Source organism: Arvicanthis niloticus, chromosome 30 (assembly GCF_011762505.2).
Source record: "Arvicanthis niloticus isolate mArvNil1 chromosome 30, mArvNil1.pat.X, whole genome shotgun sequence".
NCBI lineage: Eukaryota > Metazoa > Chordata > Mammalia > Rodentia > Muridae > Arvicanthis > Arvicanthis niloticus.
The window spans coordinates 13,237,217-13,309,305 of record NC_133438.1 but is presented as its reverse complement, the minus strand read 5'-3'; the positions used below and the strand labels follow the sequence as shown (position 1 = coordinate 13,309,305).

The 72,089-nt window shown below is 41.8% G+C and overlaps 1 long non-coding RNA gene and 3 pseudogenes across 1 annotated transcript; 3 read left to right on the top strand and 1 right to left on the bottom strand.

The window, feature by feature from the left end:
- The first annotated feature begins 28,678 nt into the window (after positions 1-28,678).
- Positions 28,679-29,409, top strand: LOC143440697 (membrane magnesium transporter 2-like; annotated as a pseudogene).
- Positions 29,410-33,649: 4,240 nt separating this feature from the next.
- On the bottom strand, positions 33,650-34,481 carry LOC143440967 (PEST proteolytic signal-containing nuclear protein pseudogene; annotated as a pseudogene).
- A 3,694-nt stretch (positions 34,482-38,175) lies between these two features.
- Positions 38,176-40,053, top strand: LOC143440696 (uncharacterized). The gene is made up of 2 exons (XR_013108180.1): positions 38,176-38,290; positions 39,903-40,053. It is a non-coding gene; the product is annotated as an uncharacterized LOC143440696 (long non-coding RNA).
- A 9,834-nt stretch (positions 40,054-49,887) lies between these two features.
- LOC143441063 (small nucleolar RNA SNORA48) lies at positions 49,888-50,021 on the top strand (annotated as a pseudogene).
- The last annotated feature ends 22,068 nt before the right edge of the window (positions 50,022-72,089 follow it).

The window sequence follows — 72,089 nt, the reverse complement described above, 5'->3', positions numbered from 1 at the left end:
ATGCACTTGGGCAGAAGCATATATACAGTTTGAACAGGGCAGGTGGTTTTGGTGATAAACTGGTCTGTTGGCATTGATGGGCTGTGAGGGACACTCTAATGGGGGGCTATCTGTTGTCAGATGTCTCCGTATGTCTGATAACCCAAGGTTTTTCTTGGAACCATGTGTCTTCACCATTTTGGAAAAGGAGGGATCTTGTGGTTTTTCTTGTGACTGTGTGGCCTCATCCTTTTGGGAAGGGAGATGGTCAGGGGGTAATTTTCCATGGACTTTACATTCCCTGCTTTTTCTTGTATATAGTTCCAACCTTGGAGTTAGAAGCTATTTAATTGAAATCTTGTGGTGCTGTCAGTGCCTAGATGTTGATACTATTGATGTAGGACCATCAGTTGGACAGCACTTATGCATTCCTTAATAAAGGCTATCAATCAATTGAAATGCAAGGGCTGCCTTCCGGTCTGGGCCCGAGCACTGAGCAGATCCCCAGTGGCAGCTCTGCCCCAACTGTCACAGAACCCAGAGGAAGTGGGCCTTCCAGGAGCCCTAACCTGAGAAGTATCTTAGGTAAGGAGAAAGCAACAGCAGCCCCAAACAGGGAGTAACTGGGACCCACTAGGACCCAGGAAGTCACTCCTGGTCCAGAGCACTGAATCCTTCCTGTCTGAGCCTGAGCACTGAGCAGATCTTGGGCCCCAGCTCTAACCCCAGTAGTAACACCCACCCCACACAGTTCTGATACAACCAAAATAATAGGAAAGACAGGCTCTAGTCAAAGACAAGGCAGGTAGCACTAAGAAGATCCAGATGGCAAAAGGTAAGCACAAGAACATAAGTGTCAGCAAACCAGGGTACTTGGCATCATCAGAACCTAGTTCTCCCACACAAGAAAGTCCTGAATTCCCCATATCACTAGGAAAGAAAGATTCAGATTTCAAATCACTTCTAATGATGATGATAGAGGACTTTAAGAATGACATAAATAATACTCTCAAAGAATTTGAAAAGAACACAGGTAAACAGGTAGAAGCCCTTAAAGAGGAAACACAAAAATCCCTTAAAGACTTACAAGAGAACACAACCAAACAGGTGAATTAATTAAACAAAACCATTTAGGATCTAAAAATGAAAGTAGAAACAATAAAGAAATCACAAAGGCAGACCACCCTGGAGATAGAAAACCTTGGAAAGAAATCAGGAGTCGTAGATACAAGCATCACCAATGGAATACAAGAGATAGAAGAGAAAATCTCATGTGCAGAAGATACCATAGTAAATATTGACACAACTGTCAAAGAAAATGCAAAATGCAAAAAGTTATTAACACAAAACATCCAGGAAATCCAGGACACAATGAGAAGACCAAACCTAAGGATAATAGGTATAGATGAGAGTGAAGATTCCCAAATTAAAGGGCCAATAAATATCTTCAACAAAATTATAGAAGAAAACTTCTCTAATCTAAAGAATGAGATGCCCATAAACATACAAGAAGCCTATAGAACGCCAAATAGACTAGACCAGTAAAGAAATACCTCCCGTCACATAATAATCAAAACACCAAGTGCACAAAACAAAGAAAGAATATTAAATGCAGTAAGGGAAAAGGGCCAAGTAACATATAAAGGCAGACCTTTCAGAATTACACCGGACTTCTCACCAGATACTATAAAAGCTAGAAGATGCTGGACAGATGTCATACAGACCCTAAAAGATCACAAATGCCAGTCCAGGCTACTACACCCAGCAAAACTCTCAATTACCATAGATGGAGAAACCAAGATATTCCATTACAAAACCAAATTTACACATATCTCTCTACAAACCCATCATTTCAAAGGATAATAGCAGGAAAGCTCCAATACAAGGAGGGAAATTAGACCCTAAAAAGAGCAAGAAAGTAATCTTCCTCCAACAAATCCAAAAGAAGATAGCCACACAAAGATAATTCCACCTCTAATAACAAAAATAACAGGAAGCAAAAATCACTGTTCCTTAATATCTCAACATCAGTGGACTCAATTCCCCAATTAAAAGACATAGGCTAATGGACTGGATACATAAACGAGACCTAGCATTTTACTGCATACAGGAAACCCACCTCAGTGACAAAGACAGACTCTACCTCAGAGTAAAAGGCTGGAAAACAATTTTCAAGCAAATGGTCCTAAGAAACAAGCTGGAGTAGCTATTCTAAGATCTCCAGCTCTAGAACACAAAGGGAGGGAGTCATGGCTCCACCTGTATAGGTAGTTGAGGGTGGCCTTGCCTGGCATCAGTGGAAGTGGACAGCCTTGGTGCCTGAAAGTTTGGATTCCCTAGTGTTGGGGAATTTCAAGAGCAGGAAGGCAGGAATGGGAAGATGGTGGGAGCATACCCTCATAGAAACTCCCAGAATTATATGGATTAGACATGACAAAGGCAGGCTGTCAGAAGACTAGATTCCAGAATTAAAAAAGAAAATTATCTTGATTCTAAAATTTATTTTGAGAATTGTATATTGCAGAATACACAGCCTCAGTGTACCTACTCATAAAGCAAGCTGAGCAGACCTGCTCGAACCTCTGATGTCCTGGAATTCCAGCTGGATGCAGTGAAGACATAGCATCAGAGGCTTATCAATTTACTCTTCCCCCCACCCCTCTTCTAATATCTCAATGCCCATAATCAGCTTGAAGAATTTTGGCGCCCCTATTTCCTGGGCTTGGGGACTGAAGTGGTTAATGTTGGGCTGTCTTTCTAGGGAAAAGTAGTGGTTTTGTTGGAAAAGGGAGGATTAGCTAGGATTTATTGCATAGCCATAACCTACTGGTAGAAATCTGTATAATTGTTATTAAGATGAAGTTATAATTTCTTAAATGGCACAAAATTTACTTTGATTTCAAATTTAAGGTTTTCATTGGTATAAGCTTCTTATTAATATAAAAGTGAGATTAATATTGTTACTCTCATAGGCATTGTGCTTATATAACACATTTAGGAATACAAGGCTTAGACCCAGTCCTTTTTTAACTTTTCTAACTGATCTGAATTGGCTAGCCTGTGAGTTAAGGGCCAATAGCAAATTCATGGCTCTGGGTTTATTGTTAGGGTGTTTTATGTATTTTATTTAGAAATAGCTGAGAGAAGTTAACAGACAACAGTCCAGATTGCCTTACATGGATAGTTGATTTTCAAAACAGAGGAAGTCCGCAAAGTTGACGTTACAAACATTTCTGTATTAATGTTCATTTTGATTAGAGACCTGTCTGCTCCTGACAGCTTTATGTCTTGGATTCTAAGAAGAAATTGAGCATCTTTGGAGTTACTCCAATTGTGGTGAGACAGCCACTAGGCAAGAATTGCTTCTTTCCATCTACAGACAAATTACTGTCCAGAAAAGGACACACTTGCAGAATAGTCGACTGATTTTATCTGCCAAGACAGAGTAATCAGCCCTTAATAATTCTGCATCACTAGGTCTGTCAGATGATCCTGGGCCAGAAGGCTGAAAATCAAATGCTCCAACGTTTTGTAGTGTAGAGACTGTCCAGATGTTCAGCTGTCTCTATAAATTGGCTAAGTTTTAGAAGCTATGCTTCATGCTTCCCATAATCTCAGTTAACTCAGTCATTCTGGATTTCTGACAGGGTTGAAGACATAGTCTCATAGCCAATCCCTGCTATTTACTTTTAGAGAAAAGATTTGAGAGGATGGTTTTCAGCTGACCTTCATTCTAAAGACAAGAAAAAAAAAAAAAAAAAAAGCCAGGTTCAGAACTAAGTCTTTTATTTAGGAGAGATGACAGAGGTTCTGGTTAGTCAACAAAATGATGGACTGGGTATTAGATTTATCTTGCACCTTACTGACACAAATTGGTATAGTTATGCTCTAACTGTATTTTATGAGAAAAGTTTTATTTTAACAGGAAGGGTGATATGTAAGAGGAGCTAAGGTGGGAGGAGTAAGGAGAGGAAGAGGAGGAGTAAGTAGAAGAGGAGGAGTAAGGAGAAGAGGAGAAGGAGAGGAGGAGCTAGGTGATGAGAGGGGGGGGGACATGGAGGCAGATGTTCTCGTGTTTCCGCCAGTCAAAGATAGTTGATATATCTAGGTTGGGTATTGGGTTATACTTCTGATTGTATGGGCATCTTGTTATTGAGCATTACCAAACTTATAAAGCCTTTTATTAACATTTTAAAAAAATGTATAAAAGCAAAAATGAGAAGGGGAGATGGGATAGGAATTTTTTAGGGAGGGGAAATGAAGAAAGGGGATGGCACCTGAAATGTAAATAAAATATCCAATAAAAAATTAAAATAAAACAAAATAAAATGCAAGGGCCAAAGGTCAGCAATAAAAGTAAAATTATCAGGGGCCCTAGCAGCGTGGAAACCAGAGTGGTGTAATGGGGGAGCTGTGGCGCCATATTTCCAACTCTGGGGGTGTTCTCTTTCTCTCTTTCCCTTAGCTAGTCCCTCTCTGACCTTAGCCATAGAATCCCTGACCACTCCTGAGTCATATGCATAGAAACAGCATTCTTCTTTAAGGGCTTCACAGAGTCCCCCCTGTTGGAGAAACAAGAGATCTAATCCACACCTGTTTTGTAACCCTACCTCAGAAAGAAAGGTCAGCGACTCTTAGAAGTAGGTGACGGATTCTTCAAGCTTTCTATGTCTAAATCCATGGCAGCCCTGAGCTCCTGATAATTTTTTCCTTGTAACACTAGGGAGGTGGCTCCCGTTGCCGCTCCTGCAGCACTTAAACCTAATAGGAGGGAGACTGTTAGGGCGGCAATGGGCTTCTGCTTGGCACAATAGCTACCATCCCACCTGTCTAACATTTCTTCATCAGAATGATAAAGTAGCTTGGGCACCAGTTATACCAGGATGCAAAAATCTTTAGATAAATTTAGGACCATGAGGTGGACACAGGGGGTCAGTCCAGTGGAGCAGGCCCACCACCTGTTCTCAGGTGGGACTATGTAAGAAGCAGTTAAGGGAGAGGAATAGGTCTCCTTACAGAGAAACTGATGTGTAGAAGGGACTCGACCAAGGCAGAGTCCTGTACCTTTTACTTCTTGTAGGGTTAGTCCTGCTCCTGATTTGGGGGGCCAACAACAGGACGAGGATTTATTGGATAAGTTAGAATTGGGGGAGGTAAAAGCAATCCTCTCATAGTAGGGGGAGTTACATCATAGCAGAGCTAGCAGGATCGAGTTTTTTCAGGTCTAGACTCATTGAGCACTAAAAAGGTTTTGTTAATGAGTCCTGTCAGTGGAGCTAGTTTGGAGGGTTTGAGAGGAGGTGCCCCCTGGCTGTTGGGGGTTCTATCCATAGCTGACCTTCTCTGGGTAGGTGCTGGGGATTTGGGTTGGGATAGCTGATGGGGGATCCCCATGGCATTGTTTTTCTTTTTGTTGGGCTCGATGGGGGTAGGTGGAGTCTCTACCTTAAGCTTGACTATAAAAAGGAGTCCCTTATCATATCTGTGGTGAGCTGACAGAAGGCGGCTATCATCCTTGCAGCCATCTTGAGCCATATACCCTGACAAGAGATTTGATTACATTAGCCTACAACAGCTTAGCACACTCTGATAACATCTTGTTTTAGATACCCAGGATCTTCCCTTGGGTATGTGAAACTTAAAGCTGTGATTTAGCGCCAAGACTTAAGGGCGTGACTTAGAGATCAGATTTAGAGAAAAGGCCTAAGGGCATGACATAAAGGCGTGACTTAAAGGCGTGGCTTAAAGTGAGACATATAAAAGGAGAGAGGCAGACAGAAGAGTTCAGTACAACTTGGAGTACAACTTGGAGTAGGAATTAGGCATTGAGGAAGAAGACACTTGGACTAGAGAACTCGGAAGAAGAATTATTAGTTATTAGGCAATTGGCACTTGGAGGAAGAACATGGAATTAGGTATTAAGTATTAGGCACTTAGCACTTGGAAGAAGTAACTTGGAACTTGGAGGCACTAGGGATTAGGAACTAGGGACTAGGAACTCAAGACTTGGGACTTGGACTAGGAAGAGAGACTGAAGAATAAACGGGATTGAATCACACTCTGTCTGGTCTCCATTGCTCGAGTCTGTCCTCACTCTGTCTCTTGCTGAACCCCGACCCGAAGACCAGAGCTGCTTGGGGCAGTGTGGGCTTTAACAGTTTAACCCCCAAGGCTTTTGGCAGTGCGGGTTCCAACATTGGCAGAACGGTCCGAGACACATGTCCAGACATGATTATCTTGAGTCCCCATATTTTTCCTTTTAACCAGCCTTCTCTGACTTTTTTTCCTTTCTGAGTAAACTAAACCTATATAAGGTTACAGGCTCCTGAGCTCTCTCGTGGGGATGCTTGTACCTGTTTATAACAAGCACAATTGGGGAAAATTTCTAGTGACAGTAATTAAGTCCCAGGAAGAGGATGGTTTCCAATGGGCCTGACCAGTGGTCTCACATCCCCAAGCTTTGCAATAGAATTGGTCTGCTCCCCCACATCTAAACTTTTCTGACATACTGGGGGGTCCTTGGGGCAGACATAAAAATCATTAGTCATTAGGGCACAGCAGGAAAACTTGTTACCACACCCCACCATGGCATCCTGAGACTATTGTGAGTTACCATGTAAGGGGAGGTTATACGCATGGTGAGTGGGGATATCCCAAGAGTCCAGTCCAGGAGCCAGCTGGCAAAGTTCAAACACCAGATCTGGCCACCAAGTATAAGGGGGATGACTTTGAGACACTCTGGCTACTTCATTGCCAATCAGGGTTGACAATACAAACAGTTAGTTTAGCGGATTGATATGGGCTGGACCTGGCAGCCAATCTTGACTGGTGTAGGATTAGGACTTCTACAAGGTTTAGGAGGATCTTTATTCCTGCTGGCTTGTTTAGTGAGCTTGAGCTTTAAGGGGTGGTCTGACTGCTTTATACTCCAAGACGGGTGATCTGCAGGGGGTGGACAGGTCACTGGTTTCATGTGGGAAGCATGTATCCAGGCAGCTATGCTGTCTACCTTGATGGCTGTGGGAGTAGTCAGTAGCACCAGGTAGGGGCCCTTCCAGCAACGTTCCAGGGACTGAGTCTTATGTCAGCTGACATAGATGGCATCAGCAACCTGGAACCAGTGTGGTACTTCAGTTGTTCCTGGGGCATACATGGCAAATAGCTGGGACCATATTTCTCTCTGGATTGTCTCGGGGGCTACCAGTCTCTTTATAAGCTCATGATCACCTCGATCCGAAATCTCAAGATCAGGACCCAAGGCCACAAGAGGTCCTCCATAGAGGATTTCAAAAGGGGTCAAATTCATCTGGTAGCGGGTGTTTCTAGCTCTGAACAAGGCCAGGGGAAAAAGCACCACCCAGTTCTAACGCGCCCCCCTGGCGCTTTGCGTCCGCGGAGAAATCACGAGACGCAGAGAACAGGTAGTTACTGTAAACGAGGCTTTTAATCTTTATCACCCACGTGGAGAAACGTGGAGAGACGCGGAAGGGCGGAAGGGAGAGAGAGAGAGGCTGAGCTGAGGAAGGGGTCCCGCTTAAGTGCAGTCTAGAGTGACGTATTCACTTTTGATTGGCTGTTCGCTCACCACCCAATATGCCTCGGGATTGGCAGTGGCTAAGGCACGCCTATCTGCCTAGCAACTGCGCAGCTAAATGTTTACATCTGGCGAAACATGCGGCCAGGGCCAATCTTGGAAATGCAAACGTGTAGCCACTGAAACAGCAGCTCTCTACACCCAGTCACCACCAGTCTCTAAGATTAATTTAGTTAAGGTCTCGTTTAAGGTTCTATTTATTCTTTCTACCTGTCCTGAGTTTTGGGGACAATATGCACAATGAAATTTCCAATTGGTCCCAAAACCTTTGCAAGACCCTGACTTATCTGGGACACAAAGGCAGGCCCATTATCTGAACCTATTACCTTGAGTACTTCAAATCTGGGGAAGATTTCTTCCAGGATCTTCTTGGCTATGACCTAAAACTGTCTCTTGTTTGGTGGGCAAGGCCTCTACACATCCTGAGAAGGTAGCTACAAATACTAGCAAATACTTATACCCATATTTTCCAGGTTTGATTTCTGTAAAGTCTACTTCCTGAAACATGCCTGGTCTATTTTCCCTAGGTCTCTTTTCTGCGCTAACCTTGGTGTGAAAGGCATTCACCTGTTGACAGACTCTGCAGTTCTTTACTACCTCCTCTGTTAGGTCTCCTAAGTCCATGATAAACATTTTAGATCTCTTAATGGCTGCAGCCAATTTTTTGTTGCCCAGATGAGTCCATTTATGCATTTGTTGTAGGAGGTCTCAGGCCTGGTCCGGAGGTAGTATAACTTTTCCCTCTTGGGTTTTCCATTGGCCCTCACTCTTAAGATAGTAATTGGTGGGGTAACTGGATATCTGGGCCTCTTCCTCCCTGGTGTTGTCCAAGTGAGGCCAACCCTTAGTCTAGTGCCACTCTTTGGCTTCTTATACTAACACAGGAACAGGGTCTCCAAGGGCCACCTCTTTGGCAGTCTTATCTTGGGCAGGTTATTTTCTTTGGCTACAAGGTTTTCTCCTTTTTGGTTGTCTGGGCAGTGAATAATGCTTACTTTGGCCAGTCTGAGGAGGGTACTTAAGAGGGCCTGAATTTCAGCTTTATTCTTGATAAAGAATATCCACTTGATATCAGAAGTCCTCTTTGTTGGTAAATTGCTTCATGTACATGGGCGGTGGCAAAAGCGTATCTACTATCTGTGTAAATGTTGACTGTTTTCCCTGCCCCCCAGGTCTAGGGTTTTGGTTAGGGCTATCAGTTCTGCTTTTTGAGCTGATGTTCCTGACGGGAGTGGTTGTGCCCAGACTACTCACTGCCTGTCTACCACAGTTGCTCCTGCCCTGTGCTGTCCATCCTGTGATGCTGCTGCCATCAGTGAACCAGGTGACTTCAGCATCGGGGAGTGGCTGGTCAGTTAAATATTTTCTCCAGCCTTGCTCCTCTGCCAGTATCTATGTGCAGTCGTGGGCAGGTGGCTCACTATTGGGGTCAGGCGGCAGGGTGACCGGGTTGAGGGTCACTGGGTCCGTGAAGGTGATCCTATCAGAGTTCAGCAACAAAGTCTGGTAGAGGGTCATCTGTGCATTAGTAAGCCCCCTGTCAGGGGGCTAACATACCACACTCTTGAGGACATGGGGTGCTGTTATAGTCAAATTTTGTCCCAAGGTCAGCTTGTCAGCATCCTTGACCAAGACTGCCACTGCAGCCACTATTCTTAGGCAGGTGGGCCATCCAGCGGCCACCAGGTCTAACTTTTTGTACAAATAGGCAACGGAGCGCTTCCATGGGTCCAGTGACTGGGTCAGCACCCATTGGCCGCAGCTTCATGTTCGGCCACGTAAAGGCGAAAAGGTTTACTGGTATCAGGCATCCCTAATGCAGGGACCTCTAGTAGTGCCTGCTTAATGGGCTCAAAGGCTTGCTGTACTCTCCTCCCCCAATAGAAAGGTTGTCTAGTTCTAGTCAAGGGATAAAGGAGGGCAGCTAACTCTGCAAACCCCTGGGATCCAGAGTTTACAGAAGCCAGCCATGCCCAAGAACTCCTGTACTTGTTTGGGGGTCCTTGGGACAGGGATGTGGAGAACAGTCTCTTTCCTCGCTTCTGATAGCCAGCACTTTCCATCTTCTAGCAGGTACCCCAAGTATTTTACCTTTTATTGACAAATCTGGGTCTTTTTTGCAGAGGCTTTGTAGCCTAGAGTACTCAGCTCTAACAACAATCATTTGGTGTCCTCAAGACACACCTCCTGGGTCTCAGCAGCTATCAGCAACTCATCAACATACTGCAGAAGAGTTGGGGGGGAGGGGGCGATTCATGGTACAGTGTGAGGTCACAATGGAGGGCCTCATCAAAGAGGGTAGGCAAATTTTTGAACCTCTAGGATAGCCAAGTCCAAGCGAGTTGTCCATTGCTTCCCCTCGTGGGGTCTTTCCATTCAAAGGCAAAGTAATGTTGATTTTGAGGAGTCAGGGTCAGGCAGAAGAAGGCATCTTTGAGGTCTAGAACAGTATACTACATCCTTGTGGGTGGCAAGGAGCTTAATAGAGAATATAGGAACCCCGTCTCCCCTATTCACTTTTACCTCCCAAGGCCAGGATCTTCTGGGCAGGGGGTAGGGAGAAGTCACCTTTTGTCTGGCCTTCTCCCCTGATTTCTTTTGACTAGGACATTCTCGGGCCCAATGGCCCCTCTCTTTACAGTATGCCCATTGGTCTTTCTCTAGAGGGGGGCCATTGTTTCCTAGTGGGTGGTTGAGGCCCAAATCCCTCCCCCCAGTCTCCATTACCACTGTAGCCTGTAGCTAGGATCTTTTGTAGTTTTCTATTCTGGCACTTTTCTTTCTGTAGTTCCATAGCCTCTGCTTCTTTCTGTTTTCTTTCTTCCTTTTCTTCTTCTGTTTCCCTATTATGGAATACTTTCTCTGATGCTTGCACTAATTCCCTCAGGAACTTATCTTGCAATCCCTCTATTTTCTGTAGTTTTCTTCTGTTATCCCTAGCAGCCTGATCTATGAAGGCTGTGGTTACTGTGGCCTTGTGCTCCTCCACAGAAGGGTCATATGGGGTGTACTGTCTAAACACCTCCATGAGTCATTCTAGAACAACTGAGGGTGACTCATCAAGGGCCTGCCTGACTTCTCTTACTTTGGTCAAATTAGTGGGTCACTTGGTGGTGTCCTTGAGACCTGCTAACAGAGCCTGGTGGTAGACCTTAAGGTGTTCTTTACCTCCTGCTGAGTTGTAATCCCAATCAGGTCTCTAGAGAGGGAACCCTTCATCGAAGTCTTCAGGGTTCAAGGTAGAAGTCCCATTGACCCCTGGGACATTCTTTCGGGCCTCGAGGAGAATATGATCTTTTTCCTCAGTGGTAAAGAGGACCTGAAAGAGTTGTTGGTAATCATCCCATGTGGGCTGGTGAGTAAAGAGAATAGATTCAAAAAGGTTAATGAGGCTTTTTACTTGTCTGAAAAGGGTGGATGTTGAGCCTTCCAATTATAGAGGTCAACAGTAGAAAAGAGCCAATATTGAACGACCTGGTTCCTGTCGGTGCCTGGTGGTCCCAGGGAATGGAGCGGGAGAATAAAGGTGGTATCTGGGGATGCAGCTCTCCGGCTTCTTGTTCCTCCAGCCATTCCTTCTCAGGGAGAGGTAGATAGAGTGGAACTGGGGCCCGCAGCACCGTGGCCCTTGCCTGAGCTATGGGCCAAGCGCTGAGAGATAAGGCAGAGGGCATGGGGGGAAGAGGTTCTAAGAAAATGCGATCAACCATCCCTTTGTCCTGATGAACTTCCATCTTTTTGGCTGAAGCAGCCGATGGCTCTGGCTGAGTTTTCAGGGCAAGGACCCTACTAGGAAGGAAAGGATGCACCCAAGGGGGTGGATCAGTAACTAAGTTTTCCCAAACGACTATGTACAGTACCTGATCGACAATTTTAAAAACTCTCTTCTTGATGACCACCACAAGGGGGAGATCGAAAGTCCCCCCTGAAGGCCAACTGGCATTAATAGAGGGCCACTCAGAAGAACACAGGGTCCAAAACTTCTTTTTTTGGACATCCACGGGTAAATTGTGAGCCTTCCCTTTACTTTGGCCCAATGCTCTATCATAAGTCCTAAAGGAGTGGTGGATAATTTCTGTCTCATGTCTAAGAGTCTCATCAGCATAAGTCCAAGTTCAAAATTACAGAAGACAAAGAGGACACTTAGTAGAAAAAAGAAGAAGAAGAAGAAGAAGAAGAAGAAGAAGAAGAAGAAGAAGAAGAAGAAGAAGAAGAAGAAGAAGAAGAAGAAGAAGAAAAGAAAACGAAAAAAGCCTGATAACCGAATGCCTCAGTCGACTCACATCAGACACGAGGTCCCTGTGGCACTCACACAAAGATCAGCTAAGACAGAGAAAGACAAACCACAGACAGGCATCAGAAATACAAAGAATGACACGGAAAACACAAAATGGTACCTGGTAAAATCACACCTTTGATTTACCAATCTGCGGAGTCCCACAAGGGGCAAAATCCCTGGTCAGGGAACCAAAATGTGGATCCCAAAGGCTATACTTCTGGGACCCCAAGAAGGAAACTCAGGGAGGGCAACTGCTGCAATTGCAAGAGGATTTAATTAATTAGTCCAATGTATTGGGGCTGCTTGCTCACACAGGAGAAGAAACGGCCAAGAATGCACTCAGGCAGAAGCATATATACAGTTGGAACAGGGCAGGTGTTTTTGGTGATAAACTGGTTTGTTGGCATTGATGGGCTGTGGGGGACTCTCTAATGGGGGGCTATCTGTTGTCAGATGGCTCCATATGTCTGATAACCCAAGGTTTTTCATGTGTCTTCACCCTTTTTGGAAAGGGAGGGATCTTGTGGTTTTTCTTGGGACTGTGTGGCCTCACCCTTCTGGAAAGAGAGGGGGTCAGGGGGTAATTTTCCATGGACTTTACAAAAGAAGGAGTAGAAAAATATGTAAGAGCTTTGATGATGTGAGCGGGACTATGAATCACTGTCCTAATGACTAATGACTGTGTGTCCTAATGTCCTGGCTGTGGCATTCACAAACTCACTGTAGCCGTGGTTGCCGGCATAGGCCCCACACAAGACTTAGCCTGAAAATATTCAGTCACAAGTGGAGGAGGGGCTCATGAGACCTTTCCCCACTCAGACATGCTAATAGAACTCTACAGCTGTGGGTGAAAAGGAATCTAATGTCCTTGGTGATGTAGACACTGATGAATACTCACACTCCAGTGGATGTAGCCTCACAGGAGAGTAGTCTCGAGCCCAGTCTGTTATCTGTCGTGAGCAGGTTGTGATAAGGGTTTAGGGTCCCCGTGGGGAGAGGAGTGACAGGTCCTCTCCACTCAGGAATTGTATACAGGATTGACTGTGAGATGGTCAGTTCCCCAAGAGGGGAGAGAGTACGCCAGAGACAGAGGATTGATATTTAATTGCTCTTTAATACTGCACAGCAAACAATATATTATCACCAACGCTAAAGCTATTGTAACAACAAGGTGTTGCCACATTTCCTATGCATTGACTCTATCAATGTCAGCACAGTAAATACAAATAATAAATTGTTAATTACCAAAGAAATAAGCATAGCAATAAGTACATCATTATTCATGAGTTATATGACCTGAGTCCTTATGACTGTGGTTTCCAGCAGTTTAGGTCCGGAGAGCGCTTGATCACGAAGATAGGGGCATTCAGTGGCTTCTGGAAGCTCAGGTCCAGAGAGTGCTTGACCACGAAGATAGGGGTGTTCTGCAGCTTCCAGCAGCTTGGGTCCGGAGAGTGCTTGACTGCAGAGATAGGGGCGTTGGTCTCTGCTGCTTTGATGATCCTGCAGCAGAATGCTGGGTCCCTCGGCTTTGATGATCAGGCCCAGAGTGCTCAGTCTCTCGGCTGCAGAGGAGGCCTGAATGGAGGATCACGCTAGCCAGTCATGGCTACCAGTGTGATAAAGTGTTCTGGCCAAGGGCTCCTTTTTTTATGCCTGAATTAGGGTTACTTCTGACGTACCTGGCAGTTAACCAGATGTGTCTGGTTATCTGTGGGGCTATGACTTTATTACAGCTGGTTATCATACTTATTCAAAACAACTTATTTTAATGTACAAATATTTTGATTCATAAGGTTTTCAAAAGAACTTTTGATTATCAAAACAACTTCTGGTTATCACAGTACTTCAAAACAACTTCACTTCAAACTTGTTTTCTTTCCTATTACAAATATGGAGTCAGTCCTGTTAAGGGCCTGCTCCTTACAAGAGTGGTTATGTAAAAAGCAAAAGGGCACAAAACAAAATGACCAAGATGTAAAAAGTGGGATGAGGGACTTGGGAGAAGGAAGGGAGAGAAAGTTGGTGGAGACAAGAGGAAGATAAGGGATAGAAGAGGGATATGAGCATGCCCAGAATGTATTACATATGTATAAAATTTCAAAGAATGAATTTTTAAAAAGAACAAAAAATAGCAGTCTTAATGTCACTGGGCATCACCGTCTTCCTCATAAGACAAGGCATGGAAATAGAGATTTATGTCTCACCATGAGTAGGGTCTTTCAAACTGGGTTAAAAGATAATGCAAATTATGCTCTCATCAGAGGTTTTCTAGTAAAGAAAGGGGACTGTCTTGTCTTGTCTCTTAAGAGTTAATCTAAGTAGGACAGAAAAATATGCATCAGGGAAGATTTCTATTACAGAAACTTTTAGTAGTGTAAAGCCTAACTTGTAGGTTGTGCAGTGGCCCCTCCAGCCATTGTCCTTTCCCATCCTTTGACAGCATATTCCTCTACAGTTGTCGCAATGACTTTATCAACCCTCACCCTTGAGAGTGTCCTATGCAATCATGAAATAAACTCTACTCTGTGTGTCTTGTCTGAATTCATTCAGTGGAGATCACAAAGGATTAAGATCCTAACAACCTAAGGATGGAAGGAAGAGGAAGGGCTTTGCCACTATTTGTAAGCAGTATATGCCCATCTATCTCCATATATCCTGCTGCTACCGTGAAAAGAAAATAAAAACTCTTGAAGGAACTTACCAACGTAACCTTTGAAGTAATAAAACTTGTCTTCATGCATGCAAAATAGGTTGATATGAAAAAAGTGTCCTCCTCATGTGAAAATAAAATTTGAAAGCAGCATTGAAACAATAACAAAAAATTCATGGTCAGCAAAGACCACCAACAATTTGTTAAATTTAGTCATAATAAAATATTAAGTCCCTGCAGGGGCAGGGTGACCAAAAATAAAGGCATGCAAGGGCGTGCCCAGATAAGTCCAAACAAGCCCAAGTGAGTAATGGGCTATCTGGTGTTTACTTCTCTCTCCCTCCCTTTCTGGGAGGTTCGAGGTTCTGCAAGTTCTGCCAGTTCTGCAAGTTGCTGATGTTTGAAATATCCAATCATGTATAGCCACGCGAAAGTGCAACCAATCATATGTAACCGCACCAAATTTTCCCCGCTCTCCCCAAACTCTACCCATAAATATCCCAAGTTTCCTGGGTTCTATCTCCTGCGTGAGATATATTCCAGCCCGAGGGCCCTCATCATTAAACCTCCTCTGCAATTGCATCAAGATGGTTTCTCGTGTGTCCTTGGGTTCGTGCAGGTCCAGACTTGGGTGAGGGTCCCCTTTTGGGGGTCTTTCACTCAGAGTGGGAACACCTTAGAAAGGCATAAAGCTAGAGAAAGGAAAGCACAGTGATACTTCCTTCAGCCTCCCGCCCACCTACTGTTTCCCATCCTCACCATAGTTATCAGTAGGGAGATAAGGACAATAACTTTCCTTTTCTTCACTTCAGATGTGGCATTTCCTGGCTTCCTGCCTCCCAACCCCCATGCTGTCCTCACCCCTCAAGTTATGGAGTCTAGAGTACACAGGAGCAGGTGGGGTCTCTAAGGATGCCACTGAGCCACTGGCTGGTAACAGTGCTGGCCTACATGGGGACCCAGCCCTGGGGATGCTGTGATTGCTAATGAGCTTTTGGGTGGCAGATCTACCTCATCAAGACTCTTTGTTTTCCCATGCTGCTTTTTGTTGACTTGAAGCTTGTTTCCCTTCTGACCGAGGCCCTCCTGTTTTCTTTTCTTTGGAGACTTCGTGGGAGCTAAATTTAAACTTGATTAACAGCATTTAGTCCAAGGAGGGTCAGAATACTGCTTTCTTGTTAAATGTCTCTCTGGTTCCATTTTGTTTTGTTTTAAGACACAATAGGCCCTCACAATGAGAGGCCTTTTGAATCAGTTGCTATGGTGTAAGAAGCAAAAAAAAGAAAAAGAAAAAAACAACTTAGCATCAAGTGTTGGGATTTTTTTTTTTTTTTTTTTTTGATCCTGATCACAGGGGAGAAACTGACTAAAAACTTTTATGTGAGATTATAACCTGATTGATAGCTACAGTCAGCCCCAAACCTTCACAATCACTTTCAGTACCGTCTTGCTAAGGAATAACTTCAATAGGGAAAACTTGAAGTTAATTGCTGATAGAAACCTCCAGACTCCCCACAAATCTCAAGTGTATTAGGAATCTTCTTCCTAACCTACTAAACTTTTCTTTCTTATATTTCTAAGTATAACTGAACCATGACTTCACGAAAGTGTTACGGGACAGCTCCCAAAACACGTCCACACGGAGGCTACGGTGACTCTCTAGACAAACAATGGTGGAGAAAAAAAAATGTCAATTGAACTGAAATGAGAGCAGTACAGCCAGAAGACAACTAAGGGCAGGGCAAGTGAACATGAGTCCACATCCGTCTTGCTTCTGTTGAGGGTTAATGTGGAGTCAGGTCAACATTAGATCAATAGAACCTTCTCAGCACAAAATTCACACCTGCACTTATGCAACAGGGAGCGAGCTGAAGAAGGCAGAATAAAATAGCTGTTATTTTAACTTCATTGTCTGTTAAGGTGACTTTGTGTGGTCTGGTTCAAGCCCAGAAAGTTTGCTTCAGATGGGAAATGGCTTTTTTTTTTTTTTCTCCCCCTGTCACTTCACCTTTTAATTCTGGGTCAGTTAAGAGCCGTCCTGCTGGTTGGTCTATCTTTAGCTTACCAATTACCAGCCTCAAGCTGCTCCATTGTTCACTATTAACTAAGCAGCCTTAAATAAATTTCAAGTAAGCAATTTGTGGACTGCTAGTCTTTAAAGACTGTAGGCAGAGCAGGGGTTTTTTGTTTGTTTGTTTTGTTTTGTTTTGTTTTGTTTTGTTTTTGCTTACTGATTTACTAAATATCCTAAAGAATCAATGATTTCAGAGGAAGATGTTAAATTCTCTAAACCTCTGCATTCCCTCCACTGTCCTTCTGTGATCCTACCTATCATCACATCATCAAGGCCTCTAATTCCCCCCATAGTCCATATATACTCAGTCTTTCTTGTTTGGGGTACGAGTATTAGTTACTCTTTTTACAGTATAGGATGAAATCTACACTTAGGGGAGACATGCCACTGTTTCTTCCCTTGAGAGTTAACATATTTGGGCAGATCCATCTCCTTGTCAAAGGACCAACCCCAAGGAAGACAGAGACATGTCTGCCTTAAACTATAACAAATAAGAGAAATAATTACTCTCTAAACAAGATCATGTGCTTTTCTTTCCCAGAATTCCCCATCCTGAGCACAGATGTTATAGAGCTTATGAGGTTCTGCTGGTCTTTCCTGACTGAAAAGCCTAACTTTCTCCTCCTCCTTCTTCTTCTTCTCCTCCTCCTCCTTCTTCTTTTTCTCTTCCTCCTCCTCCTCCTCCTCTTCCTCCTCCTCCTCCTCCTTCTTCTTCTTCTTATTTCTCCTTCTTCTTCACTTACTCAAAAGTTGGCCTTTGTAGCCTACCACAAAACTTAAGAGAATGGAGAATGGGAAGCTGCCTCACTGGATAAGCATGCTTGCCCGGGAAGCATGAGGCAAGAAGCCAGGCAAGGCTACATGTGCCTGTAATCTCAGCACAAGGGGACAGAGATTATAGATTTAAAGTGCTTGCTGGCCAGCCAACCTACCTAAAATGATGAGTCTTTAAAAAAAAAAAAAAAGATATTAAGAGCACTAACTGCTCTTCTAGAGGTCCTGAGTTCAATTCCCAGCAACCACATGATGGCTCACGACCATCTACTCATATACATAAAATAAATAAACAAATCTTTAAAAAAAAAAGATATAATGCCTCACAGACATTGACACAGTTGAATCCGATCTTGGCAAGTCTTCAGTTGAGGGTTCCTCTTCCCATGTGACTCTAGATTTGCGTCAAGTTGGTAGCACAGGTTAATTATGTCAAAGAGGAAGAACGTGAACTGGAACATGAGGACAATTCCATTCAGCCTCCATTAAAACCAGTTCTGGTTCAAGTGGAAAAGCGTTAGCACACCATGGGTAGGGGCTGCACAGCCCTGTACCAGATAGTTCTGTTAATTCAAACTTCCACTGAATAAAAGTATTCTGTTTTGGAAATAGAGCTAAGCTATGCTGTGTTTGAATACATACGATAATTAGTTGTATCAGACCTATTTTATATTATACTATAACAAAGCATCTGAAGACTTATCCAGAAACACCTATTAATTTTTATGTCAACACCATACCATGTTTATTTCCTATGGGACTTTCTCATTGATGTGGTTGAATGAAAATATAATGCAAACATATTTTAAGTACCAATTCTTTCTAGTTATACTGATTTAAGAGAACCATTTATTTCCCTGAAATTTTAGCAGCTTTGACACAACTAAGACTAATTATTTATAGAAGTGCTTTAAGAAAAAAGTTTCTACAGTTATTTTTACAAGTTGAAGGATGTGAAGCTTCACATATACCTGAGAACTCATTAGTGTGTTGGTTCATGTGTATCGTGCACACATGTTAAAGCTGATTTGCTCTGTGGGTTCTGGAGATCCTGTGGGGCAGACAAGAGAGAGCATCAGTGTACTCACCTGGTCACACATTCTGTTTCTCACATGAGTGTCCTTAGAACTAAACAATGCAGAGCTGGTGCTTCACGGAGCCTTGCTCTCTAGAAAGAGGGGCCCTAAGGTAACCCTCAGAGTAGCATGAGAACAATGAGCACCTAAATCTCTTTGTAGACAAGGTGACAGCCAAAGATGCTATAGGCCAAACTTGGTGTCTTGGATTAGAATGGCTGATTCTATGACACAATTGCACAGCACACCAAAGAGGAAATAAGTTCACTTACTTGGGGCTACGGTAAGGAATCTGCTTTTATTTTATATAAGTCTGCTGTTGCTTTGAGTACATGCTGGATTTATTCTCTCTCTCTCTCTCTCTCTCACTTTTTTACATTTCTGGATGATGGTCCATGCTTTCTGCTCTGTTTTATGTTTAAAATAACTCCTCCCTAGGCTGGAGAGATGGCTCAGTGGTTAAAAGCACTGACTGCTCTTCCAAAGGTCTATTCCCAGCAACCACATTGTGACTTACAACCATCTGTAATGGTATCTGATGCCCTCTTCTGCTGTGTGTTTGAAGACAGCGACAGTGTACTCAGATACATAAAATAAATAAATAATTCTGAAAAACAAAACAAAAACTTCCTTCCCACCATTACCATCAGTCCGGTACTTTGTGGAATTTTAATGACTACAAAACAAGGTACCCACATCACTCCACCATTACCGCCTCACTCACCTAAATAGTATTTACTTTCTTTCTTTCTATTGTTGATAAATTAACTATGTTTCTAGACAAAGATAACCCTCCTACCAGGACACTGTTACATTTAAAATTAATTATCAGTTTGACTGGGTTTAGAATCACCATAAAAACTTACCTCTAATTATGTCTATATAAGTGTTTCCAGGAAGGGTTAACTAGGAAGATTTCCCTTGGGCTGGCATCCCAGACAGCACAAAAAGAGAAAGCTAACTTGGGCACTGCCATTCACCCATCTCTGCTTCCTGACAAGGGACACAGTATAACCAGCTGCCTCCTATTCCTGCCATTATGCCTTTCCTGATCTGATGGTTGATACTGTCAAACTATAAGATGAAATAATTCTCTTCTCTTTTGGTGGCCTTTGTCAAATATTTTGTCATAGCAATAAGAAAAATTACTAATACAAGCACAAAGTCCCACCTACTCTCTGGAGTAAATGCTGGAATATTTCTTCAGTAATTTTCTCTATTTTAGATAATCATTTTCTATATTTTGTACATTATTCTAATGAGGATAGCAGTATGTGGTTAAATTCTCTTGATTAGGAAGGATAAGATTAAAAGGATATTAATTCTTCCTCAAGCCTGTATAAACTTATAAATTTAAGTCAACCATCAATTCATTAATCTAAATTATCTATACTGTCTCCAAATAGGAGACAATTCAGGGACAATTCTGAAAAATAGACAACACAATATCTATGTTTTAAAAGTTACAAACTGCTTCTAAATTTCATGAAATTACAAAGAGGTAAAATATTTTCAAGGAAAATGAATCGGAAGAATCCTACTTTTGAATATTAAATGCTGTTAGAGGGTGGAGAGATGACTGGGTCCATAAAGTGTTTGATGTACAAGCATGGGGATCTTACCTTGGATCCTGGGACTTATGCAAAAAGGCACATCTTTAGGAACAATACAGAGAGTAGATGGGCAGGTAGACCTCGCTGGCCAGCCAGCCTAGATCTCAGCTCCAGATGTCATGACAAACTCTGTCTCAAACATAAACTAGAGAATGATTGAAGATGATACTATACCTTGATTTCTGGCCTCCTTAAAAATATGAACACACACATACATGTGCACATGCAGGCACGCACACATAGCACATAGATGGTAAAAATAAAAGTGAAATAAAATAAAAGTTAATGTAAAATATCAGCAAGTTTTTATGAGGATGGAATGAAAAGATTTACAAACATGTCAAGATTTATTAGAAATGTTACAAGACTTATAATATTCTAGAAGCAATCTTTAAGGATAGCATTCCTGAAAGATTTACAGAGCCAAATATTAAGATGCAAAGAAATTAAGAAAATACAGATGGGCCAATAGGGCAGAAGATAAAGCAAGTCACATAGATATGCTCCATTGATTTTTGACAAAAGTAATAATTCATTGTATAAATGATCTGTCCTGTAAATTTTCCCATATCAACTATATATTTACATTAGTCAAAAAAAAGTTCTGCTTCATACCATATATGGTTGCTTCCAGGTAAACTGTTGCTTCTATTGTCTCACTTACTCAATATTTTACCCTTCTATGCCTTCAGACTCAAAATCTTGGACTCATACTGATTCTCTTTTTTTCACATGTCACAATAAACACATCAGTAAATCATTTAACCTCCACTTTAATACATCCCAGAATTGCATCACATGTTACTACTTCAAGTATATGCATTGACCCAAGGTCACACTGGTCACGTTGGTCAATGGACCAAGGTCCTTTGGTCACATTCTACCTATAGTGTTACAACCACATCCTGTTTTAGTTTCTTCAACTCACTCACCTAAGATGGAGACCCCAGAAAGCAGGGTAAGGTAGCAAAGCATAAAAATCTAAAAGCCAATGCAATACACATTAACAGATGAGGTGTTGCTGTCAGGTACTAGAGCTTTGTATTGCAGGGGCATCCCTGAAAGATTGCGTAACACTGTGTAGAATTCTCCCACTGACAGAAACTGGAGTCTTAATCTTCCAACTCTTTTCTATATATATATATATATATATATATATATATATATATATATATATATGTATATTGAGAGAGAGAGAGAGAGAGAAACACCACATCACCTAATACTGTTTTAAATTTATACTTTCACTACATCTATCTTGACCATAAAAATCTGGCCATTTACTTAGTAAGTTCTATTAGGCCTCCACATGTGATTCTTCAAATGTAGTTTTTAATAATAATAATAGCAGGCAAAACCCAAAAATTTTGGCTTTACCTTACCCTAATTAAACTAAGTCATCTACCTGCTAATGAACACTAAGCTAAAAATGAAACTCTCTGTTCTTCCCCCAAAGCCACTGAACTTCTAAGAATAAAAACAGAAAACTTCAGATTCATGGTTTTGGATGAATTCTGCCTTTTGTAGCCCATCTCCCCTGAGACCATAAACACCCCCACTTCCCCCTCATAGTGTGATTACCACTAGTCTATCACGGTGGCACATGCTCACCCTCTGCAGCATACTTACGTTGTTTGTTTTAGGAACAAAGCCCCGAGAACAAGTATTTCAATGTGGCTTCCCTCTCAGGGAGGGAAGAGAACAGACTCCTATGGCTGATTCTCAGCTCCTTAGCCCCTGTTAGGAGGCAGCCTGGGCTTCAAAGGATTCTGGCGTCCAGGAGGGGATGCTTTGGCACCAGCTGGCACAGAGGAGGTAAGAACAAATGGGCACAATTAACCTGGATGGTTACAGATTCTAGACCCCAGGCAAGGAGAAAGCTGGAAAGACATCGGCAGCACCCTGACTTAATTACGTAGAAGTGGCTCATAAGGAGGCAGAGCCTGCTCTGCTCAAAAGCCCCTTCAGCGGACTGTTCTTGGTTAGGATTCATGCTGACTCCAGGAAACTAAATATGGGATAGATGTCAACTCAAGAACTGTCAGAATGAAAAGCAATTTCTTCTACCTAAAGCTGACCAATGGGAGTCAACGAAATCCACCTTCAAATCTAAAATACTAAAGGGAGTGGGATAAGAACACAGGCTGGGGGAGACAGCGCAGCTGAAGAACTTTTTGTCCTGCATTGGATCTGCGTTCCTATCGAAGAATGTGCATGCAAACCTGGTGTACATGGCCCTGGCTTACAGTCTAAGCAGTGGAAAGGAATAGATGAACATCCCTTGGCTTCACTGGCCAGCTATCCTAACTGAGGAGTCCCAGTAAGAATCTATCTTTCTGAACATGAGGTAGACAGCTCCTGAGCAACTATACCTGAGGCTGACCTCTGACCTCCACATGCTTGGATGTATGCACACATACTCCACACACACCAGAGACAGAGACATACAGATGTCTAGGTGACTTCAGTTTTTAACTTGACACAGCCTAGAATCATCTGGCCACATTCTTGAGGAGTTGTCTTGCCTGATGACCAATGTGGAAGGGCCCAGCCCACTGTGGCTAGCACTATCCCTAGGCAGATGGACTTGAGCTGTGTATAAAGCTAGCTGAACATGAGTTAGGGAGTGGACCAGACAGTGAATCAGCAAGCAGTGTCCCTCTTTAGTTCCTGTTTCCAGGTTCCTGCCCTGACTTCTCTGGATAAGTTATTATGATGTGGAAGCAGGAGTTAAATAAGCCCTTTCTGTCCCAAGTTGTTTTTTGTTAGAGTGTTTAAACACAACAATAAAAATAAAATGAGACAAGGGGGAATGAATTTAATTTAAAAATATATTAGTCATTAGTCATAAGACATTACAGTGATCTCATGGTATACCAATGGGGCATGATCTCTAGAAAAGAAAGAAAAGAAGGAAGGAAGGAACAAAGAAAGAAAAAAGAAAAGGAAAGAAAAGGAAAGGGGAGAAGGAAGGGAGGAAGGGAAGGAGGCAGAGAGAGAGAGAGAGAGAGAGAGAGAGAGAGAGAGAGAGACAGACAGACAGACAGACAGACAGACTTGGCCTTGGGCCAGAGAGAGATTGCTCGGCAAGTTGAGGCATGTGCTGCCATGTCTGACAACCTGAATTCAGTCCCCAGGACTCACGAGAGAGAGTCAACTCTCACAGACATTTTTTTCCTGACCTCCGCATATGCTCCATGGCACACCCACACATGGACAATGAATATAATAAATGTAACTTTTTAAATTGGTCTTATGGGAACCCATTTATGAGTGGGAAAGGTTTCAATCTGGTCTGTGGGGCCTGTGAGCAGCCCAGATGCATAATTCTTTAAGGCAGTGTGACCTGAGAAACAGGAAGCATAAGGCTGCATGGCCACCAAGGAGGGAGAGCTGTATTTCTGCATTTAGCATTGGGTTTCATACAGCCAAAACCAAAAGCTCAGCAGCATGGACTTGGTGTTACTCCCTACCAGTCTATTAGAGAACTTGAGACAAATTGTCAGTTTCCATTGCTACGAGTAAAACAGGGACAAGGGGCAGTGTACAAAGAAAGCAGCAAGACAAGCATAGGTCCTGGAGTCAGGCAAGTGCAAATCAAATCCCTGTTCTGCCATTTTTCAGTGATGTTGGTAGTTTATTTAAACGTTCTTGTAGATATTTTTCATCAGAATTCACTGTGGGACTAAGCACTCAGTATGTAATATGAGACTTGGGATTTTTTTTTTTTAAATAATGGGTTTATTTCATGCAATGTTTAGTTATGGCTCTGCCAATCTCCATTTGCATCCTTTTATCAATTTGGTCCTTGGGAATAAGACATTATGCTGCTGTTTTCCTCGTCTGCAGGGCAAAACTTTGAAGGAGCTACACAGTGTGCCTCCCAGCTCTAGGGTGCTTCGATTAAAATACACTCACACTAGGAACGTAAGGACCACCTGAAGGAAATGTATCTGGCAACTAGATTTGCAGAAAGTGTTTCCTTCGAGCTTGCCTCTCTCGTTCCAGATTTTAGCATTTTTGATAGACTGCCATGGTTAGAAAAAGCCTTTATAAAAGACTGCCCCAGAAAAGGAGTAATGAAATCTGAACTTGAATTCCATGTTTCAGTGGAGAATAAGAATGCCACATTGGCATGATGGTGTTTGTGTAGAAGCAGAAGTCATGGATGGGCCTCATGCTGCTGGGGAGGCAACTCTAAAGCCTTCCTGGTCTGGTTAGTGTAGGCTCTTCTGTCCCGTTGATTCTACTAGGATTGGACACGTATGCTCTTTTTTGAAAACATTTTTAGATCTCGGCACAATGAGTTGCTTTTTATTTATATTTATTTATATATTTATTTATTTATATATATTTATTAATTTATAGTCCTTTTATTCTCTAAAATATGTTTTCTTTTCCATCTTCATGCACTGCTGAGAGTCATGGCTTCTCTGTGGTGGGGTCAGTTGTTTCTTCCCATGTCTAAGGAACCTGTTTTCTTCGCCTTCTCTTTAGCTAGGTGGTCAATGTTTCTTGTCTGAGCAATCAAAACAGTACTCAATAGTGAACTGGCCTGCTATTCCTCTGATTTTGATATTGTCTTGAATAAGGCCTATTATCCCCAAACTCTCTAACTCTATCAATGAATAGTCACAACCCTGCTTTAAAGTTATTAATAGCTAATCAGTGCTTAAGTAAAGAAAAAAATCCAAATGGAGACCTCACTATCTCTAGAATTCTCCTTTCTGATATTGACTGAGTTCTAAGTTACAAGACTTCTGACTACAGCCATGTCGGGACTAGTGTGAAATGTTCTTTTAAACATAGACATTTACATATCTGAAAAAATATAAAATGAGTAAATGTTGTTTAACAAAAGAACATGATTGCAATCCTACAACAGAAGAGGGCAAAAGTAAAGGGAGTCAGTCCGATGATCCTTCCCGGGTACGTAGTCATACAAGCACAGAGAGAAACACATACATGCACAGGGGGATAAGGTGCTTGTGTGTGTGTGTGTGTGTGTGTGTGTGTGTGTGTGTGCATGTGCATGCATGTGTGTGTATGTGTATGTATATGTGTGTGCATGTGCATGCATGTGTGTGTATGTGTATGTATATGTGTGTGCATGTGCATGTATGTGTATGTGTGTATGTATATATATGTGCATGTGCATGCATGTGTGTGTATGTATATGTGTATGCATATGTATGTGCATGCATGTGTGTGTATGTATATGTGTGTGCATGTGCATGCATGCATGTGTGTATGTATGTATGTGTGCATGTGCATGCATGTGTGTATGTGTATGTATATGTATGTGCATGTGCATGCATGTGTGTATGTATATATATGTGTGTACATGTGCATGCATGTGTGTATGTGTATGTATATGTATGTGCATGTGCATGCATGTGTGTATGTATATATATGTGTGTGCATGTGCATGCATGTGTGTATGTGTATGTATATGTGTGTGCATGTGCATGCATGTGTGTGTGTGTGTGTGTGTGTGTGTGTGTGTGTATTGCTAGAGATTGAACCCAAGGCCTTGTCTATACAAGTGTTCTATCATTGACCCAAATTTCCATCACGTTTTTGTTTTGAAACATAAAGTGGAACACTCCTCCATTGCTGGTGAGAGTGGAAACTTGTGCAGCCACTGTGGAAATCAATGTGGCGGTCCCTCAGGAAGCTGGAAATGCATCCATTTCAAGATCCAGGTTTATCACTCCTGAGCATAAACCCAAGAACTCTACATCCTACTACAAAGGCACTTGCTTAATTATGTTCATTGCTGCTATATTTATACTAGCTAGAAACTGTAAATAGCATAGATATCTGTCAATAGGAGAATGGCTAAAGAAAATGTGGTGCGTGAAATATTACTCAGTGTTAAAAATACAATTCTCAGGTAAAGAGCCAGGAAAAAGTCATTGGAGAACGGTAACACAGATCTAGAAAGACAACTATGGTGTGTATTCACTTATACATCAATGTTAGCTGTTACGTCTTTATCTGTGTAACCAGAGATACAGATACAGACTAAGGGACAGAGGGGAGGAATGGATTTTCCTAGGAAAGGGAAATAGAATAGACAGTTATGAAAGGATACGGAAGGAAGTGAACTAAAGTGGGAGGAACATGCAACAAGAAGATGAGGAACGGAATGTGAAAAAATGACTGCTAAAACTAAGGGCCATTTGAGAAGTCTAATGGAAACTTAATACGGTAGAAGCTTCTTAAAACATATGTGAAAAAAAATGAAATGGAATCATTAAATAACAGGGGAGACACAGCTCCAAATAGATTATCTCTTGTTACCAAATGAAGCCTCCAGTTCCGGGAATAGGTTATATCTAATTGAGTTGTTGGCCAACGGTGCCTGATGGATACCATCAAAGAACCCACGCTTTTGCCAGGGCTATTGGCTTCACTCCACAAATTGACGGTGAAGTCCTATTGCTAAAGACAACACCTACACAACTCATTAAACATGGAGAAGTCAATCTGATGCCTACATAAGTCCCTCACCCCTGCTGACTAGTGTTCATGGCACAGGAAGGAACTCTGCATATTACCAGAAGAGAAATGGAAACACCAAAAAAGTTAGAAACCCTGTCATATACAATAAGACATGCTGCTGCAATAGTGACACAAAGCATGTAGGAGTAACCAGCCAATATCTGATTGCTTTAAGGCCCACTCATGAGATGGAACCCGTGCCCAGTTCTGCTCATATTGCCAAGAATCTGACACTAGCTAGGCCAGGACCAAATACGACTATTCTGCTAAAAGACTACAGCAATAAAATGACGCCTAGTGACATTTTGCTGTACTCAGATCAATGTCTTGCTCAGTCATCATCAGAGAAGTTTCCTCCTACAGTAGATAGGAACATACAGAGGCTCACAGATAGATAATGTGCAGAGAATGAGAGACCTTAGAACACTCAGTACTAGGTGCGATGTCTCCTTCAAACTCCTCCCCTCAGGACTCAGGGAGCCCTGCAGAAGAGGAAACAGAAAGATTGTAAGAGCCAGGGGCATGGAGGAAACGAGGCTTTCCAAATACAGCAGGAATGATGCACAGATGAACTCACAGAGACTGCACCCAGACCGGCAGGGCTCTAACCCAGATGGGTCCCAGTGCTGAGAGGAGAATCAGACACAAGCCTCTATCCCCAATCCAGAAGCTGCCTCAAACTGATAACAAGTTGCAAAAACTAATCTTCTTCAATGGATTCTCATTTCATGAGGAAAGACCTCATACCCAGCAGTAGATGGGCAACGTAAAATGAACCCAATGGCATTCTGGGGGAATTCCTTTTCTCATTGAGATTTGTCTAACCATTATTTTTATTTTTTTTCTTTTCTTCTTTTTTTCTCATACTTCTTTTGTGTATTGTTGTACTGTTGTGCTTTCCCATGATTTCTCTGTGTACAAACATGTATGTTTCATTTCTATGTGTGTTTCTTGTGCTTTTTTTTCCTCTGGCCCCTTCACTTCTGTTAATTCATTTCTTTCATCCTATTCCAGGTTGTTTGTATTATCTTGTCTTATTTTGTTACTATTTTTAGATATCTGTTTTATTCCAATGAGAGAAAGAAAGGATGTGAATTTGGGTGGGGGAGGAGGTAGGGAGGAACTGGGAAGAGTTAGAGGAGGAGAAGCTGGAATCAGAAGATATTGTATAAAAAAAAAACCTATTCTCAATAAAAAAAAAAAAAAAGAAAATCTTTCATTTACAACATTTGTTTTGGCCAGGAAAATATCATATTAAAAAAAATCAGTCACAGAAAGACAAATGCCAGTTAATTTCACGTACATGCGAAGTCCAAAATTCTGAACTCACAGAAACAACAGGTAAAATGGCAGCTCCCAGAGCCTAGGACCGGAAGCGGGTTTAGGGAAGTGCTTGTCATGAACGAAAGATTCCAATTAGACAGGAGTGCTGAGGTCAACAAGTCTGCTGTACATAATGAAAATTACAGTTAACTAGAATATATTGCATATTTGAAAATTGCCAGAAAGGTGGACTGGGAATATTCACTAAGGAAGAAAAGATGGGCAGGTGGGGGCACACCCTTATAGAAGCAGGAGGAGGGGGGATGGGATAAGGGGTTCCTGGGTGAAGGGGGGAATGGGGTAAGGGGATAAAATCTGAAATGTAACTATAATGTAAATAAAATAAAATTTAAAAAAAAGAAATATGTTAAAGAACTTACTTAGGTACTCTGTAGTATTTATGTATACCAAATTTTTACAGCTCATCGTGTATGTGTGTGTGTTGATATCTACATCCTGACATTAAGAATACATAATAAGAAATTTGAGCCCCCCACAACACCGCCATGTGTCTCCCTCCCTCTCCTCCTTCTCCGGAGCCTCTTCTTCCCGCTGTGCAGTGCCCTGCACCCCTGCCTTGCTCTGTCCCTGGTGCTGGGCCTTTTGGAGCCCTCGGTGCCCTGGCAAAGTGGTTGTGAGCTGAACACCTCTGTTCTGCTAAACGTCCCTCCATGATGTACTGTGATGCTACAGGCCCAAAGCATCAAGCCCTGATGAGATTGGGAGCCAAGACAAGTCTTTCCTTTTCTTAGCATATTTACCCCTGTGTGGAAGGCTAGCTCTGGGACTGCCACTCCTTTGAAACCATGGTGGCATGGCTATGGAAGGTACTGGTGGGTTTCGATCTCTTTGCCCTCACCCATGCTGCCTTCTCTGCTGGACAGCATCATTCTCATACATGACTGACAGAAAGGAAATCTGAACCGCTGCTGACCGATATAGTTCTTTGTAGCCGCCTGCGGCCACAAGTCAACTGGGTTCACCTGAAAGGGGGGCTGGGAATGAAAGGGGACAGAGGGCGAGAAGAGATGAAGCCAAGACAAAGTTCTCTGATCAAGGCTCAAAGCTTTAATGTTCTGCTCTCAATTTAAAGAGGACGACCCAACCCACAACCCCTCCAGGTTTCAGATGGGTGGGATAATCCATAGTCCGTTCCAGGTCACAGCCAGAGATGTCTCAAGGCAAGCCCAGGGGCAGTTCTGCTTCTGTGTTCTGGGCAGCCAAGGTGGGTAACTCCACCTAGATCCTATCACTTGGTCTTGTTGTGGTAAACAAGGTCTCTCAGGCCCGCCCATGGTGGGAGAAGGGCACAGTTCTTCAGACACTTTTGACCTTTGTGCCTACCTATTACAGCATGGTTCATACTGCAGGGAACTTTAGAGACAGGGATGACACTTGGGAACATGACATTTGACACCTTAAGGAATCGTCCATCTATGTGTTTCCCTATTCTGGTTATGGACTGTCCCAGCGTTCGGATACAACTCATTTTTCAGATCTCAGTGTGTCATCTTCTGATGTACTGTTGAAGTTTTGAAAGCTCAAATAGTTGCACCTTTCAGCTTTCTTTACAAATTAAGTAACAGGACAGAAGCAGAATTAAGTCCCGGGATTTGGGATGTAAAACACCCCCTACACATTAGTAATTTTACTGACATTTCAGACTTAATTAAAAAAAAATCTGTAATTAAAAAAGAAACAACAAACAAAAGATATTTATGTCAGGTATCCTGTCGCAGTTGTAGAAAGCTGATTAACTGTGGATTTGTTTTCGAATGAGACAAACATTTGAATCTCTGCCCAAGTAAAGCAGATACTGCAGGTGGACCTCACCCCATCCGTCAGGGGGCAATGGAACCCAAAGGGCTCAGTAAAGACGAGCTTCTGAATGTTTGAACTGAGACATTGATCTTTCTCTGGCTCTGTAAAACTCTTGGGGAGCCTTAGCTTCCAGGGGACCCCCTTAGTGAACCGATGCAAAAAGCAAGAGGAATTTATTGTTCCAATGAGTTGGGGTCATCCTGCACTGGAAGGAGAGGCTTCGACCCTGAGCACGCCATTTGGCTACTTTTTATAGTTTTTAGAGCAGCAGCCATTAGGCACAATGTGACCGGGAGAACAATGTGACTCTTTTAACTGATTGGTATTTAGGGAATGAGGTGGCAAGGACTTCCCTTGTCTGTAGGTGGCAAGCGTTGATCAGTCCTTCTGATCAGTCCTTCAAAATGTTTACTGTGCTCTGGGCCTTCCCCACCCCCTGTGGTCTGAGGAATGTTAATTAGCCTCTCCCTTCTGGAGTGGAGAGGTGCCTAGGTGTTCTATGACCTTTCTCTTCCAGGAGGGGAGGCTTCTGGTGGAATTTTCCAAAGTTCCTGGGCTAACCTCTTCATCTCTATCGCCTAAACCCAAACATGAGCTCTTCTTGCACCCTGAGCCTTCGAGACTGAACATGCATGTGGGCTCTCCTGAGCTCTGCTCACTGACTATAGTCTTGAAGGAACTTGAAGGTTTTCACAATGTGTGATTTGATTCTTCATTACAACTCTTACCAAAGGTTTCTCCCGGGCTCTCAGACTGATGATCTGGAGGCCGCTGTGAGCTATAAGCTTAGAAATGGTGATGATTTTCTATGCTGGGTGAAGAGGCCTAACTGTGAAGAAGAGAAAGGCCAGCATTCCCAGAACAGTGCACATAAGAGGTGGAGAGAGCCTTGCCCCTGCCAATCTAGCTACCCCCGCGGCCTGCGGCCAGTTCCACGTGTCATTTGCTGTGGTCTGATTATATGCCCGCTTCTTTTTCTGCTGTGGTTCTATATGAGATTCTGTCATTTGCAAATGTATTAAGGTTTGTCAGAAGACAAGAATCAAGGAGGGGAATGTGTTTATATAAAACTGTCCCCTGGTGTCTACAGAAGATTGTCTCCACAACCATGCACAGGGAGAAAAACTTTGGATGTTCAAGTGGTTTTTTGAAACTGACATAGTATTTCCATAGACCCTCTGCCCACCCTCCATATACTTCCAGCCATCTCCAGATTCCGTGTAACACCTAATACCATGTGAATTCTGTGTAAGCAGTTTCTGTGCTGCTTTGTTTAGGGAATAATGATAAGAAGATGCTTGCATATGTTAAGTACAGAAGGAATTTCCCCCAAATTATCTTTGATTAACAGTTAAAAAAAATTGAAGGGAAGATTAGGAAAAGCGGAAGTATATATGCTGAGATCAGAGAAAGTAGATTTCAAAATGAAAGTATTAGAAAAGAGGAATGTCTCACAATAAGAAAAGATCAACCCATTTGGAAAAGGCAGAAATCATAATGGCTATTATTTAACAGCAGAGCTTTAAAAAATATGAAGACTGATATTAGGAGACACTGGGAGATGTCATCACGTGACACACTGGGAGATGTCATCACGTGACACACTGGGAGGTGTCATCACGTGACACACTGGGAGATGTCATCACGTGACACACTGGGAGATGTCATCACGCGACACACTGGGAGATGTCATCACATGACACACTGGGAGGTGTCATCACGTGACACACTGGGAGGTGTCATCACGTGACACACTGGGAGATGTCATCACGTGACACACTGGGAGGTGTCATCATGTGACACACTGGGAGATGTCATCACGTGACACACTGGGAGATGTCATCATGTGACACACTGGGAAATGTCATCACATGACACACTGGGAGATGTCATCACGTGACACACTGGGAGATGTCATCACGTGACACATTGGGAGATGTCATCACGTGACACACTGGGAGGTGTCATCACGTGACACACTGGAAGATATCATCAGTATTTCTGTATTAGTAACTATGATGGTCAATGTTAATATTCAGCTTATGATTCACAATCACCATGGAAGGAGACCTTTGGACATGCTCCTGAGATTTCTAGACCAGGTTAATTTGCTGGGAAGACCATGCCTGAGCATAAGCAACACGGAACAAACAAGAAACTGCGGTGAACTCCAGCATTCATCTCTCCCTGCTTCACGATCCCACCATCACACCTGTGACCCAGAGCATCGACTGAATTCACTCCTCTTAAGCTCTTTTTTATCAAATATTTTGTCACAGCAATAAAAAGCAGTAACCAATACAGTAAATATAAAATTCTGTAGTAGGACTATAGAAGAATAATATTCCCAAGTAACTCAACATTTCTAATATATAGTAGGTACAACAGTAGAATAGACACATTTTTCAGTAGAGAAGAGACTGTCATGGAGGTGGATCTTGAGGTGGGCCTTAAGATAAATCTCAATAAATAATAAAGTATTCAAATATCTCAAAATCTTCTTTAAATGCAATACTTTATTTTAAGCAAATAAAAATATATACATACATGTATATATTGTATATATACATTTATTTATATTGGTTTTTCTTTTTTTGTTTTTTTTTTTGTTTTTGTTTGTTTGTTTGACAAAATTTATTGTAATTTTAGTAAAGACATTCAGCTCAGTCGTCTCTCTCCATCTTGACCTCAGGTTAAATTGTTATTCAAGTCAAGTAAAGAATATGTAGGAGAGGTGTTATTTCAACTAACAGTAAAATGGACAAATGGACAGTTTACAGACATAAAAGTTACATTTATGTATCTTGATATACTTAAATCATGTATGAACTAATAGTGCTATGTACATTTCCATCGTTTTACTTAGGGCTTATTAAGTAAACTAAAATGTAGTGAACAAAGTGTTAGAAATATCTGCAGGCTGCTTCTCAGAAGTCATTACATTAAAACTGCCTAGTGAATTATCACCACCCATGAAACTCACCAAAGCTGCCTCCAAATTTAACATTGTAATTCTCAAGGACATTTTATCATTTCTTTTGTCTGTGACTATTAAAGATGCATTCAACTGTCACATTTAAAAAGCCCATATACAATACAAAAATACAAAACAAACATCCTACATACAGAACTCTAAAGAGCATGTGCGATTAGACTCACAATGACAATGTGTCTGAAGAAGCATTTCTGTCTTATCTCAGTCACTAAATGTGCTTTTGAAACCACTGCCCAGTATGTATATACTTAAAATAAGCCATGAAGTTGTACAAGTAAGAAATTTTCTAGTAAGTTAGTAACGTAAATGCTTCAAAAGCCACAGAAGGTGTGTTGCCTCATCTGTCTTTATACAACGTTATACCTCTTTTCCTTTTGGTACTTAAACCTTTTAAAAAATAAAAGCCAGCCAGATACTTAAAGCAGTAAGTACACTGATATTTTTGGTGGTGTTTGTACTTTAAAAGAAACAGCTTCCTTCTGTTTTGCCTCAAGTTCTGGTGGAAATGCTTACAGGAACTAGAAAAGAAACCAAGAGAAGCACATTCCAAATACTGATTGACTTTGGTAGCAAATAGTGTCCTCTGAAGAATCCTGAACAGAGACACGCTCCATTAAAGTGGGCTAATTATAATACTCAATACTTCATATAAGGATTTTTAACAAAAAGACAATTGTTTACAGAGCAAAGCGTCTCTGTACCCACTGCAATCGAGCGAGCGATGCAGTACTAGCATATAATGGCCCAGAACAAATGAAATGCCCGTAGGAAAAGGTTCATTCTAACCTTATCTAAATTTACTCTCAGTCAATAGTCCAGTAACAATCCAATACTCCCTCTCGGTAAGGCTGTTCCAGGGAGCCAGTCAGGTTATGAGGGGAGAGTCGGAGACAATAACTTTTGGCTTCCCTCTTAATGTGCTAATAGTTGTGTCTAAAAAAATATGCAATTCTTAGAAAGGTACCACTTCTGATTTCTTTATTATCTGTAACCCTTGGAAACTAATCATGTGAAACTACAAAATTAGCAAATGTCTTGAAATCTGTATATAAAACATAAATTACCTCTAATTGCAAACTCTCATTTATTAGTGTACCACTCAATCTTTAAAAAAAGAAAAAAGGAAAAGAAAAAAAAAAAAGAAGAAAGAAAAACGGCTCCGAAGCTAGTCTTACACCATTCTCTACAAAAAGGAGACTGCTCCTTCTAACTGCACCCACCCGCACCCCAATCTCAGAACACTTCACTTAATTGTCTTGGTCGTGGACGTTTCCAAGATGAGATTTTATATTTCGCTCCCACAGCTTCTGGTTATCGGAAAAGCCATGCTTTCCTTTATTAAAGGAGTTTGTTCCGGCTGATGTTGGTGTGTCCTTCCAATATTCTTCATCCTCATCTTTGCTTCTGGAGGCATTTCTTCTGGCTCACTATCTTCATCTTCATTGAAAGCTGCTGCTACCGAAAGAGGTTTTGGAGCAAGAGTTGGAACTGTTTCCTTAGGCTTACTTGCTCCGAGTCTAATGGAGATGGCGGACGCTTTCCTTGCCGTCTGACTACCTATGGCAAATCCAAACTTGGACATCTTTGTAGGCTTTGTTGGGAGGTCTGCAGCTTCATCTTCAGCTGATCGCTTTTCAGCGCTGCGACTGGAACTTTCCCCTCCATTACTGGAAGAAACAGTCTTAGTTTTCACAGGTTTTTCTGCTTCTTATTCAGGTCCTCCGGTGGCTCCGGCTCACTGCGGCTTCTCAGGCTTCTCCTCTCCCGCCTTCCCGTCCGCCATCTTCCCCGCCACGGCCCTATATTGGTTTTTCAAGATAGGGTTTCTCTGTGTAGTCCTGGCTGTCCTGGAACTCACTCTGTAGACCAGGCTGGCTTCGAACTCAGAAATCTGCCTGCCTCTGCCTCCCAAGTGCTGGGGTTAAAGGAGTGCACTACCATTGCCCCACAAGAAATATATTTCTAAATGTTCAAATATGTAGGAACTGAATATCAAATCACCTGTAATCAAAAAAAAAAAAAAAAAAAAAAAAAAAGAATCCCAAGGGATGCTAATAAATATACTACTGAATGATAATGAAAACATCAAATTATGACTGATACAGGCATAATGATGGGTAAAGGGTGATAGATGACTGCCCAGATGCAGAGGAAAATGGTCAAAAAGCCTAACTCAAGAAACTTCTAAAATAAAAACAGAACCTGGTGTGGTACTATAGGTTTGCGACTACTCAGGAGGCGAAGACAAGGGGATCTGGAACCGAGAGCTATACCAGCTACAAAACAACAAGCCAACTCAGGATGCCAGAGAACTCACCCCCTCCCGCCACCCCCCAATAAACAAAGGAAAACAGAAAGAGAATAAATTGAATGTCTGCATAGGTAAGATGCAGGGGACAAAAGAGCAGAAATGAAGGCAATGACGAGCTGAGAAACATGGAAGAGACTCAAAGGCCATACTTAGCATCTTGAACTCAGTACTCACAAAACACATATATTGAGTCTTCCTCAAGATGAGTTCTGAAAAACTCATCTTGTAAGTTAGGTATCCAGCAGACTGATTCTTATATTTTTGGTTGTGAGCCTAGCTCTTAACAGCTGAGCCATCTCTCCAGCCCCAGCAGACTGATTTTTTTTTTGATATTTTATTTATTTACATTTCAAATGTCATCCCCTGTCCCCATTTCCCCTCCCTAGAACCCCCATCCCATCCTCCCTCCTCCTTTTTGTTTTTATTCCATTTTAATGACATACATGTATTAAAGTCAGTTCTAGATTGAGGGTCTAGCAATACAATAGATGCAAATAGTCAAAGAACAAGCAAGACAATAAACACAAATAGTCAAAGAAAAAGCAAGGCATTAAACACAATTACATGAACACTCCTGTGATCACTGTTTCTCAGGGCTTATCAGGATGACCAAAATATCTGAGCCTACTTCCCTATCCTAACCCAAAGTCATTTTCATGTCTGAAGCCTACTTCCTTGTTCTAGTCTAAAATTTAGATTCCTGCAGCAGATTGATTCTTAAGGAATCCTTCCACCCACAGGGAGGTCACCAAACACCTAAAATGTGGACACGAGGAATGCCTGTCACTGACTTCATGCTGGCTACATCTCTGACCCCAAAACTGAGAGTAAGCTGTTCCCAGTATCAACATAATTTAAAAGAAATCAGATGAAGTCTCTTCCTTTGCACCTCAATTCTCTTTGTTGGTTATCTTTGTAAAAGATTGACTTATTTTCTTTAATTGGGAGTATATATTTGAGTATGTACACATACATGCAATGTTCCCAGAGGCTGTCAGCCACCTACATGGATGCAGGAAACCTGGGTTCTGTGTCAGACAAGGAAGCACTGTCAACCATTAAGTCTTCTCTCCAGTTCTCATGCTTTCAGTCATTTCATTCACCATGTTGCCCTACTGTATCTGAATTCATTCATTCCCTTGAATTTCATAGTACAAAGTAATCTTTTTCCCTGTTAATTTCTTTTTCAGTTAAATATAGAATTGTGCAATCAGTATTACATTTTATATCCATATAAAATCCCCAGAAAGGTAGATTCAAATATATTAGTTATGGTTCTCAATGGATATTTGGATTATAAGTGAAGATGTGTGTGTGTGTGTGTGTGTGTGTGTGTGTGCGTGTGCACATGTATTTATTTGTGTTCTGTACTTTTTATGGCCTTGGTTTTATTATGTTAGTCGGAGACTCTGGATACAACTCAGTTGGTAAGGTGCATACCCGATGTGCATGAAGAGTTGTATTTGCTTTCTTGCTCCCCATAAACTGGACATGGCAGCACACACCAGTGACATCGCCCTGTGGACATAGCACTTTGGCTTCTTAGTGAGTTCAGTGCTAGCCTGGGATACATTAATTTGATCCTGTGTCAAAACATGGAAAGGTCCAAAACTCTAGAAATCAACTGTGCAAATGATTAGTGTTAATAACATTACAGGTGCCCCCTCTCTAGCTCATCCATTGCTATGCTTTGAATTTGACCCCACACAACAGTGAACAGTGCTCACTGGTGGGATCGTAATGTCCAGTGAGTGAATTGACGTCATTATTATAGGAACACAATCTTCAGGTCAAGAGTTGTTTGTTTGTTAAAGTGAGTCTTTCCCATGAGCCTTCCTTCCACAGGAGCCAATCTGACATATTAATAACACAGAAAGATAGACTTCAGCCAGGCAGTGGTGGCGCACGCCTTTAATCCCAGCTCTTGAGATGCAGAGGCAGGTAGATTTCTGAGTTCAAGACCAGCCTGATCTACAGAGTGAGTTCCAGGACAGCCAGGGCTACACAGAGAAACCCTGTCTCGACCCCCCCTCCCCTGACAAAAGACAGACCTCATTGGGCCTATTCCATTAGTCTTGGACTTCCCAGACTCTAATGCCATCAATCAAACCTCTTATTGCTATAGCAGCATGAAATGGACTATACAGCATCAATATTCTCTCATTTTTAAATTAGGCATAATTTTTTTTATTTAAAATCAGATACTACAAGGATTTGACTGAAGTGACAAAAGGTATTTTTATAATATGAATTCTAGATAACATTAATATTTGGGAAATAACTTCTAAAATACAAAATATTGCTTTGAAGACGTTTAGAATATGAAGTCAAGAGCTAGACATCTTCTCCTCGGCTGGCTGTATACACACATATATCAGCTCACTACTGAGTGTGTGCATTTGACAAGGTCACATTGCTAAACGTGTGGCTAATACAATAAATTTTATCTCAGTATAGCAAGGAAAAGGAAAAGCCAAGTGGTTGACACAGGAAAGTGATAGACTTCCTTTCTTTAAAACCATTGTCAGCAAAGAATAAGAAAAGTGTCAGTTAACTCCCATCTACTCCCGTATAATATGTACCTGGTACTGTAGCAGGCACTTGACAGGTGAATTTTTTTATGGGTTATACAAAAGCACAAATTAGATAAAAAAAAAAAAAATTCCTTTCATTTTTTGAAATGAGAAAACAAAATGTATTAAACAGCTAGGAAAAGCTGGAATTTGAAGCCGGATAGTGCTCTTAAAAATTGCTATGGTGCACAAGAGGATGTTAGGCAGACTTGTGGCCTTTATACAATGATAGGAGAGAAAATGGCCAGAGTACTGTTGTGTGTCAAACAGATCTGATCAAGAAATCAGAAAGAATCCATCTCACTAGAGAGATATAATCACAGGGGGAAAGAACTTGGGGAAATACTTTTACCTTCAGGCAGACAAGTTATGTTCCTTGTATGCCCAATTAATTGCTTCTCTGCTCTATGAGTGCTCGGGAAGGCAGCCTCTGGGGTGATTCACGGTGGCACATGCATCCCTGCACCATCTCTTTTGCTTGAGTATGGGGGGTTGGGGGGGACATAGTAGCTTGCTTTGACACATGGAAGAAAGCAAAAAAAAAATGTGTCTACCTACTACATAAGGTTAGAAAGACTGATGTTCATGAATTCTGCCTCCTCAGCTCAATTCCCATGAGGGAAGCCACCTTCCAGCCAGTGAGATCAGCTGCTGACAGGTCCAGGTAGCAACCAATCAATACTTTGATATCAAGGCCACATGGTCTTCCAACAGCTGGGTAAGCAACCCTGACCATGAACCCCAATCCACTTTTCCACCGAAAAGGATTGTCCCAGCAAGCTGACACTGGTTGGCCATAAGAGGTCCAGACACACCTGTTAAGTTCCATAAAAGTCATTGGCTGTTCTAAGTTATGGCTTTTGTGTTGATTTGCTATACAGCAATGGTACCAGAGCATCAGTGCAGTCATAGATCTCAGTAACAGACATGGGGGATGTATGGGAAAATGACTTCACTTCAATCACAAACTACAATCCCTTAGTCCCATCCGACAGATGTTGAGAAGTGCCTTGAAGATGCTGAACAGAGTAAACAGCAAGGTTCTTAAACGCTTGTCACCAGACTTAAGGAGAGGTTCACTGGGCTTCCCAGGTGCCTGGGTTCAGTTCCTGGGTTTGCCTTATAGATTGCTAACTTCTACTCTTTGTCTCAGTCGTATCATTGGCATTTCCTGGTTTCTTAGCATCAACCCTGGCTGACCCCTAGCAGTCTACCTCTTGGACAATAAAAGAAACCCAGTGTTGCCATCATAGAGCCTCCGTGGGAGCAAATACTCCTTGGTTTCTGCCTTACCTACATTCTCATCAAATATTCTCTAGTGTTACCTCATTACCCAGTCCCTGCAGAGAAAGCAAGCCACTTTCAATGGGTTACAAAAGAAAACAGTGTCATAATTCCCAATAAGTCTGAAGCAATTTGAGTATTGTCTGTTTCCAAGGGGAAGGTTTTGCTCCTTGAGGATGAAAAACTTAAATCAATCGTAAGCCATATAATAATATGTTTACTTTTGGCTTCAGACTAATACAGTATTTTGTTCTAGAATGAATTGAGGTGTTCCTAAATAAAAAGTTTGCCATAATCTCCCTCACAAAATAATTTTGCAACATACATTCATTGAGAAGGTATGAAAGGTAGGATAGTAGTTTGAATTTTGTGAGGAGGCATAGAAAAATAAAAATAGAAAAGTTAGGGGTGATATCTCTAGTTCCCTCACTCCCATGAAATAGCTTTTCTTTCTTCTCACAAAATCCTTTAATCTATGAATAAAAAAAAATAACTGAAAGAAATAGGCTACATTATATCAGGCTTACCTTCGCTCGTCCGACTAGGAAAAATTATTTTTGGCTTCTTTTAAAACTACTAACTTCTCCATTGGGAAATCCTTGATCAGATCAGTGGTTAGCTGTGAGCATAGAGAGAAGACTGAAGGAGCAGAAAGAGTTTGTGGCCCCATGAGGAGAGCAACAATACCAACCAACCAGAGCTCCCCAAGGTCTAAACCACCAGCCTGGGAGCACATAGGGAGGGACCCATGACTCCATCTGTACATGAAGGGGAGGATGGCCTTGTCGGGCATAGGTGGGAGAGGAGATTCTTGGTCCCATGAAGGCTAAACACCGAGTGGGGTGGGGAATTCGAGGGTGGGGAGGTGGGAGTGGGGGGGTAGGTGGGGGCACATCCTCACAGAAGCATGAGGAGGGGAAATGGGATAGGAGATTCCTGGGTGGTGGGGGAAGGGGGTTAGGGGATAAAATCTGAAATGTAAATATAATATTCAATAAAAAAAACTACTAACATACCGATCTAATTGAGTGTATCCATACATGCAGGAAACATGATGCCACACACCTTAAATATATTCTGCGGAGATCAAATCCAAATTCCTGCACCTGATGGACAAGCTCTGTGCACTGGGATGCACCCCTAGCCACAGTTCTGTATATTTAGGTAAATAAAACAAATAAAGAATTAAACTGAGAATGTGTGTGCATGGTGGTTCCAGAGGTGAGCCCTGTGGCTTCACATCTGGTGTTACAATGTGAAGGGGTGAAATCAGACAGTACAGAAAGGGGAAAATATCTTCCCTGCAGTTTCCAATATGCTCCTTTTCATTTTCTATTTCCTGAGAGGTTATATGTCCTGCATTGTTTCCTAGAAATATGACAGTATCTGAAACTTCCCATTGGACCTATGGGAAGACAGCTTTTTGGAGTTGTTACTCCATTTTATTAATGTATCTTCACTAATATTTAATATATCTACAAACACACTTTTTTTGTTTCAAAGGAAGAAACCAGAGACATAAATGTGAAGTATTAGGCTAGTTACTGGTAAGTAAGATATTGGATATGAAAGGAAGCAGTTGTTCTATGTCATAACAGGTAACTAAATAGATTCTATGAATGACAAATGACTTTTTAATCAATACTATTAAAACCTCTAGGTTCTCTTGAGACTTTCTCACAGATGAATAGGTACATCAATGTGCTCATATCTTTTGAATATGAATAAATATATGTTACATATGTGTATATACACCATGTAGCAATATATATTTTAAAAGAAGTTATTATATGAAATCCAAATAAAATATGACACTTTTCTCAAAAAATTACTAACATTCATATTTTGTATAAATTCAAACTTTTTTAAATAGTTAAGGATTTTATTAGAAAACATTTATTCTCTGGTTCTAGAATGTGTATATATATGTGTGTACACACACATACACACACACATCTTACTCTTAGACTTAAGATGAGCGTGCTTTAAAGAAATATTCTGACAGATACATGATGGTTTAAGGCTTTGTTACCTGACCTTCAATGTTCAAGAAAGGCAGTCATTTGGGAGCAAGCTTTTTATGCTTTTGGTTCACTGCTGAATTTTCAGAGCCTGGGAGAGTAAATGCAGGGCACAAAGTAGGTGGCCAGTACACATGACTATCAAGAGTAACTGTTTTTGAAGACGCGCCCTTTGACATATGACTGTCAGAACTCCTTCCATCCCACCACAGTGAACGCAAATTAGATTTGTTTTTCCTGTCAAGATTGTGATCTCAGCATCTGAGTCTAGAAGAGGAATCATCTTCTGCTGTAAACAGATACGAAAGATGAAAGTGTTCTCAAAGATCTGAACTTAGAAGGAAGTGTGCAGGACAGCCTTCCAACCCATTATTTACCTTGATCTTGTGCATGAGTTTCTGATTGTCTTAGAGCCCTAAGCACCTACAAAAGAAGGCCTTGATCAAATTCAGAAAAAGGAAAGGCAGCCAAAGCCTAGGGTTAAAACCCGAGCTTGCTCATGCTTACAACAGTTGGATGCAGCCTGCTGTGCAGGTGAAGACAGCCAGCAGGGACCAGTAAGGATTCCTTCAGTTGTTGGCTCTGACCTGGATTTCTTTTCTGTCTTTATTTCTTTTCTCTTTCTGACCTCTAATCTCAGAGCTATCTCAGAAAACAGGAACCTGTTGGGCAGGCTTTCTTCACACACACACACACACACACACACACAGAGAGAGAGAGAGAGAGAGAGAGAGAGAGAGAGAGAGAGAGAGAGAGAGAGAGAGAGAGAGTTTTACTTCTGCATCTACTTTTTTTGGAAATAAGGGGGCAGATTCTGGAAATAACAAAGCAAAAACTCACTGAAATCAGAAATGTCTTTGGTAAACACTGCTTTGAATCTATGTCTGAAGTTGGTCCACATTTGAGTAATAATATATCTTTCTTCTCTTCTATAACCATATCGAAGTCCCAAACACAAAGAATTCCCGTACTGTGAAAAGAAAGTTTCATATATTTATTTAACAGTTCAAACATATTATCTCATTTTTAACTTCTCCAACAATTCTGGACACTTAAAACCTTGTACAAGTAAAGAAAATATTCTTCCTGCCCCCTACCGAAACCTACGTATTTCTCTCATATTTTATTGGGGCAAAATTACATGTTGAAAATCACATCTGATTTTCATTGAAATTTCTTCAGCAGTTAGATGTGGCTATGAGCTAGAGGATGTGTTTTCTTTGAATTGTGTAGCTCTTCTATTCATTTCTTTATGCTCTTTTTTTTTTCCTAAACCATATGTTTTTGTATTATATTAATGAAAATGTGGGCTCCCTTGCTGGGGGGATTAGGCTTGAGGGAACTTGCATGTGTAGCAAGGGGGAAAGCCTGCTGTATTCATCTCTCTATTGTACACATTTCTTGGAGAGAAGAGCATCGTTCATAAATTGTTTCTGTCATAATGGGAACATACTTTATCACCTGCTGTCATGTGTGTAAAAACAGTGAGATCTATGTTATCAGAAACTGAAGAAGTAAACAAGTTATTATACCTTAAGCAATAAAGCACAGGACTTACTTCTACATTCCCCAGATACAAAATATTTGTTGTAACCCACTAGGTGCTGAGACATGAGGGCAACAGTTACCCAAGATGAACTGCCTCTGGATCTTCTGGAGGGCTGCAACTTTAAGCTCTTAAAAATCACTCCTGTAGCTCTTTGGGTCTCTTCTTCCTAACTTTTCCTATTCTTAGCTCTAGAGTCTGAGGTGACTTGAGGAGAGAAGTAACAGAGAAAAAGGATAATTCCATTCTTTCTAAAATGCAGTCTGCTCCAAGCCTAACCATATCACCCCTTGCTTTCTTCTCCTGGACAGTCAGTTCACTCTGCACTCTCTCCGGGAAAAGAGAAGAAAATCTTTACACAAGGATATTTGACCCTTGCTTTCCAGATGACATTAGAAATGAAACCAGATGTTCTTTCCTACTGGCTCAGCCAGCCCCTCTCACATAGAGAAGTTTACCTGAGCAGTATAGAGCCATGTATCCCTCAATAAAAAGAAAAAGTAGGAAAGCACATAAGATGAAATTTAATTACCTCCTTCTTTGCCTAAGCAAGAAAAGAGAGGGTTTGAGCCACATCATGTGGAATGGTAAAATACTTTTCTGGGGCAGGTGAGACAAACTCTCTTCCCCTGAACCAGCAATGTTGCTTGTCCTTCGCTGGTAGTGATGGTTATCCAGCAAGCTCTTCCAGGTAGCTGTGGGATTCTCAGTACAATGAATCTGAGATCTGAGATACAGATACAGATACAGATACAGATACAGATACAGATACAGATACAGATACAGATACAGATACAAAGATCCTGAGATCTGAGATACAGATTATAGATATACGTATACATTCGAGTATATGCTTGCACACACACACACACACATATACATACACACACAATCAATTTCTTGACTCCATAAAATCAATGTCTCGTACAGCATCCTCTCACACACCTATGGCATCACACAATGCTGTGCTGTGTTAGCTGTCTACATGGTCTCCTGCACTGTGAGTCCCAGGAGGGCAGGACCTCCATTCTAGTCCCTTGTGAGTATCAGCATCTAGCTCAGTGCCTGAAGCATGCTGGATGATGGAGAAGAAAGTATTAGCTGCACATTTATTTTCAATAAAGGCTGTCATGGCTCGTAAAATGAAGATACCGGAGTGAGTGACCTCAGTGTTTCCCAATTAAATTCCTTTTACCAAGTCAGCCACACATTTCTTGGAAACAAAAAAGGTTACCTAAATCTATAGGTTCATTTTGGTTATTCATAGGTTGTCTAAATCTATAGGTTATGTGTAAGTTAAATCTATAGCAAGGTTTATTTATTTACTTGCTGGCAGGTGCATTGTGTAATGCAGTTTCTTTGTAAATGGCTTTAACACAAACAAGTGGAAAAAACAGTAAATTTTCTGGTTTAAATTCTAGGAATATCAACATGGATACACTACCATTGATTTGTTGCTAACACCACTGTACACCTTACCTGACGAATATCAAGTGATTTAACAACAGGAGGCTAACACAGGATTGCAAGAAATAATATTCTTTTTACGACGGTGTCCATGTTTTTGATATTATTAATCTAAATTTAACTTGAAACAACATAATATTCTCTCTGATCCGCTTACATTTAGATCTAAAAGAAGAAAACATGAAAAATAAAGTATAAAAAATCTGTACTCATGGTTTTGGTTATTTTGTTAATCTAAAAGACAAATTAGCACTTGGGGCTTGATTAAATAAATAATGTCTTTCTTCTTAATTCACAAAGGTTAATCAGTCTAAAAACTTTTGCTCTTCAAAGTAAAATTTTTGACTGATTTAGAAATGCAAAACAAAAACAAAACCTTAAAGTCAGGAGCACTTGTTTGACCATGGGCCCCTCTGCCATCTTTTTTTCTTTCTTTTCTTTAAACAAAGTAGTTTTAATTGGTCTTTCGTTGGATTTTTCAGAGCTATTGATTTCCACATAATCAGTGAATTGGAATACAGATTTATGACTTTAACTACAGGCTTGTAATTAAGTCAGAAACACACCCAGAAAGATCTGTAGACTGACAGTGACTAAGAGCGTGGCAGGTTGCACTTCAAAGATGCTTTATGTAGGCTCCTCTGGACAAATTTCTCAACCTCTCTAATCTTAGTTTGGAAGTATAAAATGAAGGAAACACCGGGTGCCTTCAATTCTGAGGCAGTCTCCATTAGAAAACATACCACTAATTTATATGCAACTTAAAGGCATGATTTGATGACATGGCATGGTTTGTTAGATGCCTCCAAATTTTGGAAAGATTAGGATGGGAGTGAGGAGGGGCATCATACCTGAAATACAGTACAGATCCACAAAGTATAAGGTTGCAGAGACTGCGTGAGTGAGTGATGCCATGCAATGCAAGTACTTGATGACGATGAACTATTTTTTTTGGGGGGGGGGGGTGTTTGTTTTTGAGACAGGGTCTTTCTACATAGCCCTGGCTATCCTGAAACTCATTATGCTCATTATGGGCAGATTGGCCTCAGACTCACTAAGATCCATTTGCCTCTGCCTCAAAAATGCTGGGATTAAAGGTGTGTGCACTTTAAGCATGTCTGGCTTACTATACACTATTTTATTTTGTTCTTTTGAATATTACTTCAGGAAAGACTCACGTTTGAAATGGAGTCAAAGTACACTACCAGGGGCGGGGTCTAAGACTGAGCAAGCTGCAGAGAATGGAGACTGGGCTATCTCCAGCCTCTGAGTTCCTCTGCAGCCATACACACATCTGGTTGCTGATGGTTAGAGCAACAGTAATTAAGTTTAACTGTAAGGTGGTGCTTGCACTAAAGTTAAGCCAGTGTCGATGCCTTCAGTAAAATATGGTTTGCTCTCTTCCTCCTCATCATCATCCTCTTCTTTCTTCTCTTCTTCCTTCTTCTCTCTCATCTTTTCTTTAAGCCTGATATTAAATACCCATAATGGTGACAGTAATCAAGTTCTAAAAATTTCTGTGACATCTACAGAGACTCAAAATTATTCAGGAATGAAACTATGAATAAGAAATTGAAATTAGTCTCAGTAAAAGAATTATAACTAGGTAATCACAAGAGAAAATAAAACAAACTCCATATTCTTACCCTCTACAATTATATGTTTAAGTAAAATAGAATTACTCTCTGAATGAATATAGTTAGTTTTCTTGCATAATTTGTACTTATTCTTTAAAAAGAAAACACTATACTATTCAAAGTATATATTAATAAAAGGGAATCTACTATGGTTACTTCATTTTAGCTAAATATAAAATACTAGCTATTACCTTGCATGCAGTAATTTTTAAAAATAGAGATAGATAGAGATAGATATGAAAACTAGATACAAATACACTGAGTCACTGATCAGTGAGGTAAACATGGATATAATATAAATATATATGTGATATATATATATTTATATATATATATATCACATCCTGAGTTTGACTTCTTAGTTGCATTATTTGATTTTTTTTTTTTGAGTTTTGTATCTTACACAGAGTTTTTAATGTACTGAAAATTCACAAGAGTTTAAAATGAGAAAGAATTTATTTATCTGAATAACTGACCCAAGGCCACATTTATAGAAGTGTTCCTGTCATGTTTTACCCAGAAATATTCTCAGACTTTAAAATTTGGTGTTACCAGGACAAAGAAAGCTTATTCCAATGAAGAGGGGTCTCCTTTCTATAGTCAGTGTTAAAACTGGTGTGTGTCTAGGATTGTGAGAGACCTGGCTCAGGTAAGGAAATCACAGCTCTTTGCAGTGGGGTTTTTGAAATGGCCTTTCTATCTAGAGAATATCAGAAAAGGCCACACAGAGCCTTTTTTTTCTTTAAGCCACCTAGGATGCAGGCAGGGAGGACTCTTGGAAAGCCCCTCGGACTCACCTGCACCACCAGGGTGAAACATAGTGGGCTCTTGCAATTACAGACAGTGTCCATTGCATCGGCCCTCGCAACAATCTCTGGCACCTACCACATCTGACATGGATCTTTCCACAAGTGCCAGAGAGGGTCTGGCCTGGAGAGCCCGCATCGCTTTGCAGATTGCTGTAGAGTGTTACAAGCTGTGGTGTGATCCTGTCATTCACAGAGGCTGGCCATGTTTCTCCAGCAGCAGGAACAGGCACACCTGGATGTTCACACTTACCGAATTAAAAACAAAAAACAAACAAAAAAAAAAAACAAACAAAACAAAATCAAAAAAACAAAAAACAACAACAACAACAACAAAAAACAATCCAGGTTACGCCATGAAAACTAGATACAAATACACTGAGCTGATCTGTGAGGTAAACATTCTGACAGGAATACACAAATGGCGTGTTCTAGGCTCAAATAAAAAATAGGTACCGTGTTTTTAATCCACCATAAGTTCTGTGGATAATTTAGCTAACTGCAGAAACTAGAAAGTTTTATAAAACTGCTTTTAGGGTTCTTTCCACATCTTAAAAAACTTCAGTGTTCAGCAACCTAAATATTCATTTTGACAGAAAAGAAATTGTTTAAGTAGAAACACAGTAAAATCACTATTTTTTTTTTAATTTTCTGTGGTGCAGATTCTCAAAGCTAGCACCATGAACAATTAGCTCTACCACTGACCTATATATTTCTAGATCTAAAATATAAATTTTAAATGGTATTTTTTTTCTGTTTCAATTTTTTTTCTTTTTTCTTTTCTTATTTTTTTTTTAAAGTTCCTTGGAACAGAGATGCACTTAACATGTGGTAAAAATTATATATTCAAACTGTCACTCACAAATTTGCTTGGGGCTTCCTCCTTTTATATCCTGGTCGTTTTGAAAACTTATAGATTATGGTCATCTGAATCTCCTTAGATTTAAATGAGGAAAATACCAATGCTTCATGCAAAGCAGACACACCCCTCCCTTCCACAGACCACATGGATTTAGAGAGAAAACATACATCCAGGTCTTCTAAGAACTCTTTGGATATTATTTGGATACACTTTCAAAAATTCTTTGAAATCTTTGTGTTTTTGAACTGACTTTCCCCTCTTACTGCCACACAATTAACTCGCTACTACTTACAAATACAGAGAGTGTCAACTCTGCGAATATCACTGCACAAGCTGAGCGGCACTTCAGGATGGCAAGGTTTTCTTGCTTGGACCCTCATTCAGCTCCGTATTCTCTAATTTGTGTGACTTCCATATTTATCTGTCTTTTCTCTTACTGGTGCTTTTCTGACTCTGCCGTTCGTCTCTGGGAATGCTAATGGTGTCGGTCCAGCCCCTGGGCCATTGTGATGAGCCCTCTTTGACACACTTTTACATCAGCTCTCAATTAAATGCGAGGGAATACCATATTCTTGGTGCGGTCCGGCACTTCTGCACACTTGCTAAAGCCTTCCTCATCTATGCTCTGTCATTCTATTTACCGTCACTCGGTAGTTTTAAATTTTATATTTTCTCAGAGTTCCTGTTTACCTTCGGCTTTCTCAATATTTACTAAGCTTTGCTTTCTCTGAAATGCAAGCGTATTTATTTTAGTTCCTTCAGGGTAGCATGCTGGGTGACTCTCCATGTCTTAAACTGCCTTCCCGTGCCATCTCACTGCCTCAGCTCCTTCATCTTTCTTTATCGTATCTTATCCAGTGGAGGCGAATCACCCACTTCATCCTGTACTTTCCCCTGATTCAGATGGGAGCAGCTACAACTCTAATGTCCCTGTAAAGTGAAGGTCTGACCTTTGGTCTTCACATTTCCTGTGAGGAAAAGGTGTCAAGATGCTTTGCAACTTGTCTGCCCTAACTCTCCTGGTGACCAAACTCTTTTCAATGTCATATACCTCATTCCATAAAACTAAAAATGAGCTTGTGTTTTTGTGTTTATAACAACATACGTATAGGTAAGTGTGACAAAGGAATAGAGAAAGAAAGAAATGCGTAGCTCCATGGAAACAAGAACTCCCTCTGATTGTAGGCATACTTCCTGCTTGCAGTTTTTTGTAAACAAATGCGTTGTGGTTGGATGGCTTTTCGTTATCATCCTTGTCCTTCCTCCACATTCTCTTCCTATTCCTACATCAGGATGCCCTCCTTGTTCATTTGGTACCTCAGTTTTTTAACATTCTGAGCTTGCTCTACCAAGCAGCTTTTTATGCTTAAGCAATAAATCTCTGTCCTGAGTCCTACCTAAATAGAGAGTCTACAGCCATGGCCATGGAAGAGAACATCTATACCATCATAAACCAGTCCCTCTTTGTCATCTGCCCGCTTTGGCAGTGTGGAGAATGATAGATTTCAAGTCAGAATGAGCACTCCCCACAGAAAATGCACCAAGGAGATTAAAGTTCCGAGAACTTGAACTCGTGTCTCTCAGTTCCATCCTGAATGAATGTGGGTGGATAACTTCGTATCCCTTGCATGATGTTTGAGCATCCTCATTGTGAGTTAGCTCAAATAACCTACTATGTGTGGAAAGGTCTTGTGAGGCAAAACTATAAATGTCGGTTTCTGAGAGCAACATGGAGCGCTAGATGCCTGGGAGAGGGGAAAGAACAAGGTGGGATCTAGAATCAGAAAGGAAGGAAGCAAAAGACCCACTTCCATATCCTCTAAAATCTTCCACAGAGTTCCCTCAGCTTTCACCCCCTAACGTTGTTGATGGCATTAGCTTCAGAGAGCCTGACCCACTGAAAGCTTCCAAAGTTCCAAGTTCAGGTAAACCTCTATAGGGGGACCATGGTGGAAAGTAGCTGTGCAAATCCATACCCCACTTCTCAGGGTGGGCTTGAGGCTAAATACCCTTTGCAGGGAGGAGTGTCTGGGAAGGAAAGCTTATTGGCTAAGCCCTCTAGGCCTTTAGGTACCTCATTAAGATGGAGATCTGTCTTGAGCCTACATGAACACAGGTCAAGTCCTCTACATGTGTAGGGGCTTGGGGAGTTGCCCTTATGTGACTGATGGCGACAAATCTATGGGGGGCTGTGGCTAGTGACAGGGGTCTGATGCCCAGGAACAGGCAAAGTGCCTATTGTACCTTCAGAGTCTCTGGGGCTTCAAGCCTTAGCTCAACCAGGGACCAAGCTACCTTTCACTATCCCACAGTGTTGAATGTGTGTTCTTTAGAGTCCTTACATAAGCGAGATCATGTGGTGCTCATCTTTTTCTGGGTGGCTTTTCTCACTTAACATAGTGTCATTAGGGTTCATCTACAAGGTCTCCTCTGATACATGTCTCATTCAGGGTTATATTTTCCTAACCAAATCCACCCAAAACTTACTAATCTGATTGATGATAATTTTGTAGCATTTGTTTAGCCTTCTTTGGCAACTCTCGAATTTCTAACTACTCTGAACTCGGAACATTTTTACCTGTGACCCATTTACAATAACAGAAATATGAAATCAAACCAGGAGTTCTCATCCTTTTCCAGAATTTTTCCCCAAACCTATCCTTTATTATGCTTCTCTTGAAAGTTACCTTGAACCCCCTGGCAGTGGGCAAAGTTGTTGGTGGTGTTCTTCTATCAGTCAGGGGCAGAGCAGATGGCAGTCCTTTGCTCATCTTAGCTTGATACTTTGCTTGGTGGTCAAAGCTATTTTATGCCCAGGACTCATAAAAATCAAATCAAATCAAATCAAATCTAGGCAGTGCAGCATGGAAGGAGAAAACAGACCCACAGACCTGCCCTCAGTTCATGACACAAGCAGGCCATAGACACCTGCTTGCCTGCACACCACACTATTAAAGTAACTTTTATTCACCTGAGATAACTGTTGTCTCTGAGGCTGACTGCTCCCATGTGTTAAGGTTAATGTTGACCTAGTCCCGGAAGCTTCTAGCCTCTGAACAATCTTATCTAGGCGTAGAATGTTTTCAGCCTCTGAGATTTACTGCTGAATAAGCTTACCCTTTTTTGTTCTTTCCAGTCTCTGGCTACCTGGTTCAACTCAGCTGTTCTGGCTCAAACTCCTCTCCAAGCTGACTGATTCAATCTGGCTTCTCTCGGTTTCTTACTGAATTGTTCTGCTTGGCCTCCTTCTAACTTTGGGAATTTGTTCTAAACATCTGTCTCCTCATTCTCTGGCATGTTCTACCTTTACCTGAGTCTAGGTTGTCTCTTCACCCTGTCTCTGTGAAACCGTCCCAGTAAAACTCTTTTTCCCCCTCTGCACTGCTCTCTAAGTAGCTTCCCTTTCCTGTCTCTTCTCATGAGAGTTGGGCATATGGTATTCTGTCAAATCTTTCTGATGCATCACTCTGTCTGACAATTAGACATCACTTTCAAATGTGAGTGCTTCCTTCTGCAAGCTAAGTTTATCTTCACTGTTTGGGATTAAAGGTGTATGCTAAAGGCCTAAGGGTGTGTCTGTATTCCATCCAGAGAGATGAAATATGTGTGCTAAGGCTGAGCCACACTACAACTAGAAATAGGTTTTTCTAATAAATGACACAATCTCGGCATTCACACTCTAATCAAATGTCCTGCAACACCATACAGTTTGGTGTCACCCAGAGGACAACCTGCCATGTGGCCAGCCGATAGCTGGAGCCACTACAATGTGTGAATACGTGGTGGTCAGATGGGAGAGAAGTGAAGCAGCATGAGCATTATGAAGAGAGATGGAACTGGAGACTTGAGGGTGGAGAGGAGTAGCCTTTTGTGAGTGGCCAGCCCTACCACCTGGAGCCATGGTGAGTTCCCAGACCAAACTGCTGCTGACGCCCATGTCTGTGTCTGTGAGTACACAATGGAAAGTCAGTATCAATGTCTATGGCTCATATTACCACCCAAGAAGACAAGGCTGTCCCTAGTCAGAGCAGTTTCTGGACATCACCTGGATGTCCAGGGGCTAGGCACAACTGTTCCCACTCCTCACTGGATGCAGTGCTTTGGAGAGCTGGCCCCTTCTCTCACCCCGGCAGCACTCCTGAGAGCAGGTCCTGCACCTCACCCCGTCACAACAGTGGACTTGTCCCATAAGCTGACCCCAGAGTATGAGTGTGGGATTGCCTGCCACTCATCTGTCATGCAGTGGCATTGGCACAGAGGCGATGCCCTCCTTGCCACCTCTAAGCAGTCAGGAAAGCTGCCTAAAGGGTCATTAGCTCAGAAGAATTAGTCCTGCCCCTCACCAGCTACAACACTTGGGAGAGTACCCAAAAGCACAGTAGTTCTGGCCCTGATGGAGGGAACGCAGGTGAACCAGCCCTGAAGGTGGGAGTGTGAGAGAGCTAGCCCCGACACTAGTCTGCTGTGAGCTGGCTTGGGTGTGGGGTGATCCCCTTCCCCTCTTCCTTGCCACCTGTGGTAGTCAGTAGAGCTGGCCCTGAGGGCATGAGAGTGAGACAGCTAGCCCTGCTCCCTCTCTGGCTCTAGGAGAGCTCGCTCTGCACCTCCTCTAGCCAACACAGTAGAACTGGTCCTGATGGTGAAGGCAGGAGTGAGCCAGCGCAGAGAGTGTGAGAGCAGGAGAGCTGGCCAAGCCCCTCCCAGGCTGCAGCACTTGGGAAAGTGGGCTGAACGTCTTACCTGGGCAGCTCAATGGACCTGGATCTGGAGGGGCGGATACAGGTGATCTGGCCCCAAGGGCATGAGAGTAGGAGAACTGACTCTGCCTCCTGCTAATGGCAGCATTGGATGGCCTAAGCTGAGCAGTGCTGGAGAGCTTGCCCTGATGGTGTGGAGAAGTGAGACTCAGTGGACTGACCAGCTTTGCGACCACCCAGACCCAGATCTCGGGCTCTGAGGTGACCCCCCCTGAAATTGATACCATCTGCAAAGGGTTGGAACACATGAAACGGCCAGTCCTACTGATTCACAGTTGCAGGATTGCCATAACATGGAGCAACAACAAGATAACTGGAAGGAGTCCCAGTGAGGATCCAGTATTGGTGATGATTTTCAATGATGAAGCCAGTGAACTTCAACCAGACCAATGATTCATTACAATGAACCCTTGCAAGGGATATACTGTGGCACATACTGTGACATCCTACAGCTTCCACTATGAGATGTTTTCTCTGCTTTGTTTTTGGTGTGTGTGTGTGTGTGTGTGTGTGTGTGGTATTGGGAAGATGGGGAGATGAGTGGAACTGAGATGCATGATGTGACACCCACAAAGAATCAATTTAAAAAAGTTGTTTTTTTTTTTTTTTTTAAGTTATCTCTCATAGTCTCCTAGCCATTTTTCTGTGGCGGAAACATGTTAGAATGGCTTCTGAATCAAAGTCCTCACGTCATCATCTACGGATATGTATTGCTTACGATTATTCTAGCCTCACTTCGGCTTTACGAGGCTATGGCGTTTCTTTTACCCTTTGTAACACTAAATAGTTATTTTCAGCTCTTTGTTCATCTCACTTCATCCATGGAGTCTCAGAGCTACCAACTTATTCAGCAGCAGCAATGACCCAAACCCCTCTGTGTGCACACACAACTCCAGTACCCTGTGTACACACACAATTCCAGTGTCCTGTGTGCACACACAACTCCAGTACCCTGTGTGCACACACAACTCCAGTACCCTGTGTGCACACACAATTCCAGTACCCTGTGTGCACACACAATTCCAGTACCCTGTGTGCACACTCAGTTCCAGTGTCCAGACTGAGCAGGGTTGAAAGGTGAAAGGGAGTTTTTCCTTTCTGAATATGTTTCGACAAAAGTCTGGGAAGATAGCTGTCTCCTCAAAGCGACCATTTCACAGGCAATGTCCAGAGTTTACATCTCCAGAACTCAATTAAAAAAAAAGGGCAGATAGTGGTGTCCTGTTCCAGCAATCCCAGTGGAAAGAGGAATGGGTAGGTGGATCTCTGAAACACATTGGCCACTCTGTTCAGCAAAATCTATGAGCTTCTGGTTCAATGAGAGATATGGTCTTTAACAATATGCAGCTGGAGAGGGATGGAGAATAGACCATCAGTGCTGACCTTGGGCCTCCACAGGTACTTGTGTATGTGCGTACACCACCACCACACGAACACACACAATGAAATGTGTGCCTGAGCTTTGGATCATGAGGAAGTTGACAATGTACTGAGTTCTGAGCAGCAAAAGCAGAAAATAATCCACTCTACATCTAGCTTGGTTTTGAGAGCTCCTGGAAGCTTTGTTTCTGTGTAACCAAATCACTGTCACCCCAGCCAGCAACAGAGGGCTTTTTGAGACTAACTTTGATTCAAGAGAATTGAAATGTGCAACGGGTGTTGTAAAACAAAAATAAAGAGGAATCTGGATCAAGAAGACCAGATTTTAAAGAACAGTTAATCTTGAAACTATGACTACCTGAATTGCCTGTGATTGATTTAAGCCTGGGTTTTGTTTGTTAATTTTATCAGATTCTGAAGGAACTTCTACTGTTTAATCAGAAGTTGATACATGAATTGTGAAATAACCAACCAAATATATTCTACATGCACGTGTACTTGACAAAAGCAATTAACAAGATTTTTTTTTCTTTAAAATGGATTGTTCAATAACATGAGCAGGAGAGCAGTTGTTAAAAAAGTTTGCTACATGGTCCTGGCTTGTGTCCCAGAGACCAATACAGTATTAATGAAAAGGGAACATTGAGGGCCAGGGCCATCAAAGGGGAGTGCCTGAAGCTAGAGAGGAGAGTAGGACCTGAGCCAAAAATAGCCCACAGCAGGATTCCTGAGAGATAATCCCTCTGGGTGACCTCCAGCCCGGGTTTCTACAGCCTGAAAAGGTCATCAGCTCCTCTTAGGTTCACCTTTCCTCCTGAAAGAGGTTCTGTGGGCATCAGGAAAAACACAGGGCTACTGAGGCCTGGATGCTGCCACTGCACCTCCTGGTGACCCATGTAAGGGTTCTCTTGGTGGCTGGCCTCCTCCCAAATGCAGTGGGAGGTCCCCAAGCAAGGCTGGTGGGTAGTTGTAACAGACGTGTGCCTCCCTTTTGGCCCTTATGGCCCTTACCATTCACTGACTGACAGGTGCATCGGTGCAGCAAACTGGACTGAACTGGAAGGGGTGTCTCACCCAGCAACCTCCTCCATACACACTGTTTTTAATGCAGCCACCCAAAACTGAGCATCTCAGCAGAGGCACAACCAGGAGAGGCACAGCTTGACTTTTTAACAAGTCCTAGAAGGGTTGTAGGCTGTCAGACACACATGCATGAATATGTGAAGGGGCTGGTCACCTCTGCAGTAGGCTTTGATACATATTGCCTTGGGGTGAAAGAGGGAGTCTGGGATCTGTTTTTTGGGACAGCAATGCTACTACAATGATAGCAGGATCGAGAAGCAGAGGCAAATGTACTTAAGATAAAGCAGAGTGTCCGAAAATATCAAACTTGGAGGTGCTGGGCTTGCCCTCTTTTTCCCACCAAGCATTACACAAAGACAACTGCATTTCCAGATGCCTGCTAAAATGTCCCTTTCCTCTACTCAAGTAAAATAAGACATGGCAAAAACTCAACTTAGTATTTCCTCTTTTCCCACTGGGTTTGCTGTTCAGTTTGCCTTCTGTAAAAGTTGTACTCTCGTTCTCCAGTTCTCCACTCCCAGTGCTGAAATTCCCTTCCCTTTGCTACATGCTGTGATGTCCCTCCTCTCCTCCTTCTCGGCACTCCCTCCCTCACTTTCAAGATCACCACCCTAGCTCCTGCTTAGGTCTCTCAGCTCCAGAATTCCTGCCCTCCACCAGCAAAGGCACAAGGTGTCAACCATGCTGCCAGATGTAGTTGTCTCGGTGCCATGGTGTGGCTCTATACTCTAAGTTCATCAAAAGCATGGCAACTTAACAAATTAGCTCTTGTTTTTGCAAGACTTCTTTATGATCAACATCGTTCACCTCTATTCAAAGTTCATGCTTCAGTCAAAATTACCTTCCAAAGCTCCTCCGAGGAGACTTTACTCTTTCTCTTCCTCTATAAACTGTATATTAGACTTCTTCTCTTCTCTATTTGTCTATCCTTCTGAGTTCAGACCTAGTGTGTCTTACTGTCTTTTCAAAGAATAATTTGGGTTTTTGTTTTTTGTGGGGGATTTCCCTACAAAAGCCAAACCAATCAAACAAACAAAAAACCTATGTCATTTGTAGAAGTTAGGTCCTGGTTCATCCTCCCAGACCCATCTTCCAAGAAATATGACTCAGACTCAAAATATATTTACAAATATATTGGCCATACAGCTAGGCTCTTCTCTGACGAGGTCATAACTTAGATAACCAATTTATTTTAGCCTGCATCTGCCACATGGCTGGTAACCTGTGCTCAAGTACCTATGCCTCATTTTTGTTAGTCTCACAAAGTTATTACACATTGTTAGCAATTTATCCACATATCTTATCTCCCCATATGATCTTCTATAATGTATGCTAAGCAAAAATGGATGAAAAGTGTTGTGGTTTGTACAGACGATAGAGACTTGACAGAACCTAGGAGCCACCCAATAGTGTTTGAACAAGCACTTGGTACAAGCCAGAAGGCATTTTAAAGAGTCCAGAGAGTGGTCATGACCAGTGCCGACTCTGCCATTGTGAGAAGCTTACTTCTCACAGAGGTACAGATTTGTGTAGTTTGTAGCCATGGAAAGATCAAGGAGACAAGCTAATGGTGGAATATTGGCTTTAGTAGTGCTGAACAGAAGCCAATAAAACTAGCTAAACCCAAGTAACCAGAGTTGGATTTTAGTCCATTTATTTAATGCAGGCAAAGTAAAGCCACACATGCTTCCAGATGAATTCGTTAAGCAGCATGTCCAGAGCTTGGACCGCCCCTAGACATGATCTGTCTTTTTGCCTTTTTTTGTGCTTATTAGAAAGAAGTGTGACATAAGATAAAAATTTGAATTCTTAAGCATGAATCTTAACTAGAACATTCTGCAAACCCAAACAGCACTAAATACTATTCGCGTATGTGTGCATGCATGTGTGTGTGATGTGTGTGTGTGTGTGTGTGTGTGTGTGTGTGTCTTGTTCAGATATGTGTATGTGCACCTGCATGCAGAAGGCCAGAAGACAACCTTGGTTGTTGTTTCTCAGGCACTATGGATTTTTTTTTTTTCTTTTTGAGCCAGTGTTTTTTTAATAGCTTGCAGCTTGACAAGTTAGATAGGGTAGGCTGAGCTGGCTCTTCCAACAATCTCAGGAACCACCTGTGTCTGCCTCCTCAGAGCTGAGATTACAAGCATTTGCTACTATCTGTAGCTTTTGAACATGGGTTTGGGGATTTAACATATGTCTTCATGCTTCCCTATGGAGCTATATCTCTGCCCTCTAAAAGCAATTGTTTTGATATGAAGTTGTCTGTGCACCCTTACATCACTTTGGCTAGAAGGTCAGAGTTGAATGATGCAGAGAAGAAATAACCATGGAAGTCCATCCAGTGAGTAAAGTTTATGACTATGGACCCAGAGACCCCTGATGTACAAATGTTCTGTGGAGAGGTGGGTCTACCAGCCACCTCTTTGCAGGTGAGTTTTGGGCAAAAGAAACTGAGAGTTCTGCTTAGAAAGTGCATCAGATAGGTTTTTTAAATTAATTTTTTGTTGGATATTTACATTTCAGATGTTATCTCTTTTCCCCATTTCCCCTCCCCAACCAGAAACCCTCATCCGATCCCCCCTCCTCCTGCTTTTATGAGGATGTGCCCCCATCCACTCCCACCTCTCGACTCAAAAATTCCTCTCACTGGGGCATCCAGCCTTCATGGGACCAAGGACTTCCTCTCCTACCTATGCCCGACAATGCCATCCTCCCCTACATATACAGCTGGAGCCATGGGTCCCTCCCTATGTGCTCCCAGGCTGGTGGTTTAGACCCTGGGAGCTCTGGTTGGTTGGTATTGTTGCTCTCCCAGTGAAGCCACAAACCCCTTCCGCTCCTTCAGTGGTCTGTGAGTTGTATCTTGGGTATTGCGAGTTTTTAGGCTAATATCCAATTATCAGTGAGTGCATACCATGTGTGTTCTTTTGTGATTGGGTTACCTCACTCAGGATGACATTTTCTAGTTCCATCTATTTGCCTTAGAATTTCTTGAATTCATTGTTTTTAATAGCTGAGTAATACTCCATTGTGTGAATGTACCACATTTTATGTATCCATTCCTCTGTTGAAGGACATCTGGGTTCTTTCCAGCTTCTGGCTATTATAAATAAGGCTGGTATGAGCATAGTGGAGCATGTGTCCTTGTTATATGTTAGAGCATCTTCTGGGTATATGCCCAGGAGTGGTATAGCTGGGTCCTCAGGTAGCACTATGTCCAATCTTCTGAGGAACTGCCAGAATAATTTCCAGAGTTGTATCAGCTTGCAATCCCACCGACAATGGAAGAGTGTTCCTCTTTCTCCATATCCTCACCTGCATCTGCTATCACGTGAGTTTTTGATCTTAGCCATTTTGACTAGTGTGAGGTGGTATCTCAGGGTTGTTTTGATTTGCATTTCCCTGATGACCAAGGATGTTGAACATTTCTTTAGGTGCTTCTAGGCCATTTGAGTTTCCACAGACCACATGAAGCTCATGAAGAAGGAAGACCAAAGTGTGGGTGCTTCCGTCCTTCATAGAAGGAGTAACAAAATATTCATGGGAGCAAACATGGAGACAAAGCGTGGGACAGAAACTGAAGGAGGGGCTGTCCACAGACTGCTCCACCTGGGTATCCCTGTGCAGTCACCAAAGGCAGAAGCTGATGTGGATGCCAGGTAGTACATGCTGACAGGAGCCTGATACAGCTGTCTCCTGTGAGGCTCTGACAAAGCCTGACATATACAGAGGCAGATGTTCACAGCTAACCATTGATCACGGGGTTCCCAATGGAGAAGTTAGAGAGAAGATTGAAGGAGCTGAAGGGGTTTGTGGATTCATTGGGAGAGCAACAATACCAACCAACCAGAGCTCCCAGGGTCTAAACTAACCTAAAGCCTGGGAGCACATAGGGAGGGACCCATGGCTCCAGCTGTATATGTAGAGGAGGATGGCATTGTCGGGCATAGATGGAAGAGGAAATCCTTGGTCCCGTGAAGGCTGGATGCCCCAATGAGAGAAAATTTTTGGGTGGGGACGTGGGAGTGGGCAGGTGGGTGGGGGCACATTCTCATAGAAGCTGGAGGAGGGGGGGATGAAATGGGGGTTTCTGGGTGAGGGGGAAATGGGGAAAGGGAATCACATCTGAAATGTAAATAAAATATCCAATAAAAATAAATAAATTTTAAAAATGGGTACAGAGCTAAACAGAATTCTCAACCAAGGAAACTTGAATCAGATAGGATTTTACGAATAGAGAAGAGAGCATGGCTTACGTGTGGGAGGAGTTAGAGAAATTGGGTAGAATCAATAAAAGTCATTGTATGCATTTTGGGTAGCAGGCAGTTCTAAGGATTGAAGCAATGATTACTAGTGACTCACTTCACTAAAACTATGAGGAACATTGCTTTCTTATGCAATTGTAATTAGTCAGTAATGTCTTCTGAGAAAAGACATAATCATGTTTAACCATAGCTCAGAACCCATCCATTGACAATTTTTAACAAAAGTATCTGAAGAAACAGATGAATTAAATTGATTTACCAAGGTCTAGATGATCCCACAGGTAAAAGAAAAACTAGACATAGTGAATTTTAGGGGATTTTTCCTTTAATTTACAGACCAGCTCACTTTTTACAACAATTTAGAGCTTCCCCTGGAAGCCATTTTTATTATTTTCTAGTTGATATTTAGGCCATGTTCAGGTAGAGAAAAAAAAAAAAAAAAAACTCTCTTCCTAAGAAAACTTAGAACTTCCTAAGAAAACTAAGAACCTAATGCAAGAGAGCCTTGCGTGCTCCAATTGCTCAGGATGCAAACCAGTAGAGAACCTGAAGAATTTTATCTCCATCTGTAAGCTGAAAACAAGGCTGAAAAGACCAATGGAGGTTCTCCTAATCTTCCTCAAGTTTCAGCCCAGCATCTGGAGAAAGACTCCTAGCCAATCAAAGGGGTGGTCAGAGCAACCCAAACCCCTAGGACTGGTTAACAGTGTGAGATTTCAAAGTAGATATTATGAATATGTTCAAATACCTTAAATAAGAAATGAATGGCTCCATTAACAAAATCTATGAAGACAAAAACAAACTAGAATGAAATGAGGGAAACAGTTCAAGATATACAAATAGTGATAAAAATGACTAAAGAAAAACCAATCTAAGATTAGACTGGGAAAGTCAGACAAAAACACCAGGGTTAAGCTCCAACAACAGAATAAAAATGATGAAAGAGAGAATCTCAAACATTGAAGAAAACATAGATGAAGTAAATACCTCTGTCAAAGAAAATGTTAAATCTAAAGTAATGGAGACATGAAACATTCAGAATATTTAGGATGTATAGGCCAAATCTACAGATAATAGGAATAGAGGAAAAAGAAGAATTGAGGTCAAAGGTCTAGAAAATATTTTCAACAAAACCATAGAAAAAATTTTTCTATAGAGGAAGATGCCAATCAACGTACAAAAAATACACAGAACACCAAACAAACTGGACCAGAAAAGAAATTCCCCATGATACCTAATAATCAAAACACTAAATATACAAGACAAAGAAAAAATAATAAAGCTTCAAGGGAAAAAGATTAAGTAAAATAAAAGAGCTATTAGAATAACACCTGATTTCTTAATGGAGACTCAAAAGATTCAGAAGAGCCTGAATGAACTACAAACTTTAGAGATGACAGATGTCAGTCCAGACTATTATACCCAGAAAAACTGTCAACCACAACAGATGCAGAAGAAAAACATCCCATGATAAAACCAAATTTAAGCAGCATCTATCTACAAAAGGCATGGGAAGAAAACTTTAACTTGAAGAAGTTAACCACAAGCACAAAAATCAAAGAATTAAGTAATTTCAGATCTGCAAATAAAGAAGGAGAAAAACACACCCCACAATAAGAAAATAATTGGAACAACAAACACCGCTTTCTGATAACACTCAATCTCAGTGGTCTGAATTCCCCCAAAAGAAACAGACGAACAAATTAGATTTAAAAACAGGATCAATCCTTTTGCCACATCTAAAAACCACACCTTAACATCAAGGATAGATATCATTGGAGGGTAAAAGAAGATATTTCAATTGCACATCAAACAAAAGAACACCCAAGTTCATTTAAAAAAATATTATAACTAACATCACATATTGACCCTCATATAGTGGGTGACTTCAGTGCCCCACTTTTGCCAATAGACAAAAGTAAGAAGAGAATACTAGAGCTAAATGGTGTCATAAAACAAATAGAACTGGCGATATTTATAGAACGTTTCAGCCAAGACAAAAAGGATATACTTTTTTCTTAGAAGCATAAGGAACTTTCTCCAAAATTGAGCACATACTTGGACACAGAATAAGTCTCAATAGATACAAGAAAATGGAAATAACTCCTGCATCCTATAAGACTACCAAGGATTAAAGAAGATTTCAACAATAACAGAAAATGTACAAACTCATGGAATTGAACAGCTCAATTGTGAATGAAAAATGAAACAAGACAGAAATTAAGAAAAAAATATAAACTTTTTTTAGAATTGGATAAAATGAAAACACAACATAACCAAACTTATGGGACACATTGAAGGTGTTCATTGAAGGCAAGTTCATTGCACTAAGTACCTACATCAAAAATTGAAGAGAGCTTATATCACTAACTTAATAACAGCATACTTAAACGCTCTAGAACAAAAAGAAGAGAAGATATCACATACAAAGCGAGCACAATAACCACAAAATAATCAAACTTATGGCTAAAACATCAAAATTAAAAAGAGGGAATAAAACATAGTTCTTTGAAAAATCAGTAAGAGTGACAAACATTTAGCTCAATTAATTGAAGTTAAGCCAAGCAGATCCAAATTAATAAAGTTAAAGAAAAGGGAGTGGTGCATACAACAAACACTGAGGAAATCCAAAGTATCCACAATCTAGATTATCCAGAGGAATCTATAAGAACATACTTTTTAAAAAATTAGAAAAATCTAAAAGAAATGGGTATTTTCTCAATGATTTCCTGGGCTTATCCCCAAAGAACTCTACATCCTACTACAGAGACACTTGCTCAACCATCTTCCCTGCTGCTCTACTCATAAGAGCCAGAAACTGGAAACAACCTAGATGTTCCTCAATGGATAAATTGATGAAGAAAATGTGGTACATTTATACAATGGAATATTACTCAGCTAGCAAAAACAATGACGTCATTCAACTTGCAAACAAATTGATGGAACTAGAAAAGATCATCCTGAATGAGGTGACTCAGACCCAGAAGGACAAATATGGTATGTACTAATAAAATTATAGCCCTGGCAGGCCCTGTGCATAAGTGGGCATTAGCTGTTAAGTAAATAACAATCTTGGGACAGACCACAGACCCAGAAAGGCTAGTAACAAGAAGGGCTTAAGGCGTGATATGTGGATCTCCCTGGGAAAGGGAAATAGAATAGATTTTGCAGGCAGACTAGGAGTGGTTAGGAACAGGGGCAGGAGGGATCAGACAGGGAGTGGAAGACATAGGTACTAGAAGAAACAATTAAAATTGGGGGACATTTGGGGAGTGATATAGAAACCAATATAGTGGAAATTTGCTGGAATCTATGACAGTGACCCTAGTGAAGACTCCTAGTAAGTACAGGGGTGGCAGATACAGAGCTCAAATTGAACATCTTCTATAACCAGCCAAAGACTAGCAGTGGGACAGAAACATCAACTCAGAAACGATAATGTATAAAGAAAGGATCTATAGAGTAAGGGGGAAAAAAGAAAGAAAGGTAAAGTTAAAAAAAAAAACTCAGACAAAACATTGTGAGACAAAAACAAACAAACAAACAAACAAACAAATAAAACAAAAAAACCTCTCAAAATACCATTGATCTTGTTTTGTGTTGCCTTTCTACTGCTGGGCGTGGGATCTGGCCTTAAGAGTGGTTTGTGTATACAGTGATAATCCATTAGAGAAAACTGCAACTTTATTTCTGAGTAGTTATCAGTTGGAGATAGTTTCTGAGTTAGGGGAGGAGACGTGTGTCCACCTCTCCTCTCAGCATCAGGATCCCATCTGGCTTAGAGCCCTGGCAGGTTCTGTGCATGCTGTCACCGTTCATATGTGCACTGATTCTACTATGTTTGGAAAGCCTTGTTTCTTTGGTGTCCACCATGCTCTCTGGCCCTTACTATCTTTCTACCTTCATCCACAGTTCCCTGAGTGGTGATAGTTGGGAATCAATGGAGACATCCATTTAAGTTCTGAGGTCTCCCACTCTCTGCACCTTATCCAGCTGTGTTCTTTGTATCTATTTTCCATCTTCTCCAGGAAGACGCTTCTCTGAACAAGGTATTTGTCTTGCAGAATGGCTTTAGGAATCATTTATTGCTAGGCTTCTTCAGCAGAACAGTCGTGTTTCATTTTCCCCTAGGTCTGTAGCCCATCTAGTCTCAGATTCTTAGCAACCACAGCAGTATGAGGGGAAGGTTCTAATAAAAGAAAAAAAATGGGGGTGGGAGGAATGAATGGTCACATAAAGACTTCTATACATTAATTGATGCCTATACTACTCAAACCAGTGGGAAAGTGGACTTAATTCAAATGTCAGTTAATAGAAGATTGCATCAGCAAAACATGGTAAGTCCATTCAAAGGAGCACTATTCAACAATAAATATAAGCAAGTTATACACTTATGTCACAACCTGGAAAAAAACTTAAAAATATTATACTAAGAAAAAGAAGCCAACACACACACAAATTTTAAAGATGTTTTCTTCCTATGAAATGCCCAGTAAAGACGAATCGATAGAAATGAGACTATATTAACATTTACCTGGAGTTGGGAAAGGGCAGTGATAAGTAGGTATCAGGACATCTTTAGGGATGACAAAACAGTGTTCCCAGACACAAATGTGCTAACAGTTGTCCAATGCTCTAAACATTGAGAGGATTGAAGCATCTGTGTAAAACAACTGAATCCACGTCATGCAAATTATAACATAGACGGGAGGGAGGGAGGAAAAGGAAAAGGAAGTGAATAAGAAACAGAAAAAAAAAAAAGAAAGAAAAGGAAGACTATAAAGTGGCTTCCGGAAAACAGCTCTGAAGACAAAGGACTTAGCGCAGGAATCACTGTGCATAACCCAATGCACTCTACAACAACACAGACCTCATCACTAGACGCTCCTATTTTTGGATAAATGAACGAGTTAGGCACCAAGCTAAGGAAATTCACAGGCTGCAAAGGGTGGACAACAACAATCCTTCCTTTCATCTATTTTTGTAAAAGTAGCAGAAGCTATAAACATCCCCTTTTTCCTGGATTGGTAATTTTATCCCTCATGACCTGTCTTTAGTCCCAGAGAAGGAGGGCATTTGGTTTGAGCTGTGGAGACTGAGTAGTTCTCTCACATGCTCCATTTCATCAAGCACCCCTCCGCTACCACAGCTTCTCTCGCCTGCACTGGCATTTATTTTGCCTAACACTGGCAAGAGAGGACAGGGGAATTAGTTGTTGGAGCAATGACCTGACATAGTAGGCTGACCTAAGGTCCGGGAGCCCATTTATTTGCTTGGTAACACTTCCTCAGAGCTGACAGACAGCCCTTCATTCTGAAATTATTCTCAGGCCACCAGTGTACTCTAACACAGCATGGACACTGCTGGGACGAGGCCAGACTTGTCCCACACACGCATACATGCTGCCCCAGGGACAAACCAAGGGCTGTGTGGGTGCTTTGCTTCCTGGGAGGGCGAAACTTGCAGACTACTGCCAAGATGCTCCTATGCCTGCAACCCACAATGCAAACAAGAGGTCAGGGCAAGTCCATTCTGGTGCTAATAAACCAGGGAGAAGTGATGTGCAAATAACATTGTTGTCTGTGAAGTTAAAAATATGCGCACTTAATATCAGATGCATTATAGGAATACAGTAAAGGAGCTCCCCTTCTACTGTGGATCTTGCATAGTTAGACATGTTTGTAGATCCCGTGCTCCACAGATGCATAGGGAGGAGTTAGCAGTGATGCCTCCGTTACAGAAAGTAGTGCCATTCCCATGTATCTTTACATTATCCAGTTTAGACTAGTGGTTAACATAGAAATCTATGTGTGCCTCTGTTATGTAATGTATGTAATGTCATCTATAGACATGAACAAGACAACTTTTTCCATTCAACATTAATGGGGCACTAACTCAATCATTGTAGTGTCAATATTCAGTGTCTAAGATAAAGTTTTAACCAATAAACATTGGATAACTGAATGACCAATGAGTGGAAATGTACAATCTTGAGTTTCAATAATATCCATGGTAGGGATTACACATGTCTCTATTACACCTTTACTTTCTTCCTCTTTGCAACAGAACTTGAAATTAGTTAGAAAACTGCTTTTCCTAGCCTCACTGGTGTGGCCATGCAATGATGCTCAGGGCAATTTGATAAAAGGGAACTATCATGTGGCACTGACAGAATACTTTGGGGGATGGTGGGCACCCCACCCTCCTATTGTCCCCTCTACTGTAAAGTAAATGGCTGCAGTAGCAGCAACCCATTCATGACTATGACATCACCCCCTCACGACTATGACATTACTCTCTCATGACTGTGGCGACAGACAACAGGACAGGGAGGAAGGTGGGGCATTTGTAGGGTTCTGTAGCTAGAATTCTTGTACCTCCCAAATTCATATTGAAATTCCCTTGTCATTTTAACAGAACTAACAAGTAGGGCCCTCAGCCTCTCACCTGCATGCAGCACGTGGGAGAACAGGTTGTGCACCTCTCCTGGGCGGCACAATGGAGCTGGAGCTGATGGCATTGGGTGTGGTCGGCTGGCTGACCACCTCAGATACCTCCCAGGCCCAGATCCAGGGCTTCAGTTTTCTCACCCTATCCAATGAACTGCTGGAGCACATGAAGGGTATGATCCTACAAAGGTAAAACTACAAGATCTCCATGACCCAGGGCAACAAGATATCCAAGAGGAGTCCCAGAGAGAACCCAGTACTGATAGTGTAGCAGAAGTCAGAGCCTACAGGCCAGACCAGATGACTCACTGCAATGAATATTTGCCAGCAAAGAAGTGTGGACAAAAAGTTTTACTGTGGGACACAGTGTGACACACTACAGCTTTCATAAATAATGATTTTTTTTCTTTTGTGGGGGGAGGAGGAGGTTCAAGAGCAGATGTCAGGTATGAGGGAACAGGGAGATGGGTGGGATTGAGGTGAATGATGTGAAATTCACAAAAAATTAATAAAAATGAAGAAGAAGAGGAAGAGGAAGAAGAAGAAGAAGAAGAAGAAGAAGAAGAAGAAGAAGAAGAAGAAGAAGAAGAAGAAGAAGAAGAAGAAGAAGAAGACAAAGAAGAAGAAGACAAAGAAGAGGAAGAGGAGAAGGAGAAAGGGGGAAGAGGGAGAGGAGGAGGAGGGAGAGGAGGAGGAGGAAGAAGAGGAGGAAGATGAAGAAGAGGAGAAGGAGGAGGAAGAAGAGGAGGAAAAATAGGAGGAGGAGGAAGAGAAGGAAGAGGAGGAGAAAGGGGGAAGAGGGAGAGGAGGAGGAGGAAGAGGAGGAAGAGGAGGAAGAGAAAGGGGGAAGAGGGAGAGGATGAGGAGGAAAAAGAGGAGGAAGAGGAGGAAGAGAAGGAGAAAGAGGGGGAAGAGGGAGAGGAGGAGGAAGACAAGGAAGAGGCTTTTAGAGGGTATCAGTCCTGTGGACTCTGTTCTCTTAAGTGAACTTGTGCTATTATGAAGGATAAGAATTCATCAGGAGAACGGGTTTCCAGTCAGAAAGTGAGTTCATCCATTTTATCTTCTCTTTGCCCTTCTGACTAGAATAGTGCAACCAGAAGACCCTGGCCAGATGCCACCTTTTCAATCCTAGACTCCTCAACTTCCGTAATGAGAGCAATTTCTTCTGATCATTATAAACTACGCACTCTGTGGTATTCCGTTATAGGAGCATAAAGCAGATGACTGTTCAAGGTTACCACACCAACCTACAGCAAATCTTTCTGGCCTCCTAAAATGTGAAGCGGTGGCCCCTGGAGCTGCTTATGTCACTTGAGATGAACCTCTCTCAGTACCGCTGAGTTTTATCCTAACTTACAGACACCTCCACGGAGAGACACTTAACATAGCTTAGATCAAGTTGAGTGAATCTTCGGATCTTCAATTCCCTTATTCCACAGAGATGAAGGATATCTGTTTAAATTGGGAGAAATAGCAGAGTCAGGATGGTCAGTGCATGTCTCACACCCATGGCTGGCTTTGTCCCAAGTAACAGGCCTTTACTGTGAGAAATATTGAGAATTGACAGGATAAAGACATATGACTGCTTTTTTAGGAGTTCCCAGCCCCTTTTTTGAGAATGGAATATGTTTAATTGATCAGTTCAGGCTTTTAAAATAAATCATAAATTGGAATTTCTGCAAACTGTTCATTCTAGGAGCAAACAGACTTGAGACATATAACCAGACATTTCAACAGCATGGGAGCATGTCCCTAGGAAGTCAGCCCTCGTTTCAGTAGCTGAAAGTGACATTAGGGGGAAGCATCATTGGGGATCTAACAGACACACCCTAACAGGGAAGCATGCGTCTGAATAGTAGTGAATATTTTAATCTCTTCGAAAAGCCTGAGACTCAGTTATCTTCAGCAGCATGCAAACTATTTTGCGGCCATAATCTTAACTGATGTTTTGAAATTATTTGAATGCCTGATGCATGTGAAGGAGTCCAGACTGTCGTCTTCACACTGTAATGTTTGATAAGCCAGTTTTTCCCATATAGCCATGCGATTGATTTACCTATTAGCTTGACCCACTGAGTTCCCCTGCAAACTGACAACCCTGAGAAAGCCCACGCCTGCAGTGAGGCGCGCCTCCTGAAAAGGGAGCAGGGCCTTGCCCTTTCCCACAGTCCTCTTGGGTGCTGGGAAACAAGAATGCTCTTTGTCAGGGTGAAGCCAGGAAGAGCACTTTGGAGCTCATTTTTCTCATGGTGCATTCAAATCACAAGGAATGAAGATAATTTAATTTGAAATATGCCCTCGTGTTTCTTGTACTACCCCTGTGCGCCAGCATGTTTCTGAAGCGAATGAGATGGTGAGAAACCAAGTGTAACGAAACTCAGCTGGATGCCTAACAGCTAAAAAACGTGTATATATAGAGCTTACCTTGGCTTTCCTTTTATCCCGTCTTTCTAAAATAAAATGACTGATCACTTGGTCTCCTACATTAAACACAAAGACAATGTAGTTCTGTGTGTAAGGTGGTAGTTAGTTTTGTGTGCGCAGACAGGATCTTAAGGATGAAATTCAGGTCTTCAGGTTTGATAGGAAGTCCCTTCATTGCACCAACTCCCTGGTCCTTGATTCCTTTTTTAATTAAACATTGACTAGTAAGTTATCTGAAATGAAGTAGTTTTGGGTTCACTTTTACTTCGTGTTTGAATAATCTGTTCACGAACTCACCAGGTAGGGCTATGCAACCGTCATTAGCTTACTACTAGTGACTACTTATGTTAATTTAATCAAATTAGTGAATTTGTGTGTGCCAGGACTCAAATTAAGTCTATGCATCCTAAGAAAAGACTCCACTGCTGAGCTGTGCCCTAGGCCTAAATACTAATTTTAAATGCACACGGGAAGTATTTTGAATTTTGCTACAAGTGAGTTCTACAATCTTCACACATTGTGGGGAGGGTTGAAAGAACAGGCCTAAGCATAGCTTCTCATAAGTTGTACGATCAGGGAAACCTCCACTGAGGCAGGACAGAAGGAAAGGGAGTCGAAGAGACATGGGAGGAGAAGGAGGCTCTTCATCCTGGGACCTGCTTTACATTTTGTGCTGGCAGCCAGTCAAGAACGTCAACAACAGTGAGAAAACCCACAGTAGCTGTAACACTGCCAGCACAGAAATGATATTTGTTTTTTCTTCTGAGGGCTATCTCAAGCAAGAGTTAGAATAGCTGTCTGTAAGTTCAATGAACACTCTCCTCTCACGCTAAACCAGAAACCATGTTGCAATTTCTTTTACAAAAAGGAAAATGTTATGAGGACCAAAGTAAACCCACTCGTTTGCAACTTAATTTTTAAACTTCACATATTCTCTAAATCTGGCTGCACATTACTATCTAACATTATGACTTCAAATGCCAGAGTCATACATACAGCTATTGTTAAAACACTCCCGCTGAAATCTGAGGTGTTTACTATCGTTGGCTTACAGACAATTCAGCTAGGCTCCATCCAATAGCTACCTAGCAACAGCTTTTGTCACCACCCACAACCATTACTGCATGCGGCTCAGCTGCAGACCCCAGCTCTCCTCCTCCTTCATCATCATCATCTTTGTCTTCTTCATCATTCTTGTTTTTTCTTCTTCCTCCTTCTTTCTTCCTTCCTTCCTCCTCCCCCTCCTCCTCTTCCCCTCCCTCTTGTCCTCCTCCCCCTCCTTCTCCCTCTGTTCCCACATGTTCCTCCTCACTTCTCTTCTTCTCTTACCATCCTTCTCTGACCCCTCATCACTGCCTTCACTCCTTCTCTAGGTTCCTGTTTCCCTCCCTTTCCACAATAAACCTCCAATATACTAGGCCTAACTCATGGCATGATTTCTCAAGGGGATACCTTAACATGGCCCTGCCAGGTTCTCCCTTATTCTTTCCTCATTAGACCACTGATTTGATTTATATTTTATAACTACTGTCTCTTGACAAGTCCTGGCTCTATTCTATACTGACTTGGGCCAAAATTGTTTCCTGTGTCCTATGTCAAGATGCCAGCATCATCGGAGTGAGTGGAGGTCCTGGCAGAGGAGAACTCAGTCCAAAGCTAGAACATGTTTCATCTCCCACTGTTTGTGACTTTACCTCATGGGACTTTTTCCCTTTTCGTGATAAATGGGATGAAAGCAATTGTACCTCTTCTGAGAAGCAGCAAGTGCTGAATAACTTGGATTGTGCACAGTGGAAGGCAACAGATCAGTACTGAAGACCCCAATGCCCTTGGGGAGGGGGAGGGGAGAACTCTGTACCTCACACACCCTACCCATCACTGTCTCCTCAGTGAGCTGCAAGCGAGATGACCTAAGTTTCCACTCGTTCCCATCCTCCTCTCCAAACCACGCAGAAATCTGTCTCTCCCTGGCACTAGGAAGGGTAAACTGTGATCACTGGAGATCAAAAAGAGAAGGAACCATGGCCCAAGGGCAGGCAGCTGCCTGAGGGACTCCTCTGCTAGATTTACAATAAATACACTTTGATTGACACTCTGAAAAAAAAAAATGACAAAACAGCCTAAAACCAGCTAGCCCTACATAAATAGTGTTGACTACACTATGTAAACTGCAATAAAAAAAAAAAAAAAACAAGTTGAAACTTTAATCCCTTACCTTCCAAGTGAATTTCTATAGGTAAACCATATAGTCTTCCTGGGAAACAAACAAACAAACAAAACACTTCAGCAACGTTTAACTACAACAACTCAAATGCCAAAATCAACTATGCAGCATGAATGGCTGCACCAAAAACACAAGACTAGGATAACTAGCTGCCCTCAGTGTTCTCTGATAAATGACAATCAGTGCTGATTTTGTCTGCACTCTTTGTTCATTTTTTCTTTGTTTGACTCTCAGTCTGCATTTTTTAATGGATATTTTACTTAAATTTCAGATGTGTTCTCCTTTCCCCATTTCCCCACTCACCCAGGAATCCCCTATCAATACCCCCTCCTCCTGCTTCTATGAGGATGTGTCCCCACTCACCCACCCACTCCCACCTCCCCACCCTCAAATTTCCACACACTGGGGCATCCAGCCTTCACTGGACGAAGGACTTCCTCTCCCACCTATGCCCAACAAGGCCATCCTCCCCTACATATACAGCTGGGCCATAGGCCCCTCCCTATGTACTCTCAGGCTGGTGGTTTAGACGCTGGGAGCTCTGGTTGGTTGGTATTGTTGCTCTCCCCATGGGACCACAAACCCTTTCAGCTCCTTCAGTCTTCTCTCAGCTATATCAGGCTCCTGTCAGCATGCACTTGCTGGCATCCACATCAGTGTCTACCTTTGGTGACTGCACATGAGATGGATACCTAAGTGGAGCAGTCTCCGCACCACCCCTCCTTCAGTTTCTGTCCCACACTTTGTCTCCATATTTGCTCCCCTGAGTATTTTGTTACTCCTTCTAAGAAGGACCAAAGCACCCACACTTGGTCTTCCTTCTTCATGAGCTTCATGTGGTTTGTGAGTTGTATCTTGGATATTGCAAGCTTTTGGGCTAATATACAATTATCAGTGAGTGCATACCATGTGTATTCTTTTGTGATTGGGTTACCTCACTCAGGATGATATTTTCTAGTTCCATCCATTTGCCTAAGAATTTCTCGAATTCATTGTTTTTAATAGCTGAGTAGTACTCCATTGTGTAAATGTACCACATTTTCTGTATCCATTCCTCTGTTAAAGGACATCTGAGTTCTTTCCAGCTTCTGGTCATTATAAATTAGGCTGCTATGAACATAGTGGAGCATGTGTCCTTGTTATATGTTGGAGCATCTTCTGGGTATATGCCCAAGAGTGGTATAGCTGAGTCCTCAGGTAGTGCTATGTTCATTTTTCTGAGGAACCGCCAGACTGATTTCCAGAGTGGTTGTACCAGCTTGCAGTCTCACCAACAATGGAGGAGTGTTCCTTTCTCCACATCCTCACCAGCATCTGCTGTCACCTGAGTTTTTGATCCATTCTGACTGGTGTGAGATGGAATCTCAGGGTTGTTTTGATTTGCATTTCCCTGATGACTAAGGATGCTGAACATTTCTTTAGATGCTTCTCGGCCATTTGAGTTTGCTCAGTTGAGAATTCTTTGTTTTTAGCGCTGTACCCCATTTTTACTAGGGTTATTTGGTTATCTGGAGTCTAATTTCTTGGGTTCTTTGTATATATTGGACATTAGCCCTCTATCGGATGTAGAATTGGTAAAGATCTTTTCTCAATCTGTTGGTTGCCATTTTGTCCTATTGACAGTGCCTTACAGAAGCTTTGCAATTTTATGAGGTCCCATTTGTCAGTTCTTGATCTTACAGAATAAGCCCTAAGCATTTCTCCCTGTGCCCAGGTATTCAAGGTTTTTCCCCACCTTCTCTTCCACTAGTTTCAGTGTATTTGGTTATATGTGAATCCACTGGGACTTCAGCTTTGTACAAGGAGATAAGAATGGATCGATTTGTATTCTTCTTCATGCTGCCCTCCAGTTGAACCAGCACCATTTGTTGAAAATGCTGTCCTTTTCCCACTGGACTGGTTTAGCTCCTTTGTCTGGGTCTTCAATTCCATTCCATTGGTCTTCCTGCCTGTCTCTATACCAATAACATACAGTTTTTATCACTATTTCTCTGTGGTACAGCTTGAGGTCAGGGATGGTGATTCCCCCAGAAGTTCTTTTATTGTTGAGATTAGTTCTCACTATCCTGTGTTTGTTGTTGTTGTTGTTGTTGTTATTCCAAATGAATTTGCAAATTGCTCTTTCTATTTCTATGAAAAATCGATTTGGAATTTTGATGGCGATTGCATTGAATCTGTAGATTGCTTTTGGCAAGATGGCCATTTTTACTATATTAGTCCTGCCGATCCATGAGCATGGGAGATCTCTCCATCTTCTGAGATCTTCTTCAATTTCTTTGTTCAGAGACTTGAAGTTCTTGTCATACAGA